This window comes from Centrocercus urophasianus, unplaced genomic scaffold (assembly GCF_019232065.1).
Source record: "Centrocercus urophasianus isolate 14NV4802_14NV808 unplaced genomic scaffold, USGS_Curo_1.0 seq_73, whole genome shotgun sequence".
Taxonomy (NCBI): domain Eukaryota; kingdom Metazoa; phylum Chordata; class Aves; order Galliformes; family Phasianidae; genus Centrocercus; species Centrocercus urophasianus.
Window position 1 is genome coordinate 13,821,761 of NW_024885344.1, and position 72,089 is coordinate 13,893,849.

A 72,089-nucleotide genomic window follows, 5' to 3' on the forward strand; every position below is an offset into this window, starting at 1 on the left:
GGTAAGAGAAGCCTTATAAAAATCTAGTAAAATGACATAATCAAATGTCTGAATTGAATATCTGTAACTCTATACATTCCATTTGAAATTTTGCCAAAAATATATTTATGGCGACTGAAAATTGAGTTGCAAATATACAAAAAAAAAAAAAAAAAAGATTTTCTTTGCACTTTTGAAATCTATTCTTGAATTCCTTTATCAAAACAGAAAGGAAGGCTGCATTATTTATTTTTTAATTTTTTTTTCTGTTTACAGACTGTTTGCCACAACTTGAGCTGGCACTGCACTGAGCCCTCGCCATGCCCTGCTTTCATCTCAGACAGAGTTAACAAGACACTGTGGTTGTTGCTGAGTGATTTGTGCATGGGGCTGGGGCTGGCCACTCAGTGGGGAAGGATGATCACCACGATGGCATGAGGCAGGGAGTGGCCGCAATGAGAGCCGTGCCAGGCCATGCGATGCCCATGGGCCTTAGGCTGGACATGCCTGCTGTATATCATATGCATTTCTTGCTTTTTTTTCTTTATAAATAAGTCTTAGAGGTAAAAAAAAAAATAGTGACAGAAAGAGTTGCTTACCCAAATGTGATGAATTTCATACCACAGAGACAGCTAAGACCCCTAACAGTATGAACTCGATAAAGCACCTCTCTCTCTCTTTCTCCTTTTCTCCTGGAGTTCTCATTCCCAAGCCCTTACCTCAGCACAGCCTCATTGCTGATACATATTTTTAAATGCTTGAAATCAAGGCCTGAGAACAGGCCTTCTGAGATTAATTAAAACATTTCTTAATTTAAAAAAAAAAAAAAAAAAAAAAAAGACGACGTTTCTGTTACCTTGGTATTCTTTTAACAACTTTTTTTTAGCTTGTTAATAATGAATTGTCACCCTATTGTCATCTCACCAATTACCTGCAAGGCCAGAGTCAATTCTGAATAGCACAAGGTCCTTGGAGTCTCAAGATCTTAGCCATGTGAGAATTCACCTACGTGAATACTCCTTTGGGAATCTTTTATTTTTAAAAAACTGCTGTGAACTTCATCTCATACTGCACATCCAAACCTGAAAAGTAGTGATCTTGACAAATATGATATAGTTTTTTAGCATTTTTATTTAACCAAAAACATTTTCAAGGTCTTTTAAGAAATGTTTGACTGTTTTCTGTCTTCCTTAAATTATTGTGCCTAAACCTGCACCCAGAGCTCAAGGTGAAGCCACACAGCACAGAGAAGAGTGGGACAACACATTCCCCTGCCCAGTGGCAGTGCTAGGCCTGATGCACTCCAGGGTACAGTTAGCCCTTTGGGCTTTCAAGGGCACACTGCTGAGTCAGTTTCAATTTGTTGCCAAGCAAAAGCCCTTTCTGTGGAGCTGCTCTCCTGACTTACATCCTCCAGTCCATACATAAAACCAGTGCTGCCCCTTTCCAGGTGTAGAATCCAGCACTTGCTATTATTCAGCTTCATGTGGTTGATGACTGCTTAGCCCTCCAATTTGTCAAAATCCCTCTGCAAAGTCCCTCTGTCCTCAAGGAACAGCTCCCAGTTTAGTTTCATCAACTGTCCTGGTTTCTGCTGAGACAGGGCTGATTCTCCTTCATAATACGGTGATGTTTTGGCTCTAGGAGAAAAACAGTGTTGATAGTACACACATATTTTTGAGGTTGAGTGGTGCTGCACCAGAGCCATGAACGTTTCTCCTTCTGATGCTGTCCTGCCAGTAGAAGGGAGCTGGGGAGGACAGGGGAACTAGGAAGGGAAGAGCCAGGACTGGATTGTCCAAGGGGATATTCTTTGTCATACGATATCATGTAAAAGGCTATAATGGTATAATATGAAGACCTATCAGCTGCGAACAATGACAGCATTCTCTTACAGCTGTTTTTCAGTAACTTTCAGAATAGTCTTCTCCATAATTTTGCCAGGCATTAAAGTGAGGCTGACAGGCCTTTGATTAGAGAACTAGAGTTCTCTTTCTTGCCCTTCTTGAAAATCAGGAGAATGTTTGCCATCTTTCAGTCAACTGGGATCTCTCCAGATTCCCAAGACCACTGAAAAATAACTGACAGAGGTCTTGTGATGTCTTCAGCCAGCTACTCAACTACCCTAGAGCCCATGTACTTTTATGTATCCAGTAGGAACACCAAATCCTGCACAAGTTCAGCATTGGCTGGGAGTTTATCATTACTGCAGTCATGGTCCTCCACGACTCCATTGGCCACAAGAATTTTCTCCCTACAGTGGAGAACAGTATCTGTGTAGCCTTCTCATGTCTCTCACCTTGTCTTCTGGTGACCATATACTTTCTTTTTCTGCCAAGCTCTAGAAGATCCCTGCTCAGCCAAACCAACTTTCTGTCCTGCCTGCTTGCCTTCTGACATTCTAGAATTGTCTGTTCCTGTGCTCTTAAGAGTGTCATTTAAAGGTGACCAGCACTGATGCCTTCAAAACAGGAGATCTTACTAATTAGGCTGTGATACAGGGTACAGGCTGACTACCCCAAGTTGCATCCTCCAGTCTGAATGGACTTTCATCCACATAATCACTTGCCAGTCCACCAAGTTTCAGACCTTGAAACCTGTTGCATAAAGGCACTTAGGTAGACAGGAAGGAGCTTTCTGCTGCCCCAAGTGGAAGGCTTCTTTCATTTCCCTTGTCTCTTAGGTTTTCTCCTTCTGCCTAGTGGCAAGTGGGCAGGGGATTCTTTGTGGGTGTTGTGCTCCTGGTTCTACCCATATTTATCAACAGCTCACATTAAAGCTGCCAGATCCTGGTATCTGTTCTCCCTTGGGGTTTTCCAGTCAGAATACAGATAACTTGTCTTACATTTCAAACAAAGGTCCTGAGACTTCACCAGAGCAATCCCAGGTCTGTATCTTAACACTTCTGCTCATGTTTCAGCAAAAAATGCTACCTCATCCCTTCACAGAGGAATGCACATTTCAGTGCAGAAGGATCCAAACTGCAGCATTCCCACTAATGCTAGTTTACAGAGAGGAGAAATAGAAAAAGTTTTGTTCCAATTTAGTTTTCCTTCATTCATATAGACTGGGTGGACTTTTCATGTACAAGAAATGCACAAAAATTCCTAAGTCACTATGATTTTGAAAATGTGTTTCATTATGTAGAGTAATCTTCAAGGCTACTGTCCACAGAATTCTAAACACATAAATGTTATGGCCTCATAAGGAGTGAGAATCTTTGTGTCTTGAGCCAAAAAGGAAAGCTATGGTTTCAAATTTTGTACCAGTAGAAAAGGAAAAAAAAAAAAAAAAAAAAAAAAAAAAAGGGATTTGAGATCTATAAACAGTCCTCAGATGTATCATTTTAGCCAAAAGTTCATTGTTGCATTTAATTAAAACATTGAATAATATTATATACATATTTATGACTAAAAACAAAAGCAAAGCGACCTACATCTTTTGACAAAAATAGTTCAGCTAAAATGACCTCGATCAATTCTCTCATTCACATTGACATTAGTTCTGCATCTACAGATGGATAATTGCTTTCCCATTTAATTAATAAAAGGTTAAAATATTCAATGAAGAAAAAAATGTGCATATTCAATAACAATTATGGTGTGAAATTCCAGACTAGTAAGTCCACATATAAGGCCTCCCACATTCTAATATAGTTCATAGAGTTCTGGTCATATACAGATGACAAAAGGAAAGAATAGATAAGTAAAAGCAATTTTTCATAATCATATTTATTCCCATTTATAAGAACAGAAAAGAAAAAAAAAACCACCAAGTTTTAACAAAATATGCTTTTGTTTGCACATTTCTAGGTATTCTGTGAATTTCTTCACATTCTCACTATCTTATCCACTTTCCAGTCTTGCCAGATTGTATGAAAGTATAGACATCTTGATGCTATGGCTGCAACACTCAAGGTAAGATTAGTCAGCTCTTGAACACAGACTTCAAGCATGGAAAGAAGGAAACTGTAGCAAATTTACTGACAATGCAAATCACAGAAGATGGAAAAAATCTGTTTCCTTGACAACATAACTACCCTAGAGGCTATGTTTTTGCTATTTATTTTGTTTGTTATATATGTTTGGTTTTGGTGAGGAGGGTCTGGAAGATGGAGGATTTTGATAAATTAGGTTGAATAATAGCATATTGAAATCAGTATAAAATATATTTTTGTGTATTTTGTCACTTCTTTTTGATACCTGTCTGACACAATAGTCTGGAATGGAGCACTCCTAGTGGTTGAGTTCAATGCTTGTTATGAAAGTCTATTTTGATATATGAGCTACATTTCTTCCTTGCCAATAGAAGCCAGCTAATAAGCCGAGGCTGTCTGCTATTAATTAAAGTATGTTCCACTAAAAACCTGAAGCACAAATACATGGTAGCAGAGCATGTTCTGTATGCTGTTCCTCCTCATGCGATAAGCAGTGCATTTCCTCAATGGATGCACATTGCTTACATTTTTAGAGCTATTAAGCTGGGATAATTATGGAACAATCTAGGCAATGCTCAATAGTCCATGCAGACGCCTGACAGGGCATGTTGTCTCTTAATTAGGAATCTGAATGCCTAATGCTTGTATATTAACTAAAATAATTGGATAGATGTTTTACATTTTCGTCACTTTTACTGACAACCAAGCAAGGGACCACACGAATCGGCTTATCTTCTCAAAACATCTCATTTCATTTGCACATTCTAGGTCACCTAATATGTTGCGTTATTTTTTTTTTAAGTGGGATTTTTAAGAGAATTGGTGCTGATTACTGTGTAAACATATTAAAAGATGTTCCTCAGCAAGCCCAGCAGTTTTAAGCTTTCTGATTCCCATGTTATCAGAACCTACACAGTGTAATTACCTGACTGTAACTTTTTAGCTCCTCAATAGACAGTTAAAATTACAATAGTCGTTATCATTTTTTATTGTTTATAAGTGCTGATAATGGGATACATATTGTTACAAACTCAGTTCAGATACCATACCAGGACAATTCGCTGCCATTAATGTGAAAATTTTCTTTGCGCTGTACAAAGCTGCTTTCCATGAAATGCAAAAGTTTTCCAAGGGCTTTCTGGATGGGACTCCAAAACCCTGGCTGCAGAGGAGCCATGTCTTCATGAACATCCCTAACTGCCTTTCACTTTCACTAAATACAAGAAGAACCTCATGAACTCTGGCCAAGCTATGAGGAAGAAGGTAGGACTCAAGGTCCTAAGCTTGTAAATACTTACTCCTGCAAATAAACCCAATGCTTCCTGTGACACCATCCTTAACCCCATTTCCATAAGTGAAATACCATTCATGTCCCATCAAAAGTAATAAAAAACAAAACAAAACAGTTACAAAGTTCCCCTGGGCACCGTGTTTGTAGAACTGGGCCCTGAATGAGCAATTCTTTTAATCTATGCCTGCTAGTTGTGTGAGGAGTACTGTACTCACCACTATATACATTGTTTATATTTAGGATGTCTGATAAATGTGTTTATTCACAACTATTAGTATAAAAGCTCCTTTAAAAGCAACAAATTGCTCTCTATTAGTAATGTGCATAATGACCTATTTCCATAAACATTTTTAGTATGAGAAATTTTAATGTGCAAAACCCTGCAGACATTTTATGGAAATTTGACTGTATTCTGCAGAAGTGCATCACAGTCATATTTTGTTCTTTAATATTTTGTTTTGAGAGGTGAATTACTTTCCTTCTGATACGTAGTATGAAAGAAGCAGCCTGGCACAGGAAAAAGGAAAATGAGTCTTAATGTGTTTCTGTCTTGCTAATGTGTATTTGTTTGATTGATGTAAGGATTTTTTTTTTTTTTCCAGAAAATATACAACCCCAGTTCTGTTTCATGGTTGTTATTGTTTTCTTTTTTGAATATTTATTTTAAAAGTGTGATGGAGGTTTTATAAAATCTCTTTAAATGCAGTCATAAGGGAAAAGAATAATAACAAAATGTCTTCATGGTCAAAAGGATGAATAGATCTTATTTTGTTGTATTGGAACTGTACCTGATTTCTATACCTACATGCAGGTTTAAGTATGTAAAATCGTATTCACAAAATACTCTGTTGCTTTTTTAGAGAGACAGCTTCTAAATTAGCCTGAGGAGTTTAAACTTTTCTTAGCTTTATGCTTTTGTTTAAAAATCATCAAGCAAGTCATCAATATTGTATTGAATCTTGACTGTATTTCTTAATTTAATGCACTAAATGCAACCTGAATGATAGCAGATGTTTCTATGTCAGCTTACTTTAACTTTCAAGCAAATAAGGCCCTTCTTTCTGCCATGAAGAGCTTAAAGCTTGTAAACTATCAATAATTCCAATAAAGGTCTGTAAAAATAGACTGACTAGTGTTAGGTGCCAATCACCTCAATTGTATGAGTAGTTCCACCAAAACTCTGTGGGAAAGTGAGCAAGGGTTTAGTCACAATTAGGCTAATGGCACAAACAAGTGAAGGAAGTAGTAATAAAAAATGTCTATAGATCTAACATGGAAAAACATGTTCAGTCTTTCAACTCTGCTTTGAAGATACTGCAAGCAGTCTGTGTTAGGAAAACACTGCCCAAGGTTAAAGCACAGGCAGAGCATGCCCCTGAGTTCAATACTGCCTTTGACGATAATTGTACAGATTTTGAAAAATAGCCTGGGTAATATTTTCAATCTGAATTTAAAAGATATTCACATGTAGCATGTTTAACCCATTCCCAATGTACGCAGAGAATACTTTTTAGCTTTATGAAATGCTCTACAGATGTACAGGGGAAAAAAAAAAAAAAAAACAACATTAAGTGAGGTGTCAAGGAAGTGAGAAAGATTAAAATATGAACATCTTTTGCGATATCTAGGAGAAAAGCAAGTCCCCATATTTCTGATTTTGTCCCACAAGTGCTGATGCATTTTGCAGTATCCATATGTTCTGTTTGAAAACTGAATAATATATCCCAACTGGAATGAAAATCTAAATTAAAACCTACGTTGTTGAGGAGATTTGTGGAGTAGAAATATAGACATGGATCATCATCTTAGCTATGCAGTCATTTAATTTTTAGCACAGGTCATTGACTTCTGTGTTCTTTGACAAAGAAATCGGTATAAACTTGCTCAACAGCTTCATTCGATACAAGGCTGGACTCTGTGGAGGGCCAGCTGTCACAGCAGTCACAGTGATATAGTTGCTTTAAGATTCTTTTCCTTTTTCAAAGCATTGAATGTTTCTTAGTTGCTCCCACACACACAATGAGAACTGAGAGCACACACTACCTATGCACTAGTCTTGTCTTATCTCACAGCAGTAAATGGCTAACTGTAATTAATTTCAGTGGGATCAGGAATGGGATATATAAACCTTGCAAAGGCAACCTTCTCCCTTCTCTTAGTCATATTACATTATCTGATCTTTCCTGTCATTAACATCACAGAATATTAATATGATAGACAGTTGTAAAATCTTAAATGGGAATGAATGAAATCTGAAGTAGTGAATTAGTCAAATGAATTAATGACTATGATTTAGTGCTATTTTTGGTGTAGGATATGTAAAGAATCAGTAAACATTTTTTTCCTGTGAGGGCTGTATTGTATTGATTTCTTTTTCAAATGACCAAGCAATTAGCATAGTAGAAACCTAGGTACTCAGCACCTTCTCCATTAAACAGAACAAATGTCAAGTCCTATTAATATAGTCAGCTGTTCCACAGTGGTTGATCAGATGCTATCTATCATTATACATTTATTGTCTTGTTGAAATTGTATTATGAGGTTTTCCTGACAATAACTTTGGACGATGCACCCTTATTTATTTTAATCCTTCTTTGTAGTTCAGGCACAAACACTTCCATCTAATCCAGGCCGATAAGCCATTAATTGTGAGAATCCAGATTTTCAGTAGTTCATGCTGATACAATAAGTCTTCTTTCCTCATCTCCTCTCCCAACTGAAAAGAATCTGTATTTTTAATAATAATAAAAAGAGATAATCACTTAATACAGAAATGTCCATTGCAGCCGAACAGCAAATCCAGCTTAAGTGGAAATTTACACAAAGAATTATTTATAGGAATCAATCATAATTACATTTAATGCATACCGCAGCTGTTTATAATTGTGGTTTTCCCAAGGTTATTCTCCTCCTACTGTCCACCCCCACGCACATCAAAATTATTTCTGTGGAAATGCTTAGGAAGCATTGTAATTTTCCTGTAACTTGTTACAATGGCAGCTGACTGTTGTGAGGCAGTCTAGATTCTGATTAGTGAGTGCAATAAAAAGGAAGATAAAACTATTTTTTGGGAGTTGTGAAAGAGTTCTGAGAAGCTGGTTGGTAGTAACAATCTGGACAAATATTCTCCATGTCATTCTCTTTGCTATTCAATTTGACAAACAAATCTGACTGGTAAATTAAAAACATATTTTTTGGTATTTACAAACTCAAGACACTGCAGTTCAAACTCAGAAGCCATGCATAAAGTGGTATAAGAGAGACCTCACATTCAATTAGAAATTCTTTTCCCAAAAAACTCATTGCTGTAGAAAAGAGATCTAACTTGGAGTACTTCATAATTCCATTTTTTCAATTTGAAAAAAAAAAAAAAAAAAAAAAAAAAAAAAAAGCAGCTTCGTTGGAAAGCAAAAGTATGGCATACATATTTTTCACTGTGTTAAAGACCCTTGTGTCCAACCAGAAAGTCTGGATGGGAACACACTGGGCAGCAATTCAATGTAAGATATATGGCTACCCATAAGGGACTCTGGGTTGTTTTTTCTTACAGAGTAAGAGCCAGGAAAAGGTGTAAATTTAAAACAGGCTTTCTTTCCAGAGTATGTTCCAATGGCCTCTCAGTCATCAAGATCTAATTTCCTTGTGAAGTGATAGATTTCCTTTAATGGTGGATAGCTCTACGATAATTCAGCAGAAAGTGTGACCTATGTTATATTACCTTATTCATTCCTATGCAATACACCCTGCAACTCTGGTGCTCTTATCTGAGTTCTGACAATCTCAATCCACCCAAAAACTGAGGAGGAAAAATTACAAAGCTTGAAGCAAAAACCTCAAGGGCTGTAGAGACCGTTGTAATCATACTGATGTATGTTTGGACTTATTATTACTATTATTACTTTAGCTCATCTTTATAAATTGTATCTTTGATATGTGCTTTTAGGTGTTCAGTTAGGTACCTAACATAAGAAGGGACACAATTCTGTGTTATGAACTTCTTTAAGTCACATGACGGAAAACCTCAGAGTGGAAATAATAGCATATAGCTGTATATGATTTTTCCTTAACTCTAATTTAAGTTCTGGGACACTGTCAATGGAATCTGTAGCAGCAGTTGCATAAAGTACTATCTATAATGATATATCAAATTAATAATTAGATACAAAAATCTGGGCCAAAAATTTGGTAATTAAAGATGGAGTACTCCTCCTGACATTTAACTGAAATGTGACACAGGTTTGCCCCTTAGATTTTAAAAATACATTACCAGGGCAGCTGTTTTGGAGAAGATGACCAAGTGACTGAAGAGGTGTCCATCTCTGAATAGGCTTGTCTGTGACTGATGCACAGAGGTGAGGGCTGTGGAGGCTCCACCTCTGTGACCAGGAATGTTGAACCCCTCACAGATCAACAGCTGAGCTACCTGTTTGCAATGCAGCTTTCTAGGGAAACTCAAAATCCTTGAAAATCCTTCAATTTCTGCTAAGACTTGCACCATAAAAATAGGTACAAGCCCATTCCAAATAAATCCCCTCTCCTGCTATTTGTGCTTTCATTTCTCCCCACGTACCTCCTAGTATGGAATTTAACTATAGCTGAGATACAGCATAAGTAAATAACCAACAGGGACCAATAATAATTGCAATGAACCTATAACTTTGATGCTCCAGTATTTAACATTCTGGATCAAACTCTGTCCAGCCTTACACTCTGCAGAACCCCCTGAGGGCAATAGGATTTCATAGGGTATAAATCAGGACAGAATGAGGTGACTGCAAAGCAGGTGAAACTGCTGATGTAATTTCCCTATCTTAAAGAGTCTGTAGCCAAAAAGTAGTGAACTAAGGGCAAGAGGGAAGAAGGTCACAGTGAGATACTTAAAAATGAACTAGAAAATGTTTAGTTACCAGTTATTTGTAATAATTAGGACAGTTTGGCAAGGAAAAAATAATAATTAAAAAAAAAAAAGACCTTAACTATATAGCTTTATAAAACATATCTACCTAAAAAGGTATTTGAATATTCTTTAACTAATGCTACACCACAAACAAACAAACAAAAGAAGGTTTGTCCAGAGTGTATTTAAATAGCTTTTTTTGGTGCTTTATTTCGCAGCATCTATGATTGACCATTTTCAGAACATTGAAACAATTTAGATTTGACTCTAGAAAAACAAACTGTATTTTTATTATTACGGGCAAGAGGCTTTGGAAATCTGCACATTAAATGAACATTAGTGTTTTAAACGGAAGTGTGATTCCATGCAACAACCGCTTTTTATACAGAGGTGTAAATTGAAATCTCCATTTGGTCCAAGATAATTTTCAGGACTAAACTCATATAAGTATATAAAATATATATTATACATATGTTTATTCTACTTCATGAGATTATTTATTTAGAGTATGAAATGTCCACATCAATATCTACATTTATTATTTTTTTAAATAAAAAAACAGAAGTGGCTATAAATGCTTTCATTCCCAGCTTTTTGGTTTTTGTTTTTTTTGGTTTTTTTGTTTTGTTTTGTTTTTTATTTTAAAGAAAATTTTGACCAGCTGGAAGCTTTTCCTTTAAGAGAAAATAATAACAAATATTGTTTCAATAGAAAAATAACTTTCAATAGAAATATGGAAAAAATAGAAAAAAATGGCCGTAGCACTTGCAACATGCTGTAGGGAATCTGCTTTAACAGAAGACTGGACTCGATGATCTCTGGAGGTTCCTTCCAACCACTGAAATTCTGTGATTCTGTAATTTCCTATTAAATTAAAAGGTGATATGATGCACAGAGTCCTGAAAAAAAGACTAGATGTGTCGGCCTCTAACAGAATTGGAGCAATGCAGAAATTTGAATGCAGAATATGTCATTGTTATAGCATCCACAGAACAGAGTTTTTGTCAGAGATTATTTTCCCTTCCAAAGTACGCTACTGACTCTTCAGCTCAAGAATCTTTCCCAAAGGAAGTAATCCATTATATTTTCTATGGCCTATTAGTACAAAAGTACATCTTGCAAGTAAACCTGCAACCTGTATTTTCTCTTCTGAATGATACTCCACAACTGCTCTTATTCTACCAGATTTCCTGAATTCAAGGTTTTGCTTCCTTAGTTTTTTCTCAGATAACTTGCATATTCTAGCAGAAGTGGACCTTTAAACTGAACTGTGTACCTCTTTCATTCCTACTGTTGAAAGAAAGTGCCTTTGGTATTTACTCAGCGTTTCAGGCAAAACAGTTCTTGAGTTGCAGAGAAGTGCTGGGAGGCAGCAGAAGATGGTACTTCTGCCATGCGCTGAAAGATGCGCCTGCAGTGTTAGTGTGCCACTCTGGTTCTAGAACTGGTTGCTCTCAGGAAGAATGTGAGGTAGGTTCTGTGCATCAGCCAGAGCTGGGCTGAAATCTTTTCCCCTCTCTTCGTCGCTGTGCTACGCAGAGGTCTGCAGGATCTGCAAATAATTCTACTAGTTCGAAAGTCTCAATGGCAGTGCCTTGCTCCTCAGACCAGCATTGAGGAGCTCTAGTGGATCCTGGTTAGCAGTGACTGCGTTGGGTTTGTGCCATTATACATAGCTCAAATGATGTCAGGGATAACTTTTGTTTTATATAAGCCCTTTTTTAGTAGTGGTTGCTTAGCCCATTTCCAGGGAAACTAGAGGAAATAAATAGCGACAGTATTGCATACAACCACATCAACACATGAGGTCTTTAACACTGCCCTTTAGTTTTCAAACCAGTAAACTGTGAACAATACAGGAGCAATATCTTGCCACTTACTTCCTTTCTGAGCTCTTCCCCTTCCCATGCTAAAAGCTGCCATGTCTAGCTGCAGAGTTTCCCCAGCCTAAAAGCAGTGGCTGTCTCGCAGGACTGTAATTCTCTCCTAGGAAGTTTTCCCATTGCAGATGTCTTTATATCTTGGGCTGTAATCAAATCTCAGGCTGTCATTTGGATACCTATTTCTACAAAACATTTAAAGGTACGTGCAAGGATTTAAAAATAAATACATAAAACTCAAGATTTTCAAAGATGTAGTCACTACAACTATGTAAGCACTGACAGGCAAGGCAGCTATAGATTAATGAATTCATGTACCATTAGCTGTTCCATACGGGGTAATCAACATGAGGTAAATTGCACAAGTTCTTAAGCAGGTTTTACAGCCCACACTGAAATTCCTGCTGTTGAGTCTGGTATGAAAACCAGGCAGAAATAGCTGTGCTTCAATAAAGTATTGGAAGAACAAGAATTGACATACATATAGGGCTCGCTGTTGTCTCTTCTTGTTTCCTTGAGGAACTTTGCTTTTGCAGGATATCCTCTGGGAAGAAGAAACATACACACTCAAAACCAAATTAATTTAAAAAATTAACCCATGCCATGTACACACAATTCCCCTTGAAACAATATAAAAAAGCTAAATAGTCTCTGACTGCATATGAGATTAAAGAGTAAAAAAACAACAAATTCTTTGTTGATTTAAAAGAAAAAAAAAGAACTGTAAATGGAAGTTTTTTTTCTAAGCATTTTAAAGCAGTATTTATTACAAGTGACTATACTATTTTTCTCATGTATAAACTGATGCAAAGATATAGCTACACCCTTCATCATTCACAATAATTAAGCAAGGAGTCCACTATCGTAACTAAGAAGAAAGTTTAGGACAGGACTGTGATAAATTTCAATTTTCTCTTAGAAGCTTTCTTCGCAACACTGAATGGAGCAGGTACCTCAGCCCTTCAAACCAAAAACTTTGATAAGAAAACTGGGCAAGAACATGCAACATTTTAAAAAGAAGTTTAGGATTCAGGACACTCATTCAGCCATTCAGCAGAGCTCAGAGGGTTGTGATCAGTGGTGCAGTCTAGTTGGAGTTCTGTAACTAGCGGTATTCCCCAGAGTCAGTACTGGGTCCTGCGTTCAACATCCTTATCAATGACCTGGATGAAGGGGTAGAAGGCATCCTCAGCAAGTTTGCTGATGATACAAACCTGAGAGGAGTGGCTGACACACCAGAAGACTATGCCACCATTTAGCAAGACCAGGACAGATTGGAGAGTTGGGCAGAGCGAAACCTGATAATGTTCAACAAGAGCAAATGTAGAGTCTTGCACCTGGGGAGGAATAACCTCATGCATGAGTACAAGTTAGGGGCTGACCTTCTGGGAAGGAGCTCTGTAGAGAAGGACTTGGGCGTTCTGATGGATAATAGGATGACCATAAGCCAGCAGTTAGCCCTTGTGGGGCAAGGCCAATGGTATCCTGGGGACATTAAAAAGAGCACGGTCAGAATGTTGAGGGAGTAATCTTCCTCCTCTACTCTGCCCTGGTGAGGCTGTATGTGGAGTAGTGTGTCCAGTTCTGGGCTCTTCAGTTCAAAAAAGATAGGGATCTTCTAAAAGAGTCCAGCAGAGGGCCACAAAGGTGATTAGAGGCCTGGACTATCTCCTGCATGAGGAAAGGCTGAGAGATTTGGGTCTGTTCAGCCCAGAGAAGGATGAGAGGGGATATCATCACTGTAGATAAATAGCTAAAGTACAGGAGTTAAATGAATGTGGCCATGCTCTTCTCAGTGGTGAGCAGCAACAGGACTAAGGGCAATGGGCAAGAACTGAACAATGAGAAGTTCCATACAAACACACAAAAGAACTTCCTTACTGTGAGCAACAGAGCAGTGGAACAGGCTGCCCAGAGAGGTGGATTCTCCTTCTCTGGAGGTATTCTAAACCTTTCTAGATGCTTTCCTGTTAAACCTACTCTAGGGAACCTGCTTTAGCAGAGGGATTGGACTTGATGTTCTCCAGAGGTCCTTTCCAACCCCGATGATTCTATGATTCTACGACTCTATGAAACACCTGTTTCCAGTCTCATCTGTCAAAGGTTTCAATGCACATCTATGTGTGTCAGATTTACTTAATCAGCTATTTACTTTAGGCAGACTGAAGGAAACAGGGAAAGAACAAAACGGAAAAAAAAATCAAAATTCTGATTGCAAAGTGCCATTCTACCTGTGTTGTTTTACCATGCGAGCCTAAAAACTGAATTTTTAAGAGGTGAAACAGTGTACACAAAAGCACTCAGGGATCTGCCTTCCAGTTGTGAATCTACCTTACAAATTCACAGTGCTTTTCAGATCTCAGAGAAGGACAGATGCTTATCTCTCTACCAAAGGCGCTATAAGTAAAGCAAAGAGGATTTTGGTCAAGAAATTCCGTTGCAGATTTCCAGTTTTGGGGAAAAAAATGCTGCATGTCTATTTTGCTGGTAAATGGAAAATAACACCCCCAATAAATAAATAAATGAATGAATAAATAAATAAATAAAATGGTGGAATATCTGGCATGGTATTTGTTTACAGTGAAGGTTGCTATTGCACAGTCTTAGAAATGGTGTTTACCTCTATGTAGTACAGAGACGACATGCATCTCCTTTTTTTTCCAGATACAAAAGCTAAACCATAGGTGTATGCTTGTGCCTGTGCTCGCCTCTGTGTCTGACTGTGTTAGGTTTATTTTTCCTGAGCGGTGAAAGCTTTGCCAAAAATCCTCTCATTCTCAGTGAATCCTAGACCAAGGCTGGAAGCCATGAGAATTAGCTGCAGGTGCTTCGAGTTTAGAAACTGCTGAAGGGACGAAAGACCAAGGTGTTGGCTCCAGGTTAGTTCTTATGATCAACTATTCTTTTTATCTTCCCATAAGACCACCTCACTCTTTTGTTGGCAAGGGGGAGGGAGAAGGGGAGCTGAAGGGGGCGGCAAAAAAAAAAAAAAAAAGAGTTAGGCTGTTTGATTTCAAATAGGAGGTGGAATTCCTCAGAAGACGAGCCTGTAGCGATCAGGAAAAGCAGGATAAGAAAAGGAGATGTGTGGAAGAGGGAAAATAGAAAAGGGGGAGGATTTATTATTCATGCAATTTAGGATATTAGCAGTAAATTGAAGAGGTGGTTTGTTCTGTGTTTAGTCTTAAACAAATCCTGCCCCCTTTTCCTACACATTTTCTCTTTGTTTATCTCCTGAGAGATGCCCACATGTGTACAATACAAAGAATCAAGTCATAAAAGTGCAAGCCTGTGAGCCTCCCTGAGGACCAATTAATGGTGTTCCAAATCTTGTGGGCAGGCAGATGAAAAGGATACAGAAAGAGAAGGGGAGGTAGATGAATACTCAACAAGAGCAAGGCAGGTTTTTCAGATGTTGGTAGGAACTTCTTTTGGTATTCTTAGCTAACTTATTTGGTGTTTGGCTTTCCCTCCCACTTCTGTGGTTCTCTGGTCATAACTGCAACAGAAGGAAAAGCCACACTTCAAAAATATAAATTAGGCTTATATCCAAACCAGTAACATGATGGCAGTGTGGGAGAGGGGGCAGGAATAGGCCATTTAGAATTTTTCCAACCCTCCTTTCATAGATTGGCAGATTTATTGATAGGTACTTGAGTTTATATTACCATTTGTATCTCCAAGCTGAGTATTGCTCTGAATGCAGCAGGCTTTGTAGTGCAACCTTTTACTCCTATCTCACCCCCTACGTGTCCACAGGCCTTTGAACAGCAAGCGAGTGGCACTTTGAAATCAGGAGTTGAAAGTGTTTGACATGGAAAAGGGAGCATGAAAGTCTTGCTCTTTGAACCTTTTCTTTTCAAAGTCCCACAGAAAGTACAGGCAGGACAATAATGGACAAGCTAGGGGCTCCCAGGGTGAAGTGGGGATATGCAGTAACGAGGTTTTAAGTGTTTCAGCAATCGTTCCGCCCCACAGTTTCTTCCCTGATGTACTCCCAGAGAATTAAATCTGCTGCCAAGATAGCACAGAAATATTTAGTTAAATATATATTCCTATATTCTCTTTCCCTGTTTAATTCCTTCCTTAAGTTCTGGAAATGAAATTGAGCTGATGGAAGCAGGAAAGAGCAGTCAGAATTATCATTAGGTTGCTGACTATTGATGGAAGATCCTTTTTTTTTTGTTTCATTTTCCAATTAAATGAAGCCAGATGCACAGTGAATGTAAGCTGCACGAGAAACACAGCCAGCTGTTGCATCAAAGGTCAGGCACAAACCTCCCCACACTCGCATGCAAACTCACCATCTCTTATCTGGTAGGGTCAGGAAGGTGAATTAGTAAACTTACCAGCTGCTGAGATTTGCTTCAGTAATTTTACCTGCATCTGAGAGCAGATAGCATGGAGGGAAGGAAAGAAACTTGGAGGACCTGAAATGAAACATTTCATCTAAGAGCTTCATTATACTTAAGAAGGGAAGATGCAGCAGGTTAAGTCATTACTCTCTAAGGTCCATGAGCTGAACTTTCACTTTTTGGAGAAAGTTACAATAAAACCAAAAACTCAAGCCCAGAAACCTTTCTATATTGCATCTTCTCAATTGTGCAATCCTCCACCTGAGAAGAAAAAAATCCTTTCTGAGTGATGTAGCAATCATTTTACACACTCAAGCATGAAATTTCATCACCATTATCTTAGCTTGGATGACTGTACAGATGTTGTTTGGTCATAAAATGTATTCAGCCCTTTTCAAAATCTAACTGTAGTATCTGACTCAATGACCTCCTGCAGCAGTTGGTTCCATGGGTTGGGGCTATTCTCTGATGAGGAAAATTTATCTGTATTGATTATAGAATTTGCCAAGGTAGGAGAGGAAGAACTGAATGAAAACTCACTGTCAAAAATGCTTCAGAATGTTATGATCTGTCTATTTTGTGAAATCTCCTTAGTTTCTTCTTTAGTGTCCTGCCAAATACTGTCCTTTTTTGAAGCTGGATCTAGAATAGTTTAAAGGTTCCATTCTTTCAAAATAGCTGAAGCTAGAGTCCTCCCACCAAAAGGCACTTAAAAATAAAAATCTGATCCTCAAGTTTGAATACTGAATCTACCTTTATGGGCCATTCAATTACTTAAACTTATTTTTCGTTTTTTTTTTCCTGCATGGAGCATGCATAATGCAGACAAGTATCTGACCTGGCTTTGCTTTTCCATGACTGCAAGTAAAACTACTGACAACGCACTGCTGGAAGTGCCGTGCACACAACTTCAGCATCTTGCAGAACCCCAGTAATGTCCCATGGCACTGCCCTGCCTCAGAGTTACTGTGCTGTTCTCTTGGCTGGATTAGTGCCTGAGAGGCAAATATACAAAAGGACATTTCGAAATGACAGCTCTGCTTCACGGATTAGGGGCAGAAATGAGAATCTCCCTTTCCCTTTCTGAATGTAATTTTCTCCAGACTCTTCAAGGAGATTGATATGAAGTGTGGCTGTACATCCAAAGATAGACTTTCATCCTGGTGAAAGGCAGCAAGTATTGTTGACCATGCATTATGCTGATGAAGTGCAGTGGTTGCAGTTGTTTCAGTCATACCTCTCTTAAACCTGATTCCTGCATCCAAGGCATTGATCTGCACTTAATAGGATTGAGTCTTACGTGGTCCACTGAAATCTGCCATGTATGCTCTGGACTTTTCTGCCAAGATTTCTTCTGCTTTGTTTGAAGTAACAATACAATGTGCCTTAGGAACATGACAGTCTCTGAAAAGTGCTCTGATTTAGCTTGAAGAACTTCAGTGGCATGTTTTCTCCTGAAGTTACTGGTTTCTTTAGCTGTTCTCTTACACTTGCATTTGCACTTTTCCCATAGGTGGGCTCCACTAGTGTACATACGTGTTTCTTTCTCAGCACTTTAACTAACTTTCTCTAAACTCCAGTTGCTCTGTGTCTCCGTTGTGATTCAGTGCCAGTGCCAGTATGTGGTATGCTACCTGTTGAACGACAGATTGGACACAGTTTGCTGTTTTTGGCTCTCTCCAGAATGTATGCTAATCCCATCAGAGCAAGCACAGTTATTTCAAAAGTAATTTCCAATCAGAGGAACTACCCAAAATTTCCATGTATTTTGAAAGTGGAATCTGAACAGGCATCTCTGGAGCATTTAAAGCTGTATGGCACTTGTAAACTTTCACAGGACCCTAATGGGGACTTTGTCCCCTTGTACAAAGTGTTTCACAGTCTCTTTTCCCTGCTACTGTTTTCAAGATCCAGATTTTTTTTTTTGCCTTGTCTTCTTTATTTGCCGCTCTTGTTATAACTTCATATCCCATTTAATTTGCTCCTCTACATTTTCCACAAAAGAAAGATTAGGAACACTTGTAGAGTCTTAATATATATCCTCTCTTAATTACCTCATGGCTGAACCATACATATATAACTCTGTTTATCTTCCCTCATATGTAAATTCCTTTGGTCCCTTGACCATTTTTGTTTCTCTTCTCTGAACTCTAATTTGTCAATATGTTTTTGGTAATTAAGATTCCCGCAACTAAATGCAATGTTCCATATGCCTTCATGCCAGATCCCTACAGACTTTCAGAAGGGGTCACTGCTCACAGCTGGGGCCAGATTTCCAGAAGCACTTTGAACACGGAGTGCTTTTCAAAATTAGTAAAAAATACAATTATGGGTACTGTTGGCTAAGGAGCATTTTGAAGATCTTAGTTCTTGTGTAGGTGTCTAAATGGAGCTGGAACTCATAAAAAATGTGGTGCCATTGCAAATGTTGAGCACTTAAATATTTACTTATAATCTCTTTCAGAATTCTAACCTGAAAGTAATTTTTTTTTTTCTTTGTACTTTCTGTTTTGTGGTTTTTGTTAGCCTGCATTTGTGTGTGTGATTTTAAGTAGATAGCATTTAGCTTCAAACTCTGTCTAAACAGGTATATTTTTTGTGATGGTTCTGTCTGGGGTAAAGCTAATTTTCTTCATAGCAGTTTTCGTGGTGCTATGTTTTATATTTTTTATTTAAAAAGGGCTGATAATAGATTCAAGTTTTAGTTGTTGCTGAGCAGTGCTTACAGAGTCAAGGATGTTTCTGCTTCTCAAGCTGTCCTGCTAGCAAGGAGGCTGGAGGGGAACAAGGAGTTGAGAGGGGACACAGCCAGGACAGCTGACCTAAAACGACCAATGGTTGGCCCATACCATAAGGCAGTGTATGTGCTCAGCCATAAAAGCTAAAAGGAAAGAGAGAGGACAGGATAAGCAGAGTAAAGGCATTTGTCCTTCCAAGTCACCATTTTGCATAATGAAGCCCCACTTTTCTGGACATGGCAGTACATCTGCCTGCCAGTGAGAAATAAAGAATGAATTCCTTATTTTAATTTGCTTGTGCACATAGCTTTTGTTTTACCCGTTAAACTGTCTTTATCTTATCCCATGAGTTTTCTCAGTTTTACTCTTCGGATTCTCTCCCACATCCTGCTTGGGAAAGGTGAGTGGGAGTCGGGTGGGACATAGCTGCCTATTAAGGCTAACTCTCAGCAATCTGCACCTTGTGGGAAAGATGGATTGAAAGTAATTAATATTCATGAAAGAAATAAGCAAATAAATTAGACAAAATGCTTTGTTCAGTGTTTTTCTTCCTATGAATGCTCACATTTTTGTTCCAGATTTGTTTATTAAGATATTTCCTCTGTGGAAAAAGCAAGACTGTCTTTCTTGTTAACCAGTTTAACTAACACTGTCATAGCATTAACTTCTGGACAATCATGAAGATGTGTCCAGCTCTCAACTACTTTCTTTCAGGTCCATCAGGATTTTATTTTTTCTGTTTTGGGGGAGAGGGGAAGACTATCCCACCCTCTTTTTCTAACTCTCCAGAGCACTCAGTGACAAAAGAATTTGGTTAGCAAGTTTTTAAATATCATACCTTTAGAAACCCGTAATCATTAATGTAAGGTGCAGAATATTGTGCTTTAACATCAGTACCCACAAAAAATAATAATCATTATTATTCTTTCACTGTTTCCTCTATTTAGCTTCACATCATATAGTACTGAGAGGAGGGGAGGGAGAAGCACTCTTTGGGTTTTATTTTAAGGGGGAGCTAAAAATTGCAAAAGAACTGCACTGAGAAATAAGTTACAGAAGATTAAACAATCTGGATACTTTTCTGTAAACGTATTCACTAAATAGTTAAAAAAATGTTTATGATGTGTCTAACAAAGCCATTCTAATGTACCAGCTAAATATGTTTTCATAATGTTTTAAAAGGAATATTATTTACCCAGAAGACCAGAACAGTTTCTGAAAGAGCTTTTCCAGTCCATCGTGTAAATATGTATTTAGGACAAGTGCTGTGTGTACAGGATTAAAAAAAAATCCTCTGAAAATCTCTTTGAAAAGTTATTACACATGTCCACTGCTGCAGCAAAATTTTAAATATTCATATCTCAGCTGTTTCTTTTTTCAGAATTCTCAATTTGGTTTGAATATATTGCACATGAAGTGCAATTGCAAGAGCTTCATTTGTTGAATGTTAACAGGCTTATGTCCCAAAGCTCATGTGTGTGAAGCTACACATAGGCTTAAATCTTTACCAAATTTTGGGATTCACTTTCTTAGGCCAAACATTCATGTGTAAAGAACTGTCTTCATTACGTGCTCACAAATAAGGGGAGACAGTTTATCTACCTCTTTTTTTTTTTCTCTCTCTCCCATTTACTTTTAACAGTTATCTGCATGCAACAAGGTGTCTCCAGTTTCTGGACTCTGATGCAAATAAAAGGTCCTCACTGCCCAGCAAAGCATCATCAGATAAAGCCCTCCAGGGTTTGTTTCAGAGATCTCCAGTGCATAATGCTGGAAGATAGCACAAATAGATTTAATGAGAGATGTATATCTGGTATTTTGAGATTTTGAGCTTGTGCTTTCATTTCATTGTATTACCACCTGTACTGAACAGGCAAAAAAAGTTGAGAGGGAGAATTATTGGGAGCAGGGTCAAACAAATTTACAGTGTCAGAAAATGAAAGCATAAAAATATGAAAAAATTAGACGTACAACATAATGGCAGTTACAAGGAGTAAGTTTGGAGTGTCTGAGCAAACATTTTGCATGCTTTCATTCCTTCAGAATGCTCTGAGATACTATTAAATTTTCAATAGAGGAACGTATTTTTTAACGAAAACTGACAGCTGCCTTGAGTTTCAAACGTGCAGATACAGATCCAAATTTTGAAACAGTCTGAAGTTCTTCCCTTCAATTAAAAGCAGTAAAAGCTTACCTTGCCTACTGCAAAACAATCAGCCTGAATCTTTTTTTTTTTAATGAATACATTTACATATAAAAATCCTGTTTTTGCAAAATTCTTGTTGTGGAATCTGTCATGGCATTTTTCACCAGCATTTATTTGAAATATCCCTCAAACCTGTACCTGAAAGCAAAGTTTTCAAGTGTCAATTTGACCTGGAGTTCAAGATAAAAAGCAAACAAACAGACAAAAAAAAAAACCCTAAAAATTACTCTTAATGCTATCCAAAGAAAACATCATTCTATAGAAATACTTTTCAATTTTGGAGAACATTTATTTAAGAATGGATTTTTATTTTGCCTTCTGCCAAACTTTCTGTAATTCCTCTGTATTTGACTGATCAGAGTTGTAACGAAAGAGCAGAGCAAAAAATACTCCATCATATTTTGGAGCTTGTCTAATTATTTTATTGTTATTGCTAGTGTCATTGTTTTGTGTAAGACTGTTTTCTGAAAGACTGTTTTCTGAACTTCATTCAAAGTCCACAAAATTGTTTACGTTATTATTGTTTTACTCAACCAATCTCATTTTTGCTCTTTTAGAAATTCATGGCCAGCAACAGACCTAATTTTTTTCTATGACTACAAGTGAACCTTATTGTTTATTCTGACATATCACATAGACTGTTCTACTTTATGCAGATCAGAGGGAATGCTATTTTCTCTGTGGATATAGGCATATATTTTCAAATACAAATATGTATATAAGGTTGCATCTATGTACTATAAATTTAACGTCTTCCAATTTTATTTTATTTTTTAGTTAATGTAAGCACCGTTCCCAAATTTTAGTCGCATTTAGAGAAGTTCCATTTACATATTAGAAAACTTGTTTTCAAGCCACCTTCTGCACACAGCACAGAATTTTGTTTTGATGACCTTTATTATTAATTTTTAACCTGAAAATTATTAATTCTGTGAGTACCTTAGTGTCTTGTGCTTTTTACGATCCTTTAAAGCTTCATTATTACTCTTATATTTGATATTTCAGCTTAGATTATCTCCTGTGGCTTTTGTCATGATTTGGCTATGTTCTCCATTTTTTTCCAAACGGGATATCTGCTTAGTTATTCCTAGGAGCTTGTGAGCCTACTTAAACACAAACATATTGCCCTATTTAATCACTTTCTTGATCTTGTTTGTATTGTGTTCTAGTTGTTTTCAACATCAGCAGTTATTGTCGAGGAAACATTAAACTGCTAAAGCTATTCTAATTCTAGATCACTAGCTTTCATCTATATGAAGTTGATCACCGTCAGATAGTAAATCTATAAAGGGAAAAAGGTGGGTTCTAACTAGCAGATAGGAGGAATCTGTTAAAATACAGAGGTTAGCATCTGTTATAATACAGATAATAACTGTAAGACCTAAAGGGCTTACATTTGCACTCTTCGAATATAATGATACAACCTCAGATTTTTTTTTTCACTGGGTGAAGATTTGGGCTTGAAACTTCAGACGACAAAGTTGTAATTTTTCGTGCGTTACACCAGGCAGTGTAATGTAGTAGTTGATTCCTTGCAAGTTACATAAAAATTTATTATTTTACTTTGAAGCCTGATTACATTAAAACAGCACCGATCGTAACATTTTTTTTCCATTATTCTGTGCAAAACATCTCCAGACCATGAAACCATAAAACATTCTCTCTTCTAATTTCTAAGGGGCCGCCCCATTGCCCGCGTCTCCCGGGGGCTGGCTGCAGGGGAACGTCAGGCAGTACGGGGCTGCCCTCGGCTGGCTGCAGGGGCCCGTCGGGCAGTATGGGGTTGCCCTTGGCTGGCTGCAGGGGCACGTCGGACAGTACGGGGTTGCCCTTGGCTGGCTGCAGGGGCACGTCGGGCAGTACGGGGTTGCCCTCGGCTGGCTGCAGGGGCACGTCGGGCAGTGAGGGGCTGTCAGTCCGGTGGCATCATGATGGTTGCTGCCTTCATGGCCGCTGCAAAGCACGAGCCAAGGAAAGGCAGGATGGCCCAGGGAGCCTGCAGCTGTGATGCTTCTGGGGGCTGGGAGAGTCCTGCTGAGGGGGGCCAGATGGCACAGGGAGGACCATGAAGGGCAGAGTGCTGTGAAGAAGAACAAGTGGCACCCAGCATCTGTCTGCTGCTTGGTGGCAGCATGGAGCGAGGCAGAGGTTGGCACTTGCCATGCTGGGGCTGCAACAGGGCCTGGCAGGATGTGAGCAGTGTACTGTTGGGCTTGCTTGGGGGGTGTCTTCCTTGGGGTGCTTGGCTGTCCAGGGCCCTGTGGGTGCCATTGCCAGTGTGCCTTCTGGCTTTGATGCTTGTAGGCTCCTCTCTGGCCCAGCATCTGCTCCCTGCCTAGACTGAGCAGCTGGACTGCTCCTCTGTAGGCTCGCATTCAGCCTCTTGCAGGGCAGGGACAGGAGCAGCCATGTCTCTTCTGGTCTGCTTTGTGCTTACAGAGTTCCAGCAGCTTTGGGTAGTCTCTCCTGAAGTATGGGCTGGAGTAGAGGAGTAACTGAAAAATGTAAAGGAGAAGAGTTAGCTGGTGTCAGTGTGGGACTGAGGAGCGGGACAGAGGTTGGCACTGTTGCCACACTGGTGCTGCAGCAGGGCCTAGGCTGTGAGCAATGTGCTGTTGAGCTGAAGTGATGTCTTCCTTGGAGTGCTTGGCTGACAGGGGCCCCATGGATGCTGCAGTCTGTGTGCCTTCTGGCTCTGCTGCCTGCATGCTCTTCTCTGGCCCAGCATCTGCTCCCTGAGCAGCTGGACTGCTCCTCTGGGGACTCTCATTCACAGGGGCAGGGGCAGGAGCAGCCACATCTCTTCTCTTGTGGGCTGCTCTTTGCTTGCAGTGTTCCAGCAGCTGTGGGGGTAGTCTCTCCTAAAGTACGAGCTGGAGTAGAGCAGTAACTGAAAAATGTAAAGAAGAGTTAGCTGCTATCAGTGTGAGGCTGAAGGTCAGTAAGATACAGGAAATAGCACTTCTGATGGCTAAGGTCAAATTTGGGTATTATCAGGGCTTATCAGTGCTTTCATTTCAGCTAGAATGGAATTGCATACTTCAGGATGTGTACGATGCTATGGATTGGTTCAAGCAGAACAGCAGTGTTGATGCCACATCAGTGTTTGTTGTTGCTGCTAAACAGTGTTGTACAGAGCCAAAGACATTCCCAGCAGAGGGTCTGAGGAGTTGGGTGGGAATTGAGTCAAGACAGCTGATTTAAACGGGCAAAGGGATATTCTATGCCATATGGCATCAAACGGAAGGAGTTCTGAAGGTGGTGTAAGTTAATCTGGTTCTCTTACGCTTCTCAGGAGCTGTCTGGACTTGAGTCAAGGGTTGATGAGAAGTTGCTTTTACATCTCTTGTTATTATTCGTTCAGGTATAGATATAGATACAGATATGTACAGGCTACTACCATCCTTTTTCTTGTCTTTACCTTAGTAAATATTTTTTATCTCAACCTAGAAGTTTTTTTCCCCACTTCTCTCCCCCATCCCACTGGGAAGGGGGCAAGTGAGCAAATGACAGTGTGGTGCAGAGTCGAGCCACCCGCCAGGTTAAACCACACCTATTGGTCAGTTTAATCCTACAGATTAGGCTGACTGCAACAAAATATTTTGTGAATGTATAGTCCCTGTTTGTGTGGGGAACAATAAAACCTTAACCTTCCTATCTGACAACACTTCTTCCTTGGCCAGAAACTCAAGAAGGGAAGGAGATCTTTGAAAGTACCTTGGAACTCTGGTGAATCTGTAGAGGTTGAGCTGGTGAACAAAGCTCTCTCCCAAATGTTCTCGCAGATGCTTTCCTTTGCCAGAACTTCCACCATAAACATTTATTCCTTGATTGAGGCAGTTTCCTCTGTGATCTCACCAAATGCTCCTCACATGGTCACTTTCCACCAGAACCCAGAGTTTTTGTGGGAAGCTGAGCAATGAGAACACACTGACCAAGCCAGTGCTTTCCTCAGATGAACTCTGAGGTAAACCTTTTGTTTCCTCCTCACTGGGATATGATTCTGAGCCCCTTTCTTCCATTATGGTTGTTCCTGCAGAATCGCCATCCTGGATGCTCTCTAAAAGCAGAGCTTGAAATCTCGACCAGTTCCTTTGGATAGGTAGCAGAAGCTGGTTCAGCTGCAGATGGCTCATTTTCATTTCTCCTGTCTGGTTTTGAATGAAGGTTGTGTGTGCAGCCTCTTGTGCAGCAAGCCAGTGGTCCCCCGCCTGCTGGCAAGGGAAATCCACCAGTGCTGCCTGGGGGTTTCAGTGGGAGATACTCAGGCATCACCATGGTGCCCTCCTGTCATCACAGTGACATCATCATGTGGTGTCCAAGGCCAGGCTGGCTGGAGTCACCTGAGCCGGTGTCACTGAGCTGCATTTGTTGCGGGTCCTGCCCAGAGCCATGGCTGTTCGAAGTTGAGTCAAAAGGCAAATCAAATTGTGTTGCAAGGCGATCACCCCTCATCTAGGCCTTGCTTCCCTTTCCCTGTGTGCTCACCGAGTATCTCCCTGCTGGCCTCTTAAGTGTCCTCTGGCTCTCCAGATGGGCTGGAAAACACTTTCCCAAACACTGGTAGTAGAGGAGAATAGCCATTTCTTCCCAGTTTGTGGCCACCTCTTCCAAATGCTCTGTGGTTTCCATTGCAGAACTTGTGCAAGGGAGTAGCTGTGTGCCCAGGCAATGCTGTGCAATGTCAGCAGTGGCACAGAGGCTGCTTTCTAAGTCTAGCTTGAACAAAGATGCTAAATACAGGTGTACAACTCCTATCTGATTCCTTTTGTTTGGTAATTTAGAAACAAAATCAGAGATGTTCTCTAAGCTTTTTAAATAACAGCCCTGTGTACAGGATCAAGTAAATCAATGTAAAAATCAATGTAAAATCAATGTAAAGGCAAGGTTTGATGTAGAGGCATTGTCTAGACGCAAGGCTGAAATTCCTGCTAAGTTTGAGGACAACACAAACATGGAGGAGCTATAGAGGTCCTCAAATGCAGAGAGGCCTTGCTGAGGTCTTTGCAAAACCTGGTTTAGTGGGGAGGTGCTCCAGCCTCCAGCAGGGGTGTTGAAATTGCATGGTCTTACTTTTCCCTTCCAACTCAAACCGCTGTGGGATTCTATGATCTTTTATTTAATCTTGGTCATTAAGAGGGCTGGGCAATCAGCAGCCCTCTTAATGCCAAAACCAAAAGAATGTTCTGATTTTTGCCTGTGGGGCTGCCCCTGCTCAATGAACAGAGGGGGTCAGGAGGCTGGAGAGCAGCCCCAGGAAAGGAGTGTAGGTGTTCTGATTGATGGTACTATCAGATTGGAGCTCTGCTCTAAAAAAAAATGCAGTTCAAAGATCCTATGGGAACTCGGAGCTGTGAGGGCTGAAGGCTTGCTTCCAGTGGGAAGAAGGAATAGTCACAACAGAAGGATCATCGAAGGGAAATCTCAGATTAACTTAATCATAAGTGTTATTACAAATTCAATTTAATTTATGCTGGAAGCATCCATTCTCCTGGAGAATACAGATTATGGTAATGTGCATCCATGGCAATGGAGTTACAGGCGTACAGGAGTGACAAACTGATAACGATCTCCCAGTGTGGGGAAATATAACCTGAAGCCATGAGGATGATCACAGGACTGGAGCACCTCCTCCGCAAGAACAGTGTGAGAGACTCTTTTCAGCCTGGAGAAGAGAAAGCTCTGAGGAGACTATATAGCAGCCTATATATAAGTGAAAGGGGCCTACAGAAAAGCTGGGGAATGACTTTTCGTAAGAGCATATAGTGATAGGACAAGGGAAATCAGTTTTATACTGGAAGAGATAGACTGAGACTAGATGTTAGGAATAAATTTTGTACTGTGAGGATGGTGAGACACTGGAACAGTTTGCCCAGTGATATTGTGAATGCCCCCTCCCTGGAAGCATTGAAGTCCAGGCTGGATGAGGCTTTGAGCAACCTGGTCTAGAGGGAGGTGTCCCTGCCTATAGCAGGGGTTGGAACTAAATGATCTTAAAGGTCCCTTCCAGCCCAAACCATTCTATTATTCTACAATTCAACCAAGCAAAGTGCAAGTTTTATCCCTTGGGTCAAGGTAATCCCATTTAGTATCTTGGTTGATGAAAATTTCAACGTGAGCCAATACTGTGTGCTTGCAGCCAGAAAGGCCAATGGTATCTTGAGTTCCATAAAAAGAGGGATGACCAGTAGCATGAGGGAGGGGATTGTCCCCTGTATTCTGCCCTTGTGAGGACCCAGCTGGAGTACTGCATCCAAGCCTGAGAGGCCCAGCGCAGAAGAGATATGGAGCTTTTGGAGAGGTTCCAGAGGAGGGATATGAAGATGATCCAAGGACTGGAACACCTCTCCTATGAAGACAGGCTGAAGGGACTGGGCTTGTTCAGCCTAGAGAAGAAAAGACTGCAGGGATAGCTCATTGCAGCCTTTTAGTATTTAAAAGGAGTTTATAAACATAGGGGAAATCAACTTTTTACATGGGTAGATAGTGATAGGAGAAGGGCAAATGGTTTTAAACTAAAGGAAGGGAGATTTGGATTACATGTCAGGGAGAGGTTTTTTTTCTGAGAGAGTGGTGAGGTGGTGGAATAGAGTGCCCAGAGCGGCTGTGGATGCCCTGTTCGTGGAGGTGTTCCTGCCAGGTTGGGAGGAGCCCTGAGCAGCTTGATCTAATGGTTGATCTAGTAGTTGGCAGCCCTGCCTGTGGCAGGAGGATTGGAACTTGGTGTTCCTTGAGGTCCCTTCCAGACCAAGCCATTCTATGATTCTATGACTCAAATGCTTCGACTAGCATTTTTTGCATTTGGGCTGTAGCACTGTCTCTTCAGAGAAGATTGGTAGGTTTAAGAAAAGACTTAGATGGACATCACGAACATTTTGTAACAATGGGGGCATCAAAGTTCCCAGAAAGAACTTTACAGTTCTTTCTGGAAATATCTGTCTTGCAATAATCTGTTCTCCCGCTTTGGTAAATAACATTTTATTCTAATGTGAGTAATATTAATGCTAATATGACCTTGGGGAGCCTGCAAAGATCATTTTCTGCTGTTGACAAAAGTCTCAGTCCTTTCTATCTTGTTACTTAACAATCCCATAAATTGTTCAAATTTTACTTCGGATGAAGTACCTATTTCCATTACTTTAGTATATTCACTTACCTATTTCTTATGAAATGTTTCAGCCAGAGAAAATTTGAATTCAATGTATTAATATACATAGGTTTAGGAAGAACTTGAACACTGATCTTTCTATTGGTTTTTGAGTATGTGAAGAGTTTGTGGTATTTTTTTTTTTTGTAGAAAATTACAGTAAAAATTATAATCGTAGTTAACATTTCCCCAAAAATGTGTTGTTTTTTTGTTTTGTTTTGTTTTTAAATAATGAAAACAAAACCATTCTAGATAGGTCAGGATATTTTTGTTTAGAAATGCTACTGTAGTCTCTCACAGAGCTCATTATTGACAGTTAAGCTCCCTTTTCAAACAATATCTACTGTTAAGTCTTACTTCCCCTCTTTGGAAAAGTGTCTTTATAGGAATTCCTTTTTATGTGATTTTGGAAAAAGAAGTGACTGGCATTTCTAGTGACAGGTGGTAGTATAGATTGCAGTTACCTGTGATACTAAGGGTCAGTGTTTTTAGATGGGAAAAAAATAAAGAAGAAGGCAGCATTTTTGATACAAAGAAAGAAATAATGCTGAAATATTCATCTAGTTGAAAACACAAGTTCCCGTGAGTAAAACAATATAATTGAGAATAGTGCATTTATTTTTAAGTAGAATTATTCATATTTTAAATTACTGGAATATAAATCTATGAAAATTGTGTACTCTCCTTTTAGAGTGCAACAAAAGGTAACTTTTCCACCTGAAGTATTCCTCTTTGTTGGAGATATTCCCTAGCAAGAACAGCTAGGATTTTGATTTTTCACTTTTTCTATTTTGCTTCTTTGAAGTAACTTTTTTTTTTTTTTTTTTCAGTCACAGACTGCAAATTTCTCAGGATGGAAATTGTATGTTTTAAGAAAATCATAAAAGTGCAGACAATTTGGTGGGGCTGTGAAGATGGGGAGAGATCTAGAGAGAGGTCAGGATGTGTAAGGGCCCTGGCTTTGCTCGGCGCAGAGCAGAGGAGCTGAGGGCAGGCCTGATGGCGGCTGCAGCTCCTCGCAGCGAGCGGAGGGGCGGCGCTGAGCTCTGTTCTGTGTGACAGCGACAGGGCCGAGGGAACGGCATGGAGCTGCGTCAGGGGAGGGCAGCTGGGGGCAGGGACACGGTTTGCAGCAGAACGTGGTTAGACCCTGGAACGTGCTTCAGTGTCGCTCCACTTGCCTTATCTATGCCTAACAGTGTGAGGCCCAGTACTCACATCAAGGGCCTGAGCTATGACTGGGAGTTGTCAAGTAAAAGAGAGCGAGCTTTGGCAAAAACATAGAGACCATAAAATCATGTGGTAATTAACGTATAAACAATCCCTCATGAATACAGAAACTGAAGCTGAGGTCTTAAGGAACGAATGAAGTTTCTCTGTTTTTCTGCAAAGTCATGTGTTTTTCCATGTTTATCTATTAGTCTGCATACGTTGCCATGGCAAACCACGTGTAAAAGGGGTATAAAGTCAGGATGGTGGAAAACAGCTTTTGGAGCTCCCCTTAACCAGCCTGAACCCCCCCCCCTCCGTCCAGCTTGCATGTTCCCCTTGTCCCCCTCACATCCCATCCCACAACAGGCACATTGATGAGACAGGTTATGTAACCTTTCCAACTCTAATTTATCTTACGTGGAATTTGTATAACCTTATCCAACCGTATCTACCCTTACCTACCCTAATTTACCTCCCCCGCCCCTTAAGATACTGATTAGTTATATACAAATACATAATTTGCTTGGAATACATATGATTATAGATCATATGTGCAGCAGTTTGCTCAGAGTACATTTAATAAATTGTTTTGGTGCACCCAATTTGTGTCAGTGAAGTGCATCGTAGTCACTGTCTTCTTGCTGGGCAAAACAAACCAGGAAGTAGAGTGGGACACATCCAACTTGGGATATTCTGCAGATACTCAGGACGTTCAGTGTTAGCTTTGACTTTAAAATAACAACAGCAGCAAAAAATCTTAATTTACTTTTTACTATTTTCCATACTTTTCTATATATCGAGGAATTCTTAATTCATTCTTGTGAGTCCATATGCATTTTTCACGAAGTAATAAATGAAGGAAGATTGAGGGAAGCGAAGACTAAAACTGAGGTATCTTCTATGCCTTAGGATATGACTCGCAACATGAGCGGAGTCTGTGGTACCTGGAAGCACCTGAGACCTAGGAGCATGATGTAAGAGAGCAACTGCGTGATCATAGCATAGCTTCATTGCATTTTTTAATGTGATGTGTGTGGTATGTGTTTGAATTTTCTTGAATTAATGAAGGCACTGAATCCAAAACTCCCCACCTTCCAGAAAGCTGTCCAGTCAATGAGTCATTAAATACAGGGAACTGTGGTGACTTTCTCACCTCTTCTGACCAGATTTTTTAATTAGAGGCAATAAAATCATCACTTCTAGACCTAATATTGTCATTATAAGTCAATTTTTCTTGGCACATACTGAATGGGAAGTCCATGGGACCTCTGAACTGCTGTTTTATGGTTCTCATTAGGTTTAGTTGATGGGGAATGCTCAGCTGAAACTCAGCTCAATCAGTATGAGACAACCTTGTTTTGTTCAACAGAAAACTTCTGTATCCTAAGGAATTTTAGTCAGTAATAATATGCATCTTCTTACAGTTTCTCAAAGACTGAAGTGAAATATACAGAGGATTTGTGAATTTGAGCACTTTCTGACTGGGCAAGATGAATGCTTTCCTTTTTGTTTCCTAAATGTTTTTGTTCCCCATCTTTATACAGGTCTTGTAAGGATAAATATATTAATTAAAGATTTTGACACACTTAGGAAGCCGATCTTCAGGGCATATAAAAAAGAAGCATTGCGTCCTATTTTCTTGCGTAGTAGCACCTAGCATTCTAGAGGAAATCCCAATTGTGTGTTGATGGAAAAGCAAAAAATGATGTACAAGAACAATGAATTCACTTTGCTGATGCATGCAGTCCCTTTTATTGGTATACTTAGGAGCCTTCAGGTGATCAGCACATTTCTTTCATAGAAATGTCCTCAGGAAACAAAAGCATCCCAGATGCTAACACAACTGGTAGCACATTTATAGAGCTAGCCTCTCACAGCCACATAGGGAGCCTCTTTTTATTATGTTTTTATTTAAGGAAAAAAAAATACAAAGGGAATTTAATTGAATAATTATGTGTAATAAATGGAACAACACATGTGCCAACAGAAAAGGTGTCTGGCACTTCCATTGGGCAAAGAGATGTGATACCATCTGATATCCCATAGTGATTCTGACCTCACAATACAGAAACGGCCTAGCAAGTGTTTGTGATGACCAACATGGGAGAATAGCATGTGCTATTCTTTGTCTTCATAACTGTTTATTGAAGAACCAAAAATAAATGTATAGTCTCAGCTACATTTTGACCACTCAGAAGCGCTGTAAGGAGACAAATTCTTAAACTACTCATGAAGATCAAGGTAACAAAAACGTTGTAGGCCCTCAGGCCATTGATTCCATCCTTGTGCCTTCCCTTCTGCTTTGTGTTTTTGGGGCTACTTCTGGACTGGATCAGGAGACTTATTAGGTTATAAATAACTCATGAACAACCCCAAACAATTGCACAAACATTTAAGAGGGACAGCATGTGGTAATAGTGGGAGGCAGGATGGCTCAGAGGCTATTTACACTGACCTGTTGCTGAAAGAAATGTTCTTCAAACTGTTATTTAAGCCACCAGACTCCATTCTGTCTCTTGCTCTCTACACTTTCATCCTGCTTGCAATTCATATCCCCTACAGTTATGGCTAATCTTAAGAACTTCAGTTGTCATTAAGGTTTAGATTTTTTTTTTAACAGGAGAATTTTTTTCTTCTTTTTTTTTAATTCAGTTATCCCTAGTTGCCCTGTGGAATGTATTTCAACAGATGGTCATGGAGTTTTAAATTCTGTGAGTAGATTTTTAATAAGTCTGACTAATTTTATGATCATTGAAGTTCATGTGTTTTTAGCATTCCCACTGACTTCATCAAGAAGGAATGAATGTGCAAAAAATTTCAGATTGCACTCAGCTGTTGTCACTGTCAGCTTAGATAAGTAAGAGAATTTTGACCTCGTGCACTGGACTATAACAGGTACAATTGCTTTCCTCTATTTGATTGGTTTAAATGTAGTTTGGGGCTTCTTCCTTCCTTGGCAGCATTACGTATTGGCCACAGCTGAAGGGAGAAGTGAGAGTAGCTTTCTGATCAGTTATGACAAACTCCATGTTTCTTAAAGTGATGTAATGAGTGAGCAGCTCTGGCTTCTTCCTTCGTTGCATAGAAAAGTCCACCATCACTGTTAAAAACCCTAGTTCATTTTTCTTCTTTCCAATCTGAGTGGTTTTTTTCTCCTCCTTTTTTAAATTCAGTGAAGGAGATCACAATGCCTCTTTGAAACCTTACATGTTGTTGTTTCTATGCCAGAAGGTGATATGTCATGGAGAGATGGCCTAAGGTTATGCCTTATAAAGCTGAGAGGAAAAATGTACCCGATACTCTTCCTATTGTCAGGTACACTTCCTGCAGTAGTCCTGCAGCAGAGCTGCAGTGTCTTTCTGCATTTTCTTCTTGTTGACAGGTTTGTTTCTCAGGCTATCTGTCCTAATTTGATGAAGTGTTTGGTCACACTGCAAATTAGAGTGGATTGCTAGGTCTCCCTGAACTACCTGCTTAGAAAACTTCTAACAGCAAGTTCACAGAGCAGTAAAATTTAGTTGTTACCAAGAGAGAACACCTTCAAATTTCTTTGCTGCACATTTGTTGGGGTTTTCATGAATTTTGTTTGCCAGTGACAGGCACAATATAGCAATACATTTCAGGCTCCTTTTTGGCAGCCATAGGAATATATTTCAAACAGGTTTTGTTTGATATGTACAAGAAATCTCTGTTTGGTTTATGTATAAGACAAATGTATGCAAATATATCCTCCAATCCTGTAAATTATATGCTGGAATCAGTAAGCAATACAGTAAAAGCTCACTACATTGCACTTTAGCTATCCGCATATCCCATAAAACTGACATAAAAAACAATGGTTTCTTCCCCATTTCTCAGCAAATATTTAATAGCACATATAGTGTTTTGCAAGGTCTCACATCATTACAACCTCCTGACTTTTTACAAAATATAGTGAGATTGATTCTTTGTAAAAAGATACTCACAGCATTTGTTATTACTCTGCAGTGCAAATATAAGTGTAAATAAATAATTTTGAGCTGCATTGTCAGGCAGATGTAGCTGTTGAGATGAATACATTGGTTTTGTACGAGTATTTCTTCATCTGCTCTGAAATTTTTCATATTTCAATAATTAACTGATAACTACCAAATTATTATTCAGTCTCTTAGAAAAGCATTTTCAAAAGGGTATATATGCTCAGGACTAGGTCTACAACCTTCATTTATGGCTAAACTCACAACAGATGACAATGCTGGTTATTTGCAGCACCTCTAGTCTCAAATATCTGCTGTGAGGATAATTACAGCCCCAGCTAGACACTAGGTTGCATAAGATTGAGGAAGTTTCGGTGTCCAAAACTGGGATCACAGAATCATTAATGTTGAAAAAGACTTCCAAGGTCATCTAGTCCAACCATCAATGCATTTATAAATATAAAGCTAGGTCACCCAAACCAGCCTCTACAAACTATGGCAAACACAGAAGTGTCCTAACCTTTGATCCTTTTCTATGTTTTGATTAATCCTGAGTCTTCTAGCGTTTGATATCTAGTCACACAACCTCACAACTCATCCTTGAAGGAGAAGGCACTTCTACTGCTTTGTTTCTATCGTGTTGAGAAGAGCCCAGTGGACTTAACCTAGGCAGTGTGAAATCTGGACTTGTATTTTTGCTTTGATAAAAAGGATTTGAATCTGTGACTAAGACACAGTGTTTCTGGGATAAGGTGTCACTGATCCACCCTTCGAACTTTGCATGTCATGTTTAAGAACTAAGTGTAATGGGAGAATAAGAATATAGATTAGCATAGCTCTCTTTTCTGTTTTATTGGTAGCTATCCAAAGTATGGAAATGAAGGCTACTCACTGTTCCAGTGCTTACTTAGCACAGTTTGTCTACAAATCTATACACATACATAGACACACATACACTTGTGCCAGTCAGCTAACAATTAGCTCCAAAGACTTGACCACACGTTGTTTCCTCTACAGCCTTATGTATGTTTATTTTTCTGTACAAAATTTCATCAAGAAGGATTGAGATAGATCAGCATTTTTGAATACCTGCTAGCATAATTGTTAGGGTTTTCCCCTGAAAGTTGCAGTTTTGTTTATGATCAAATAAAATAATTGAACTCCCATTTCCTGAATGAATGCTGTCATCAGTGAACCCACAAACAGAAGAATTGAGCCAATCTAGTAGGCCTGCTCAGAGAATGAGTGCTGGAATGGATCCTGCCAGACAGATAGGTAGAGGAATGACTTGGTGTCTTCCTTCTGCCCCTGAGTTTGGGCCATATTTCATGATTTGATCGGAAATCCTTCCTTCCTTCACCATACAAGGGTAACAGGCTGTTTGCAATTACAAGGTGTAAGAAATGACCCTACTGACAAAATTTTGCTTTGCTGCAGAGACTGCAAGGGAAGGCTTAGCATCTGCTGCATACTGCTTTTTTTTTTCCCTATAACTCCCGTCCTTCAGCATATTTATTTCAAACTAGCTCTAAGAACAGGCAGTACAGCTATGGCCTGGAAACAAGAACTTCTTAACAAGAACATGTCAGGTGGAATATCTTCTATTGTTCAAATGCTGCTTTGCTGAAAACTAACTTTTTACCAGTCACTTTGATCTAAGAAATAAAACTGAAAACTTGTTTTTCTCACACATCAAGATCATAGAAAGTATCCAACAATGGTGCAGTGATAATTAATCTAGCGTGTCCGTCCTTGTGGAAAGACATGCCAGCTCGTGTCCAGTATTGTAATAAGTCATAGACGGTGGGCTACAAAGCAGCTTAGAGCATAGACTCACAGTTTTGTGCATATATTTTCAATTTTCCCTGTTCTTCTGATCCACCTACTAATACTTTGTTGTATCAGCTCCAAACTGCACTCATAATTCTTTTACAAGAATATATTTACAGCATTTTGGGTCTCATCAGGTTTTCTATACTATTGCAGTGTTGTTAATTATTTCTCCAGCTGAAATGCCTGCTGTATTCTAGGTCTGTATTTCCATGTCTTGTTGCTGCATTGCACTGAGGTTAAGTCTCTTCTTTCTCTTAATCATACTTACTACAAAAAGTATACAGAAATTGTTTTAGTTTCTTACATTTCTAATAGTTCCCTCCTCATTTTTTTCTAAATGTTTCTAATCTTGTTCCGTAATGCCCAACTGTGTCATCAGATTTCTTTTATATTTTATTTATTTTTTTTTTTTCAGCTATCAGGTTCACCAACTAAAGCACGAAATGACCAGCTTTGAGCATTACTAATCAGAACAACATATCGGTCTTTTGCAGCATGGGTAGGAATGGCTTCCTAATGTACCCAGTGCTCCTCAAACACTCTCTCCAAATACTAACCACGCCTGACTGTGGCTTCCAATGTCTGTCAAGCTCAGATGCCACCAGAGTGAAATGGCTGCAGGCACCCTCTATTAACTCGTCATCCCTCATCACAGCACCGCCTCTACCTTGAGTGCTGAACATATGTACATATGAGCACGTTGCTCTTTGTTCAAATTGGTGGGAAGGTTGCTCAGATAATTCTGCATGTTATTCAATACAGGCACTAATTTTACTATTTTCTGAATAAAAATGATGGCTTACATTAACGTTTAATCCATGTACCAGCTCTATTTGGAATCAGTGCCAGTGATTGTCCAGTTTTCTTTGAGCACATTAACATCTTTAACTGTGCATCACTGATATTATTTTTCCTTCCTGTGCAAACCCTTAGCCTCCTGCTTTTCCCTTACCTGCTTTAGATTTTTACCATAACTGAGAGCTGATGTCAGTTTCTCCCTCAGTTGATAGACTACATTTTAATCTTTTTTTTTTCCTCCAAAAAACAAGATTTATTAATTTTATTTTAAAATACCTGATGTTCCATGGGGACAGAACAGTTGTAAAAATTGAAAATATTTATACTGAAAAATAAGAATTCCCCTTTGCGGGAGTTTATTGGATTAATCTCAGGTACCACAGAAATTTATTCAACTACCATTTTGTGATCCATAATGCTAGGAAAACTTCAGGGCTATAAACTGACAAAACACACTAGACAGGCAAGGTAGTTCCTCAAAAGTGCAGTGTTTGTGAAGTTTTTGTTAGGCAAAACAGTGAAACATTCTGTAGATATCTGTTCACTAACAGCTAACTAGTTTTGTAATGAGTTTATCAGCTGTCAACAACACCTACAGCAGACAGATAGTAGAAGTATTTGGTAATTTCCAAAAACCTATCTTAGCCCCAAATTTACAAGGTAAATTTCAACAGTAGTCTCTGGAAACTTGTAGTAACTGTTTATATACAATAAATGTTTTTGGCAATTCTAAGAAGTGATATGGGAAATATTAAAATCATTCCACAGGGTTTCAGCTACATATCTTACTTTCACTTCAGTGGGAATCATGCAGTGAAATCCCCACTTACTGCTTTGAAAATGTACCCCTTAGTGTTTCATGTCATGCTGAGAGACAGAGCAGTGATCCAAGGTCCGGATTCACAGCAGGCAGCGGCACAGAAAATGTGCCGGAATCCTGTAAAGCACAACTGTGCTAAAATATGCAGGCTTTAACTTAAAATGTCAGAAATCAAGGGCACTCCAAATTAAGCTTCCTAAAATACCCCTCTCCTTTGTCCCATTTAGTGATGGTTATAGCTTTAGAGCTCTAATATCTAAAGTTTATGTGGTTTGGGTGTTTCTTTTTTTCTGTCGTCTTCCTTTTCTCTTTTCTATCCTGCCCTCTATATGACCTCTCTTCTAATTGGAATATATCTTGTTTTTCAATAATAGAATTTCCCCAGGAGATAGTCAATTTTTAGAGCTGAAAATTAATTTACGGACCCTGCTTGATTGCATGCGTCAGATATGTTTGTCTTTTACTACATAGTGACCTTCTCCTCCCCTCTCCCTTTACATCTTTATAGCCAGGAACTTGCTTCAGAGTCTGATAACATGCCTTTATTCGTACTTTGTGTCATCCTTTTCACGTGTTACAATTACGTTCCAACAGTACTCTTGGCAAGTTGTGTTTCAGTCAGAAGATCTGTTTTTCTATTACTCCCTTCTCATCAGCTTGTAGGACTGTAGCTGTTCTGATTTTGTAGCAGCTTCCACTTTATGTATGTCTAAATGCACAGGGCAGAGAACAAATGGGATTGTGTCTACACCACTCCAAGATAATTTTATTTTACAATTCTGTTCCTCAGTGGTCGTGGGACCACAGAACCTCTTCCTGAGCTGTCTGAAAGAGATGTAAAAGATAGGTCTATAGGGTCTGTTGCTACAGAGTGTGGATATAGTGGAGGCTTCCTTCTAGTCTCTGTAACTTTCCAACTGAGAAAAAAAAGCTTCTTCATCTCACAAGATGTCTTGAATATAGGAACAGTAACTTGAATATACTGAAATTTCTGTTTTTTTTTTTTTTTTTTAAGTATACTATCATGTTTCCACAAAATACAGTCCTATACTGAGTCAATCTTTTATTCTGTTCAACTGATGATGTGCTGGAGTGCTCAATTTGAAATGAAAATTTGAGCAAATACAGATGTTATTCAGATCTGTGCATTTCCTCGCATTTGGTCTTGAGGACACTTGTTCAATGTTACTTTGATGAGCTTATTTAAGATGGTGAACGTGAGATTTGTTTCACCTAGTCTTAGATGGACATAGCATAAATTGTTACACCTCAGCCAGTCATCCTCAGTGTCCTGTCTACTTGATAAAGAGAGAAAGGCACATTTACCTTATAACTTGCCGGACCTACTTTAGATGTTTCCAATTCTTGCATTCTAAAATCACTCCAGTGAATGTAAAAACAGTCTAACTAGCTACATCAGATCTAGCTGTCAGCAACTGATTAATTTGGCACTGATTAAATGGATCCCACTCAAATAAGGACAGCTTATTTCAGAAGATGAAATCTACTTGCTATCCTTTGATTCTGAGAACTTGATCAGCTAATTATGTGATATATGTACAGTGGTTTCTTCTGGGGCATAGCTCAGAATTAACAGTCTCTGGGCTAAAGAAGTTTCTCAGAGAAATCTATAGCAAGTCTAATTTGGTGACTGGTTTTTTTGCAATTTTCAAATGTTTGCCTAATCACAAGGCCTGCTACTGAGTATTATATACTGCTGTAAATTAGGAGTTCATGTGTGTACAGGAACAGCCATGCGGTCACACTAGCACATTTTGCACAGAGTTAGTAACTTTCATTGCTTTGCTCTCTAAAGTCAGTCATTATGGCTTGTTCAGGTAGACACAGATTTTAGGTCAGTAGTAGTATATTAGTATATTAGTATATTACAAGAATGTAATTAAGAATCTTGTGGCAACAAGGACAAACTTTAGAAATATCATAAAATAGAAATTAATTAGATTAATTTGACCAGTAGTGGTCAAGGTAACATGGTGATCTTAAAGTGTGGGAAAATGGGATAGTGTGTATACACGTACAGGTGGCTGAGAAAGGTCCATTACATCTAGATTTTCAGCATCAGATTTCTAGGTCTTATTTTGAATATTTGGTTTTGAAGCCAACATAACACTGTTCATTAATCAGATATCTCTATCAGCTTATGTCAGTTGAGAGTCTCGTCCTTATTCTGGAAGGAAAGTAAGAACAATAAATAGGAGAAAGAATCACAATAAAATCTCTTTGAGAGAACTTCTATCTGTTTAGTGCAGGCGTATAATCTTTCACAGCTCAAGGGCCAAGAGAATAAAATGTACAATGTCAGAACATTGCAGGCTTTTTAAAAGCACTTAAATTAGTATTTCACTGATATTTTATTACAGTACGGCATTAAACTTTGCTGACCTTCCTTTGTCAAAGACTTAACTTTGACAATTATGTAGAAACTCATTTATATAATTTTTGTTTATTTTCTTTATGGCTGACCAACCTTTGTGGGTGAAAAATAGTAAAAACAATAAGCAAAAGTTTATTACTTTGCATGGCACATAGTCAACATATAACCGTATAACTAACTTCTAGCCACAGGACACTGACATCTGCTTCCTCCATCTCCACGCACAAGCCCTTGGCTTTCAGCTTTGGCTGGAGACACAGCCTGCTGCCTTACATAGAAACAAGGCATTGCTGAGCCTCTAAGTGTCAGCAGCTCCAAGTGAGTTCATTGTCCGCCACTGAAAATGCTGTGTGGGGTGGGGTCATACACATCTCATTTTACATTTTCTCAAGAGGAACACAGAAAAGCCTTAGTGAAAAGTGGAGATCTTGCAAGTGTAACAACGTATTGGAGAGAAATAAAGGCATTAAGTTATACCTCATGTTACTCTGTTGTGTCTACTATTCCATATTGCTATTAATATTTGCTTCTTATTGTTAGAAATGTGCAAGCTCATGGTTAGAGATGTAAATAATTCAGATCACAGTCTCTCCCGTGCAGACTGGAAGAAACAGGTGGAAGAGACTTCACAGACATAATCTTAAACTCCTAACTAAAACCTTGGTCTCTTAGCCTTCTATAGTACCTGTTTAAAATCTCCTTCATGATACTTTATCATCTGACAGTCCGAACACAGGCAATAAGCTGTCTGTTATGCAATAAATAAGTAAATAAATAAATATTCTTCTAGTTTTTCCTCACTTTCCCTCCTGCTGGCTTTCTGTATGTCTGTTTCGTTGTTGTTTTTTTTTTTTTTTTTTTTCTTGACATAAATCTACTTCTTAAAGTTTTCATTCAAATACTATCTTTTCATTAAAAAAAAAAAAAATGTTTATAGAGTACCTAGTGCAGTAGGGTCTTAATCTGTGATTGCTGGTCCTCAATTACTGTTATAATAAGAAGAACTTCAAAACAATTTCTAAGTATCTGTCATCTGAAGAAGTTACATTGAGTGAATTCAGATCACTGGCTTTAAAAAATTGTTACTTCTTTAGAAGTTTTTGTGGATAAAAGTAAAATTAAAATGCAGTTTAAACAAAGAAACAAACAAACAACAACAACAATACCCCACAAACTGTCTTTTATTTAATTCAGTGGTAGAAAATGTTTGCTTCTGCTTGACAGTTTGTATGCAAATGAAAACAGAGCTGTAGCCAGTGCTCTCCTGTAACCCTCCTAGTTTTATTCACTTGGTGCCTTTTCAGTAACGTGTGATGTTTTTTGTCAGAATTACCACCATTTTTAGAGAAGTAGCTGTGTTTAGAATTAAAATGACCTTCTGCACTTAAACAGGGCCATGAAGGGAGGAAGCGAGGGAAACTGAGTAAATCAGTGCATTTCTGTTTATTATGTATTAAGTGTAATTAGTGAAATCAGGGCAGTCTGCAAAGTGAGCCATGAGCTAATACTTGTTACCAGCATTTTGAAAGCCATGCATATCAAGGGGAAGAGCATTTTCTCAGCAGCCATTGACCACATTCAGTATGGCCGCATCCCTGCATTACTGACAGATGACTGAATAGAGAAACTGAAAGGGGGATAAAGGCCTAATTCTGCAGGCAGGGGAGTGCTCCCATCTCTCACCAAAGGAAAAAGGCCACAAAGCTTTAACAAATTTTGTAATTCACAAGGTACTGAATCACTCACTTTTTGCCCCTAGAGGTCCTTAGGGAAAATATATTATCCAACATTTTCCAGGTGTGCACATCTCCAACTTCAGCAGAACCAGAAGTTCCAGCTGCTGCTTCTTATTTCATTGTACTGTCTGACTTTACTGATTTAGAGAGCATCACAGCATCACAGAATAACAGAATTGTAAGGGTTGGATGGGACCTCTGGAGATCATCTAGTCCAACCCACTGCTAAAGCAGGTTCTCTCCAGGAGGCTGCAGCGCATACATGAAGACCCATAATAATAATAGCAGAAGATGTTATTAATGTGTAAATGAGTTTGCTTTGAATTTGGTATTTTGGATGTGTTGCATATCTCAATTTCTGTCTCCCAGAACTAATCAGACCATTGTAACAATGCAGATGGGCAAACCTTGAAACGACATACAGACCTATATTATTTTACTGTTCTTGTGGAAATCCTTGAAGTTTATGGAGATTGAGGTCCAAGTTAACAAAGGATATTATGTCCTGTAACAGCTAGCTGAACAGAGCAGACTTTCCTTACCACCTACTGGTGCTATTGAAATGTATATAAAATAATCTAATGACAGCTGTGTAAAACCTTGTTACAATTTAATAGTAAGGACAATCAAACTCAGTGGTAACTCCCCAGAAACAGAGTTTGTACCATGTCCCAGGATGGAATTCAGCAGTAATTTTGCTCTGATTCTGAGCAGTTCTGCTAGCTGGCTAAGGTTGAAGCAGCTTAGCAAGTTGAGCTAATAATAGCTAATAATCTGGATTTAAAAACTGATAAAATTGTCTCTGAGGTAATGGATGATGAAAAAGAAGAACAAAAAGAGTTTTTTGGGGCTAAACTGAGGCTAAACTCAGGCTAAACTGAGTTATGAAGGGGTCCAAATTGCCCATTCATATCTCAGGGTGAAAAAGATCTGTCCAGTGTCTGCTTCTCAGAGTTATAAATGTAGTGCAAATCGAGGCATTTTGCGGGGAGTGTAAAGCTAATGTTCCTGACTTGCTTTTACATTCATGCTGACACCCAGTGGCTTGCCAGCACAATTACACACTGTGCTGCGCACTGTGTAACATCCTTATTAGCAATGAAATAATGAAAGTCACACCAGCATTTCGGGGAACTTTGGTGGCTGTAACTGACCGATGTCCTCTTTATTTTTAATTATTTTTCAGGGGGAAAAAATAATCTAATATACAAGAAGAACACCTCTAAAAATACAGTGAACAACATTGCTTGTTTTATCACTTGGAACTTGGATCCAACTTCAGAAAGTGTAAAGGGTTAAAAACAAAACAAAACAAAACAAAAAACAAAACAAACAAACAAAAAAAAAAAACAGAGGAGAAGATCCCATTGGCTTTTGGCTTTTCATGTAAGGCAAGCTGAGGAATTGATTTCTGACTGTAGAAAGCATTTGACCACAAACTAATTTTTCACTGTACAATATGACATCACCTTCAACCTTCATAATTTCTTATGTGGAGAGGAGAGGAGAGGAGAGGAGAGGAGAGGAGAGGATTTTAAGTCTTGCCTGTTACTGCCTTCTTAACAGCAGCCCTTTCTGCTTTAGGAGGCAGCTGTCTTGTAACTTAGAGCTGAAGGTGTATGGAATTTGTATGAAATACCTGTCACCTATATAAAATCTCGATTATGTGCAGGATCCAACATTGTACATTTATACCAAGGCAGAAGAAAAGCCTTAGTAATTTCTATTCCAGAAATATGGCAAAAAGAGACAGCCTATATTAAGCACATGTAATTCACTCAAACTTGACCGTCCAAATGTATTGAAAGTAAAGAGTGAAATGATAAAAGAAATTAAAAACAAACAAACAAACAAATAAATACCTCATAACAGTATCAGACCCCTGAACAGCAGTTCACAGTCTAAATGAAGCAGCAGTGCAAAGACTGTGCAGGGACAAGGAGTGAGCCCACATATCATGCATTTTAAGGACTCACCAGCTAATATTTCCTATCTTTTTCCAGAAGCCATACGGTAAACAGATAGCACTAACAAAGTCAAATATTAATAACCAAGAACTGCACATCTCCAAATCCCCTTCCCCCAACCAGCAAAACCCATAGAAATTTACACTGACCAAAGCAAATAGAAAATAAAAGTCAAAGCACTTACATGGTTGACATTTAGGGATAGAACCAAGTACCCTTTCTATCGTTTTGAATTTTCTAAGTTATAACATTAACAGAAAATAAATACACATTGAAATGGAGTAACTCATGATCGTGACATATAGTCACTGAGAAGTTACAGTAATAAGGTCTTAAAACAGAACATCCCAAGAAGAAATTTTAAGCTGTCTCCAGACAGCTCAGATCAATTTAACACTTTATCGCACTCTAAGTGACCTGGTTAGCTTTGTCCACCCAGAACTCAGCTTGCTCAATATAATTACAGCTACACAGTTCTTTCTTTTGAGGGGCAGCATACTTTCAACACTCCCAACATTGTGATTGATTTTGTGTGTGAGAGAAAGAGATACAGCTTGTGGAAGCATGAAAACAAATCTATGAAAATGTTGATGGAGGGAACGTGAGTCCACACTTCACCTAAAATCTGGATGGTGGGGCAGTAAAGAGCAAGACTAGGGAAAGAAAAAAAAATCTGATTCCTATTTTCTTGATGTTTCTGAACATCATTCAATTTCAAAATAAAAATGCAAAGAAATCCTCTCATCATAAAGACTTATCCTTTCTAGAACATGTAAGTGAGTAAATGACATCAAAACCCATCTCTGTTTTTTCTTGGTGTTCAAGAGTTTGTCCATTTCCACAAATTCTGCTCACAAAAGTGTTGGTGACTATGAACAGCTGCCTCAAAATCTTACACTTCAGGTGTGTAAAAGGTAAGAGTGTGTTTTATTATGAATTTTTGTTACTTATTTTTTATCCTCTTTCTTCAGCTCCTAGCTCCTTTTAATTGAAAACTGTTCATCTTCCTGCAAAAGTCACAATCTCCACTTAACTGCATATTAAATATAATTTCTGTAGGTTAAGACTGAATGAAGATCAGTTTAGAATACCCAGGCGTTGTGAACCCTGTTCCTTTTTTGTTCAGATAAAATTTGGAATATGACTTGGACGTCTTATCACCAGTTGTTAAGACAATAACTTCCATCTGCTGATACTAACAAACAATTGGGGCTAATTCAGCCAAATGAGAAGCCTTTAAAACAAACAAACAAACAAACAGATGTGCCAAGACAAAAGACAGACTTTTTGTCTTAGTGGAAGTATTGTCTTTCCTTCCACTATTTCCTCTCTGTTACTTTTCATTATGCCATTTCACAAGATGCTAATTTGAAAGGAAGAAATCTCAGCTCTCTACATCAAATGGAAGAGAAAAAGGTGTATTTAGACAACAAGAAGTTAGCTATACTTTGTGAAAGAAATTTCAATCTTCTTCAGCATCTATGATGAGAACTTTGTTTCCTGCTTTTTCAGATTAACTCCATAATTGAACATAATCTTTCCTCTTCTGTGGTAGATTAGATGCTGCTAATCATTGTTTATGTGGTCTCATGCAAAGAGATTCATTTTGCTGTTCATTAATCATTTAGAAAAGCTGTATTCTTTTGTGTATGTAAACATGCATGCACACACAAAAAAAGAATGTAAGAAACCTGCAGCTCAGTATGTGTCACCACTCTTCCTTGCTGTATGAATATTGCCAGCTCTAGTCTCAGTAAGGAAGCAGGGTTTGCCATCAAAAACATATTTTAATGCAGCTAAGCAAGGCTCTCTTCCTTTTTCTTTTCTACCTTCTTATTCATTGTTATTGCTGTTCTTTCTTCCTTTGGCATTTCTTCATTGGTTCATAATTGGTTTATTAGTTTGGATGGAAGTAGTTCTGCTCTTTAACTGCATAAATACATTTTCCAGGCAAACAAGGCAATAAAATAACAACCATTCTTTTCAATATAAATAACCACTGATGTGAATGTAAGTGTTCATCCAGGCAGAAACTGCTGCCTGGACCAGAGATCCAGAGCAAGATGAGTGGCTCTGTATAACTGATGAAGAGTGTTCACCAAAAGTGCAGTTTGTGTTGGTTCAGGTGAAGGGCAGCTGGTCCTCATTTGGAAGACTGAGTAAGAATTCAACAGTTTAACCCAGTAAGGGCATGAGGAATCAAAACGGATTTCTCTCTTTTTTTTTCTCTCTCTCTCCTCCCTCTCATCAGTGATGTGACATTAGGAAATATTACAAAGCTGTACCAGGGGAGATTCAGACTGAATATTAGGAGAAGTTTCTTTACCATCACGTGATCATACGCTGGAAGAGGCTTTCTAGAGAGGTAGTTGATGCCCTGTGCCTGTCAACACCCAGAACGCATTTGGGCAATGCCCTCAAAAATATGCTTTCACTTTTGGCTAGCACTGCAGTGGTTAGGCAGTTGGACTCAATCCTTATAGGTCCCCTCCCATCTCACTTTTTAAATTCTGAGTGCTAAGAATAGCAGTTTACCAGGCTGCCAGGGCAATAAACTTTATTTGTGTGTCTGCTTGCAGATAACCAGCACAAAATAGTATTGATCACTGTGAACAGTCTTCCCAAGTTCAAAAGAATATCCATACCTGACTATTGTTGAATCATTCAGATACCTATAATGATTTATGATGTGTCATACAGGCATTAAATATGTTTAAACTTTTTGTATTCATTAGTTTAGCAAACCAAAAAAGAGAAATTCTGGACTCTATTGGAAACAGAATAAACTCGAACTCGAACAGTGTGTTCAACTGAACTTCCTTCCACGTTTCCTTTTACACTTGCATCTCCCCCCCCCTTCCTCCCCCGCTTATCTATCTGCCTGTCCGCACTGGGACAGTGTATGGAAGCCCAATTCATTGACGAAGACATTAGTCAAGCATGAAACCCACACAAAAAATAAATATATCACAGTCTGGTTTACTTGAGTATGAGCTTAAAACATGTGAGTATAAAACATTAAGCACTTGTACAGGTATGGAAAGACCATGTGGAAAAGACTTAAGACAGCATATTTGCATCAGCCTTACTCCTGTGTTTATTAAAAAAAGGAAAAATCATCTCTGTTACCAGCATCTCAGAATTTTCAGTATGTACTGAGCATGTAGTTACTCAAAAAGATTTCTGTGCCCCTCCCTGAAACTCCTAGGCTTCACATATTTTGAATGCCAATATTAACTGTAATTGCAAAGTCAAGATCTAAATTTGAATTTCTCTAGCATATGGAACTTGTTCGGCCTAAATTAGAAAATTAAGCCAAATATCAGTCAAAATTCACCACAGACATAATTGGAGGGGATATGCTGTGCACGTATTTTTAGTAGCAAATATAAATTTCCTAGATTTTGTTGATAAACTTTTTGTAGTAAGAATCAAGTTTTCTCATGACAGAATAAGGATGGATGCTATCAACATTCAACAAATTATGACTAATTATTCTCAAACTAGGTGCTCTATTTTCAGTTAACTACATGTTCAAGACAATAATAGCTTAAGGAAAATGTGTTTAATATGGGCCTCATTTTAGGGAAGGGATGTGTGAAACTGCATCCAAAATGTCCTAATATGTGAATATATAAGGAGACAGAGGAACTGTCCTTACATCTACAGGACTAGGTGCTTATTTAACAATAAATAAATAAGTATTCTCCCCTATCTTCCCTGCATTCTTAAAGGATTAGGGAAATCTGTTGTCTGTGGCAAGCTGCTGTTGGATCCATTTGTCTGAATTCATTTGGTTAATCTATTATAACAGATACTGCTTTGCTTCCCATGACATGATTGAGATCTATAGCTGAACCAATAATATATTATTTCAAAACCAAATAAATGGAGAGAATCCCTATTTCTGGGTGACAGTTCTTAGGCAGATAAGTAATAATAAGAGGGATGCATATGCTCTAGAAATCCATTTATCCAGAAAGATCCCAAAGCTCTTATTAGATTATTAAGAGAAATCACTTGCACAACCTCTTTAATAGTGGCAATGTAACAGAGCTACCCAGATGTATGCAATGAGAGCAGAAGAATTTCTTATCTCAGTGATTGTCTCACTGCAGTCTATAGATCACTAGTAACCTCTTCAATTGCTACTATTAGTAACTGGTCATAAATATCTTTGTTAGAGTCTTAGACAACGCATAGAAAATCAAGGATGTCAAAAGGCTGATTTACTTTCTGGAGTAAATATCCAGAGCCTTTAATGGGCTTTGAATCAGTCTCTTGGCTCCTTCCTTTCAGGGCGACTGCTTGATTGCTAGAAGATAACTGTATTTTTCAGCACAATACTATTTCAATATGTCATATAAGCCATAGTTCAAAATGTTGTGATTTAAAATAACAGCAGGGAGGAGAAGTCATGAGATCTCAACAGCAGACTTGACATGAGAATGGAATGTCAAAGCCCTGGCTGGAGCAGAGGATGATGCTCTTGAAACAGGTGTAGTAATGCAATTGGAAAGGTTAAAGAAATCTGTGACGGTATACCCACAAGTGATCATAGAATCATAGAATCACAGAATCACCAAGGTTGGAAAAGACCCAGAGGATCACCCAGTCCAACCATCCACCAATCACCAATAGCTCTCACTAAACCATGTCCCTCAACACAACGTCCAAACGTTCCTTGAACACCTCCAGGGTCAGTGACTCCGCCATTGCCCATTCCAGTGCCTGACCACTCTTTCAGAGAAGTGGTATTTCCTAATACTAATACTGATAAATGGGGAAGTAGTGTAGTTCTTTGTTAAGCTAGGCAAATATAGTGTATCTGTTGGTCACATATATTTTCATCAGCCAAGACTGCTTTTTAGCCACTCCCAGCCTAAGGTTTTCATATACCTTGATCATAGAAGTACAAAATGGAGTGCCAGTATCCCCATGAAGTTCAAGTACCAAATACAGGACCCAGGAATATATATTAAAAAAATAAAAAGCAGTCCCATCCTGTCCCCCTCTATCCACCCGAAAAAAGAAAAAAAGAAAAAAAGAAAAAAAAAAAAAAAAGCTGTAAATTAAAGATATCACAATCTGATTGCAATACATTGTTTTTAGAAAATACTTCTTCCCTATAAACTGAGGAAGGAGTAATTCTAAGCAGAATGTGATTTTACACGTGTAAGTTTGACCAAATGTTCCCTTGAAAGTGAACTAACTACATTTTGACATTAAAGCAGTGAATTTTCTTTTCTCCAAGTAACTGTAGCAGCTAAATGAGCACTGCTTAATTTCATAGTAAACCAGTATTTCAATTTTCTTTCTTTTTCCTTCTTCCCAAGCTTACCAAGAATTTTGTTGAAAACACACTACTGAAAAGTAGAGGATGCATAGGTTATGCTGAAACGTACACACATTTGAACAGTTTTATCCACCTTAGCTTTGAGTTGGCCCCCGAACTCAGTAGAGGCTGTTAGGTGCTTTTGTAATACAGATTAACGGTAATACTAAAGTTCCTTCCATATCTCATTCCTCCCAAAGAGAGAGACTTAGGCTAAGATACTTTAAAGCTCTCCTTAGGCTGTTGTGAGTTCAGTGTGAAAATACATCCATTGCCATCTCATGTTAACACTTACTGCTCTAGAAATAGGGGCCTTTTGCTTTTACTATAGCTTGTCAGATTATGGAACTGAAGGAATCATTGATCCCCGAAGGATAAAAATCAGTGGAAGGCGCCTTAAAAGAAAAATGCACTGTATTCAATAAGTGTTAGAGAAAGTCCTCTCTTTGTAGTTTGAGATGATGAAGGTCAAGGAAAAAAAAAGTCCTACATGAAAGTTTTGTGTTGTTTTTTTTTGTTTGTTTTGTTTTTTTTTTTAAAGAAAAAAAGAAAAAGTTTAGGTAAAAGAGCCAACGCAAGTTAAAGTTGAAATGAAAATGAAAGTTCAAAGGTTTTTCGGTTATCTCTCCTTTCTTTTTACAGTGTAATCTATTACGAATTAAAAAAAGAAGTCCTTTTCTTTCAAACTGTTGTCCTAAAGTGCTGGGGTGCCAATGGTAAATACGGTTTTTTATTTATTGTCAAACAGCAAAAATGTTGAATTTGAGGAAGGACAAATGAAAACCTTAGGATAGTAATTGTTGAGGGATTTTGGAGGATTTTAATATCTAACTGAAGAAAATATCATTTTTATCAGGAGGTAGGAGAACAGCTTTGAAGATATTACAATTAAGCTATAGATATAGTTATTTGTAACTGGGGTGACGCTTAACAGTGAATGAGGAGAAGCCTGGGACACCTGAACCATGCAGTTCACCACATAAACTTTTGAATTCCGTCCTTCTCCTGCCTTGTGCTGTGTTCTAATGAATGCTATCAATAAGAATTGCTATTTTTAAGTCAGAAGTTTGTTGGAGACTTTGGTTGGGTGGTGATGGAAGCTTTCTGTGGTGGGCAGGAGAGGGAATGGGGCAGGTTTCTAACGGAGGAGTGCTCTGAAAGCGAGACTGGCTTCCATGAGTGTGAATCATCACAAGTCAATTCTTAAGGGTTCTAATCCTACAAAAGAGCAAAACCTCTCACATGCTCCAGCCAGTGCAGAGAAAAAGAGGAGAAACCAGAAACCAGGCATTAAAACCTGTAAAACAATCAGAAAAGTGTGTTAGGACTCAGGGAAACAAACAAACAAACAACAACAACAAAAAAAAAACAGCTGAATGTGGTTTCATGAAAAAAAGTCCATTAATATTTCTTTGTGCAACTATGGTTTCAGATACTGAACATACCTAGGAAACAACACATTTCTAAAGAAAAAAACTTTCAGATACCATCTATATATTTTATAATATGGTGCTCCAAGGACACTGCAGTCTTCTGAATAATAATCACTGGATCCAAGTCTCATTTGAGAATGGTACAATTTTTTTCCCTGGGCAATCCATTTGGGTTTTATTTTTAATACTTGCTCTTTTAGCTTTCCTGAGCTAGAATTACACTGTACTTGAAGCACAGAACTGAAGATTTTTTTACTTTATTTTACTTTTAGCAACCAACCTCTGGCTTTTGACCATGCCCATAATGTGTTTGCTTCATACCTGTCAATTCTAATGAGTTTTGTTTTAATTTTTATACCAGATGAGTTAATTTAGTGATCCTTATAAAGGCTAGGTGGAGAGGTTCCCAGAAATCTAGCATTTCCAAATAGCATTTTCAAGTGGAATCACTTACTGCAATTTAAATATTCAAGCACTTTTGTTTCAAACTTACTATTGTTTATAGGAAGCAAATGCAAATAAGTGGTAAAAACCTTTTGGTATTGGGTCATTAAAAATCCATTCTTGACTTCCTGCCCGCAACTACATCTTTTTTCAGATCTGTCACCCATTTCATTTAAGCACTTAGCTTTCTCCTAATGAATGAATTGGCATTTCATATTACCTTATTATCCTATAAAGCAAAATGCATACTCAATAACATTAACGGTAATTTCTCATAAAGACACATTATCGATCCGGGTGCTACCTGTAAGCATTGAAAATTGCAGCCTGCACACAGAGCTTTTCACATCTGGGCCTGAAGAATTAAAGAAAAATTAAATTTGACAGCAGTAAATTCACAGGCACAATCTAGGCACCAATTTATATGCAAAATGAAATGCTTTATGAAAATTTTCTCTATTTTCTCACGGAGATTTGGGAAAAAGATTTCACTAGATGCTTCTTTCTCTAATATCCCTCTACTTAAATATTATACTGCAGTCACTGCAGACTCCCTTTGATGTATAAATAATCAAGTTAAATTATGTGCAGCAAGGAGACTAGTGCTCTGCCATTCTTATTTTACAAAGTAATATCTACCCTAGAGGGTCAAATTTCCCTGACAAATTCTTAATTACTATGTTGCAACAGAAGCAGAATCTATTTGTGCATAAATCCTGGGCATTCCCATGTGGTAAGTAACTAATATTACCAACCATTTCACTTGGCCTGTTCACTGAACTCCATAATTAGATAATACTTTTGATGATGGTACATTTGAAGTCTTAATCCATTTAATTTTTTATGAGATTTTTTTTATTTTAATAGGGATATGTTAGTGACCGCTGCCTATTTAAAAATCATTAAAATTCTGTCCACAGCAGTAATAAAGATTAAAGATTACTAATATGGCATTCATAACCTTACTGGTTTTCTGGAAATCTGGGGCTTAAGGTAAATGTTAAAGGTCATTTAATATGTTAGTCAGTAATTATAATCCTGGGTAATAGGTTCCTTTTCTAATTATCCTGGTATAAAAGTTCTATTGTTTGGGTCTATTCTTCTGATTTTCTTATTTGGGCTTTTGGGGGGATGAGTAATCCTGGAATTAAGTTTCTGAACATTGATGAAAGTAGGTAATGCTCAATGATTAACTGGATAAAAGCCATATGTTTGAATGCCACATAATATCTTGCCTTGAAGTTACTTGCAAAAGATGCAGCATCCCTTTCCAGGAGAAATAAAGCAGAAAGGTCACTGCAGAGATTAATACCTTTTTTTATTTTAATATCAAACATTGACAAATAAGATAAAGGCTTTGTGAGCAAGCTTAGAAGAAAGTGAGAGTGGTTAAACACTAGATGGGAGAGGATCTTAAAAGAATAGTCTGCTGCTCATTAGAGAGGCAGGAAAAGGAGACTTCCTCCTTGAGGCCCCAATTCAGGACACTGCTCAGACACGTAACAAATTTAGATATTGAGAACTGAAATCTGAACTAAGCACTTAAAATTTCATTTAAGTTCAAGTCATTTGATTTTAAGCCCCCTTTAAGCTAAATGTGTACGAAAATGCTGTTAGTAGATCACAGTGCAGTGCTGAACCCACTGTGACCTGCAAAGGCTCTGACAAGAGTCTCCCTACAAAACCTGGACTTCTGGCTGCAGATCTCATATCACACATCTCATTTGAGCATAATCATGCTCTAACTGTAGCAGGAAAAGTTAAGGAAAAGCCAGAACAGTAGTGAGGCAATGTTTCAGGGAGGTGACTTGCTCTTTATGGTGTTTTTTAGTTTCAGTATGACACAAATACATAATAGCATTAAAAAATAAGCTGATGTGACTAACTTTTATTTCAGCAGTAATTGTATTTCACTAACTGGCTTTGGGCAAATCACTAAGGTTGCATTTAAAAAGTGTCTGCCGGTCATGGTTTTTCTATGTGCGCTGAGTAGCTTCTTGACATACTGATTTGTGCTGAAATTGGTGGTCTGAACTTTTGAAAATCAGGCCTCCAAATGTCTCAGCAAAAAAGAGGTAAGAAACAAACGAACAAAAACATTCACAAAGCTATGAAAACTCTGGTCTTAGCATCTCCATTTTAAAAAAGATGACAGATATACTGCCTGTTGAGAAAGTATGAAGCTTAAATAGTCAGTTTGTATAAGGCATTTCAATTCTCCACAGAAAAGGCAACTGATTATACACCAGTTATACACCAGTTGTACACCAGTGAAAATCTTAGCCCAAATCTTCATCAGACTCCTTTACTCTTAAAGAAATAAAAATTCACAACCTCTTATGCTTGGAATTATTCCAAAGGAGCTAAGTTGCAGACTGATGAATGTAATTTAACTGTGATTGGTGAAATTTGAAGGATGCTAAATCAGAATTGTATATAAAACTTTGATTAAGAAATTAATCCCTTACAAGCATTTCCTCCGTATTGAAACCCGAGTAGCAAAATCTGAGGCTTTCTTGCAAAGAAGCAATAAATGACTTGGGAAAAAGTTGAACTTCTTGATTTTATCAGTAACTCCATGTGATCAGCCTTTTTTCACAGTGTCTTTGAATAGAGCATTTTAAAATTCCATTCTATTTTATACTTTTCTGTCTATTTTTTCCCTTTTTCCTTGCTTCGTTTTCCCAGTGACTCCTTCAGATAAAATACGAGGCAACATCTATTTAAATGAAAATAAAGACAACAAAAACTTCATGGTTACATATTCACACACAGTTTATCTATTCCCTCATAGTCTTATGCCAGATAAAATTCATGAGCAATTCTCATGGCTACATCTGATCCAAAGCCTCATTCATATCCCAAGTTTCCAAACTCAAAGTTATTGCCAGTTTAGCAATCACAAATATTCACAGAAGCTTCTGGTTCCTACCCAAAGAAAATGTGATCAAATGTTTAGCTCTTTAAAGTGAATATCTGACCAAGATATGAGCACTGATAGTAGAAGGAATGTGTGCATCACCAAACTTTTGGTCACTTGCACAGCAGAGCCATATTATGTTTGCCCTCTGGACCTTCATAGCACACCACCAGCAGCAGGTGGGCTCTGTGTCACCTCAGTGCCAGTCAAGGCTCTCCAGAGCTTCTCAAAAATTGGAGAAGCTTCAGAACTTCATCTAATTTCTGTTTAGCTAACCAGAAATAGCATTGCCAGCAAGAGAAAGGAAGTGATCATCCCTCTGTATTCAGCATTGGTGAGGCTGCACTTTGAGTACTGGGCCCACTATTACAAGAAAGGCATTGAGGCCCTGAGGCGTATCCAGAGAAGGGCAATGAAGCTGGTGCGGGGTCTGGAGCACAAGTCTTATGAGGAGCGTCTGAGGGAGCTGGGATTGTTCAGCCTGGAGGAGACTCAGAGGAGACCTTTATCGCTCCTTACAACTACCTGAAAGGAGGTTGTGGTGAGGTGGGTGTTGGCTTCTAATCTCAAGTAACAAATGCTAGGACTAGAGGGAATGGTCTCATGTTGTGCCAGGGGAGATTCAGGTCACATGTCAGGAAAAATTTCTTCTCCAGAAGAGTGGTCAGGCACTGTAATGGGCTGCCCAGGAGGGTTGTTGAGTCACCATCCCTGGGGGAGTTCGAGAAACCTTTAGCTACTGTACTAAAGGATATGGTTTAGTGGGGAAATATTGATGGTAGGTGGATGATTGGACTGGATGATCTTGGAGGTCTTCTCCAACCTTGGTGATTCTATGATTCTATGGTGCTTTGGCCTGACTGCAAATTTGAGCCTTCAGCTTAGTCAGCAGTCATATATATGTAGTATGATGTAGCAGTCATGGTGGATGGTTCATGCAGGTTCCAGGAAATCCAGAAGGGACAACTCTTCTTTTTTGAATTTTCTCATATAAATCTTCCCTTCCAGTCATTCCTCACATTCTTGATCATCTTAACAGGCTAAAATATGAAACTGCTATAGTTGAATTTGGAAGTAGAAAATTGGATTGACATCCATCAGATACAAGAAACCTACTGTTTGTGCCTGGTAGATGCAGAAGAGCAAGGCTTGCTCCAGTAAAAATAAGTAGTTGAGCTTCTCTGAGAAATGCAAAGTACTGTTCTCAGCTTGGGTTGTGAGCACCTTTTCTTCTGGTTTTGAGGCAATGACTGAGGGAATACTGCTGCGTGTGACTGAGATTTAGCAAGGTATGCTGCCCCAGAGGAGAACAGGGACTAGGGACTTGGCTGGTGACAAAAAGCTCACGTTAAAATGTATAATTCATCTGCTGAAATAATTTCGGATATATCACCATTCTGTACAAGTTTAGATACAGCTACATTCGCATTGTGATTTAATTATTATACACTGAGCAGTATAGAGGTACCCAAGCCATACAGTAACCCATAACTTTGAATTAGGTATGTTGTGGCTAAGATAAGGAACAGTAAACACTCTCAGACTTGCCTATCTCCACTGAAAGGAATTGGTATAGTCAAGAAATGTGACTTAAATAACATCAATCTTTGTGACTTGTAACTAATAGCTTTTGTAAGAATGGGACCTATTGATAACTGAGTTACAGTTGGGTGTCATGGTAAGCTATGCAAGACTGATTACTTGTAAGAATGCTAAACAAAAATAGGATGAGACTCAGAGGGACATAGGATGAGGCTCAGAGGGACATAGGATGGAAGCAGTGGAATAGTGGTGTTGGAAAAAAAGATATGAACAGACCTTTTGGTTGATAATTAAGTAAACTGTCTGATTACTTTCACTGGGTGGTCATGGGGAAATGGATACACCATACTTTGTCCAGAGAAGGGCAACAAAACTGGTGAGGGGTCTGGAGCACAAGTCTTAACGAGGAGCGGCTGAGGGAGCTGGGATTGTTTAGTCTGGAGAAGAGGAGGTTCAGGGGAGACCTCATTGCACTCTACAACTTCCTGAAGGGAGGTTAAGGTGAAGAGGGGTTTGGCCTCTTCTCCCAGGCAATGAACAGGACCTGAGGAAATGGCTGCAAGTTGTACCAGGGAAGGTTTAGGTTGGACATGAGGAAAAACTTTTTCTCTCAGAGAGCGGTCAGGCACTGGAATGACTGCCCAGAGAAGTCATGGAGTAGCCATCCGCCGTCCTTGGCAGTGTTCAAGAAGCATCTGGATGAGGAGCTGTGAGATATGGGTTAGTGCTTGTGGTAGTAATGGTAACGAGAAGACAGTTGGGCTAGATGATCTTATAGGTCATTTCCAACCTTGTGATTCTATGATTCTGTGATTGTATGATTCTGTACTTTGACTAAATTGTAAAAGGCATATTTCTATATTTACTTTGCTTTCCACCTCTAATATAATTCAAATATCTGGAATGCAAATACTGGACTTCACATTTGTGTTCCTGAAATCACCTTGTGCTTCTCTTCTTTAATATTCTAATGACAAAACAAGTTGGATTATTGGTATTGAAAAACAGAAACAGTGGATATATAAAGAGCAAATCGGGTCAAAAACATTGATGAAAGAAGGACCTCATATGTGGTCTCAAACCTGATATATCCTGTTTCTCACCACAAATGTTCATGCTCAGGTATTAGCAGTGACTATTTGACTATCAATTGATCTGCAGCACCCAGGATTTTCTCCTGCTTTCCATAACACTCTCTATTCAGAAAGAGCCAGATGTGCAGAACTGGTTCCGTAAAGATGACAACTGGTAAAGGCTGAAATTGTAATGTAAATGGCTCCTGACTTATGGATGCAAAGTTAGTGCTTTACTTACTTGCTGTCTTATTTGCTGAAGTAAATGATGTTTGAGAGGTCTAGAGGGAAAGACTGAAGCCTGTAATTATTATCAACAACAACAACAAAATAAGTGTTTCTTGTATCATTCACTCTACTGTGTTGGCTATGTGGCTGTGAGTGGAGTCTACACGCCTTGCCATTAAGCTTGACTGAGCTCAGTGTTTCAACCACTGGTGGGAATGATGCCACAGCTCTTGACTTTGCTGTACTAGATTCCTGATTCCTGCTACCCTTCCTGAGGATGGAAATCAGAGGTGAGAGGACTGAAACTATCTGTTTTAAAGGTGCCTTCATGGCCCTGCATGTGGATCTAGTTTAGTCATTACCTCTGTTTTCTTATCTTTAAAATTACTTGTTGAGCTGGAGTATCATAAAGATTGTCTCAGTGGTTGTAAACTCCTTCTAGAGTGGTACAGTTATGTGTATTGTTTGTATCAAGGACATACAAGGGGTGTGTATTGTATAAACTAGATCTACTCTTTCACATTTATTTTACTTATATATCTAAAATACATATGTAAACACAATTTGGAGAGAAAAGATTTGATAGCATGATGCATGAAAAAAAACACAACACAGGTATATAGGTGTATCTGCATGTGAAAGGATTGATGAACATTTTAAATAAAGGGGTAACCTTTCTGTTCAGAAATAACAGCAGCCATCTGTGTCATTTTATATGTATGCATATATATATTCACATATACACACATTGCCACGTTCTCCTTCAGCTAACCTTTATGCAAGAGAAACTTCTGCTGATGTCAAATGACCAAGAGGATAGCAGCAGCTGATCGTGGTGCCTGTCGGGTGCAGTTGGGTATGTCTCCCCAGCACCAGGCTGGCTTCCCTCACTACTGCCACTGACCTTGCAAACAGCTCCGACAAAGGTCGGAATGGATTCATTGATCAGCCAGGCCAAGCATATGACAGTCTGTGCCTTAATTGAATCCCAAAAGGGGGTAGACTGGGTTTTTATTACAGAGGCCAGACGATAGCACTCATTAAAAGCTCCACAGACTGTGTGGTTTACTAATTAGTTTATTATACAGACACCTTGACGATGGGCAAAGTTGTCATTTTGCCCTTTATCGCACAGGGGATGTTGTTAAAAGTTTAATCAGCTAACACTGACCAACTTAGCTTGGCAGGCTGTGGACAGTCATTACTGAGGTCACCCCTGCTGTAGCATTCCTGACAGGGTCACAGCATGAATCTCCAATAAAAAGCACGTTACATAAGGTAAGAGTGCACCTGAAAGGGAACCAGGAAAAAAGATGTGCTCAGTGGGGAGTGGGAAACAGATGGACTGTTAGGACAAGTGAAGCCTGTTACAGTTTCTTTTTGCTTACATGGTTTAACATATGCTTTTTGGAAATATGGGAAGCTCTCAGTTATTGCTGTGATAAGTTCATTAGAAGGCAGGATAGATTGAACCAAGTGATGTGTGAACAGGCATTCAGTACCGCAGGATTTGAGGAAGCAGGGTTGATTTTCCTAGATAAGTAGTTCCTAAAATGCAGATAATGGGTTGGTCCACAGCACTTGAAGGACTTGCACTGGGAAACTGGAGACTGAGGCAACTCAAGCTCCCTTCTCATCCTTCTTTTCTTTCCAACAAACGCTGGACAATTTTATACTGTACCTTGGCCTATTTATCCCCTTCAGGTGCGGGCGTGTTATAAGCTTAGGAAAACTTTTCATACAGTTACTTTTATTTAGTTTTTCTGCAGCAGCAGAAGTCCCAGCAAAATAAATACTAAAAGCCTGTTAATACTGAGCCTTACACAAAGCCCTCATTACATTCCACATCAGAAGACTCAGAGAGTAAGTAGATATGGATAAGTGTGGTGTAGAAAACAGGGAAAATGACTGACTAGAATCCCACATCCTTTGCAGCTGTATCTTGATCATTTTTTCTTAGGAAACTATCTAAAAAGATACCTTGATCACATTGTCTGACTGTCAGTCACATTTATATATATATATATATATATAAAACTTCATTTAAATCTGATTGGATAGGGACTCCTGTTCATTTCAATCTTCTTGAAGGGGGTGTTTTCTACAAAAAAGCTGGTAGAAGAGGACCATTTCTAATGGTTCCCTTGCAGGAAGATCAGGGAATTCAACAGTCATCCTTGCACTTTGGTGTGTGGCATACCATATCAACCATGGCATGTGCTGTCTCTTATTGAGCCACAGCCAAAACACTCAGGTATGGAACACAAAGTATATGCAGTGCTTATGTTGGTCCACGTGGAACAAGACGGTATTTGAGTGCAGGCTGATAAAACAACATAATTTCATTAGGATGAACTGCAGAGTGGGATGACAGTGGCAAATGAGTTTAGAACAGAATCTTGAGAGAGAGATGGAAAGAAAATGAGTTTATTGAGGTTGATATTTGTAGAGAATATAGGACAAAATTCCAGATAAAATGAGACTTTGTTAATTACAGCACAAAGAAGAAATTATTTATTTAGGTACCAAGCAGTGTGATATGAAAAGAAAATCAGAATCTTGTCCTAGCACAGGATCGTAACAGAAACAAAGTAGATATGAGCCCACAAGAAATCACTTGAATCTGAGTTTCATCTTAGAAGGACAAGAGTGCACCATTATATCATCCATATCCCATAAATGAGTGGGCCTGAATGCACGTGTCACTGGAACATGCAACAAAGATACCCATGATAGTGAATCCCAACTACAGCCTGTGACTGAAACCATGCTAGTCAAACTGAAAGCATTTAATCATTGTGGTGAATTTATTACCTTAATATTGGGATATTTATTATTGTCTCTGAGTCACCTAGGACAGATTGCATACTGGCTTTGCTGCAAAGCCTTGTCTCTCTCTGTGACTCAAGAGTTTGGGTCTCTTGTTTCAAACACCATTCACTACCACCAGATGTAATTCTAGAGCATCACTTCACAAGCAGAAAAAAAGTATTACAGGATGTACTATCCTCTGGGAGCTGGAGCAGAACATGAGCTATATAGTATTTGTCTCAGTTCTAATTTATTTATTTTTTATACATCAGCTGAAATCCCGGCTTCTGTGAATCAAAATGACAGATGTTACTAGTAACCAGAGCAGAGAATTTCAATCAGAATATCAGTATCACTGCATACTTTTGAGGCATCCTTCTTCCAGCCATGTGCGATTTACAGTTACGCCACATGCTGAATGAAGGTGGAAAGGTAGGGGGTTAATTTTTTTCTTTCATGTTGACTTTTTCTACCAGTTCCAAATATCTGATGTATCTACTACTCCTCAGTTGTTGAAGTCTTAAATGGCAGAATCCATGTCATTCACACTAAAAGACTGTTACAATCTTATTTAAACACAAAGTGAAGCCTTAAGGTGAATAGGCTGGTATTTGTGTTCAGCTATGGTATAAACCATGGCTGCAGTTACCCCATGCCCAGGGTGAGATCCTTATCAAAATACTCTGTAGCTTTTTTCAACTCAAAAACCTTGGTTTCTTTGCTAATAAGTACATTTCCAATGGAGAGGAGCTCATATACATCAAAATCTTACTCTGTTCAGAATATGAGATATAGAGGTGGGCCTAGAGAACTGCTGTCATCACTGGATTCCCAAATAAATGTATATAGGGCTATAGGGAGGTGAAGCACAACCTGGTGTGCTGCAATGTGTACTATTCATTTTCATTCAAACATTAGCATAAGATGCAGTGGCAGCAAATTTATATCTGTCAACATATGGAGCAAAAATCAATGAGTGTGTACTTACAGTATGTCCTGAGTGCAGTGCACTGTGGGACATGCAGTAAAGGGAATGCGAGAGGGAGCCAAATCCATGACAAAATACAACAGATGCATTTCTATTCAGGGAAGCATTATCTAAATTCTGAGGACAAGAACAGAAGAAGAATATATGACAGACGTTCAACTTGCATTCCTCAGCATGCCTCACTTACCTTTAATTTTTACCAGCTGGACTTATCCCTTTTCTCTATCTGAAATGTGAATTCATTCACATTAGCCACACAGAAACCTGGCCAGAGTACACTGCAACGCCAGGGTGAGCGGTGGGTCATGTAAAATGGAGGTACAACAGACAGTTAGCACATCTTGGTAGTCACCCCAGGAGTCTTCTCAGAGTGACAGATTGCTCTGTTACAACCACATAGGCAAATGCTCCATCATTAGCTGACTTTAAAAAAAGCTGCCTTAACTGTGAAACTAAAAGACTCTAACTTTTCCTTTTGCTGTAGCTCCCTCAGGCAATGAAGGAATTTGCGATGTGTCAATGAGACATTTGAAATCTCACACATTTAAATTGTCCTGACTTCAACAGCATTTTAAGTACACTGAAACTAGCATTTCTAAACTCAAACACTTACCAGTTTCCTTCCCATAAGCTTGCTCCTACAAGCCTCAGAGGCAGTAGAAAATGTTATTATGCGAACAAAGCTTCTCTCTGTAACTGAATTAAATACAAATCCATTAAAAAGAGAGAGATAATATAATAATTAATACTTTGTACTATCTATTACCTTTCTATTGCAGACTAAAGGTATTAATTCAGCCTTAGCACACCATTTATCTTGCCATTTTATAAACAGAAAAATTGAGACAGAAAGGGGCAAAGTGATTTAACTGAAGTCACAAGGCAAATCAGCATCAGGATAAGCACAAAATCCTGGAAATCTGTTTGTCGGTGCTGTACCCCCTGTTGTGGCACTAATCTTACCACAAAGTAAAGATACTCTAGAATTTATGCCACTAGTTTTGCTATACAAGAATAGAAATACAAATCACTACAATGAAATACAGTAAATCCTCAGTTCTCCAGTCTCAGCCTCAAAATAGCGTATGTCTCAGCAGAAGGAGTATAGTGGACATTGTTTCAATCTATAACACCCATTCAGTGGTGAGCAAACCATGACAACTTCTCTTCATCTTGTGTGGTATTTTTCAATGTACATGAAGAAAATCTCATAATCCTGTCCTTTAGTCTTTTACCATGTAAGTCAGTGAGAAGCTCCTATTACAATCAGCGGTGTGAGACTGCAATTAAGCAGCGATTAAGAGTCACACAATGCAGCCCACTGGAGGGATGAGCAGCGTTCTGGCTAACAGGATAGGCAAACACACTGTTGAAATGCTTAGAGATACCACATTAGAAAAAGCATCAGTGCATGGAATTACTGTTCTGCCCGCACACAGACATAAATCCAGGTCTCACTCAGCTCTCTGTAAGGATGGACCTGTTTATCCTCCAGAGGGATTTCACATGGCACCATCAGGCTGTCCACAATGCAAAACCAGTCCTTCAGTGATTGCTCGTGAGCACTCAGGACGACAAAGCATTTCATTAATCGTCCATTCCTAATCAGTCTCTTAATAGAGCTATAACTGAATAAATACCCTAGAGAAATTGCTACTTTAAAAAAGGAAGAAATTGGGTACCACTTTGAATATTGGCAGGCACAAGAGTTGCCTTTTAACTCTGGAGTCATTCAACTTTTGTTGGAGTGTTACATAAAAGCTTTTAATTTACCAAGTACCTTTTTGTGAGTCGAGGGGATCATTTGTGACTAATGAAGAGCAGAGAACATTTTAATAATAGTGACAACTAGCTTTGATATTAATATTGTCTCTAAAAAAGTCTCTTTTGAAGTCTCTGAGATTAGGAAAACCCTTTATATTTTATCCAACCGTGTTAATAAAATTGCCTTGCCTACATAATACTCTCTCCAAAGAGAAAGTAATTTTCCCCCATTTAGTTCCCTGTGCTATCCTTTGGATATTTATACATATATTTTCTCACTTGTCATTTTTCTGTGCATCAACATTTCTAATTCTTTTATTAAACAGATTTCTGAAATCTTATTTAAATGAAAACCCAAATGCAATGTTCTATTTCTTACAGGAATCTCAACGTATTTCACATCTTTACAAATGGCATTCCTTTCTGTATGTCGTAGATATTTCTTGGAACTTTTTCAGAGGGGAGATGGAATCGTGTTTATATTCACGTTTTATGTTTCTCTGATCTTCTGGAGCCTATTAAGGGATCAAAAAAGCAGGTCACCTAAAACAAAACATCATTAGGTAAAAATCCTTTCACACATTTACCTAGGCCAGAATCTTTAGCTGATATCCAGATTTACAAACATTTAAAATGTTGTTGAAAATGACATTATCAATTTAAACAATGCACCCTCCCTTGAAATGTTCTGCTGCAATAGGATTAGCCCTGGAACTAGGAAAGAAAGCCCAGATTAATATAGAAGCCTTATCCTCCTAAGATAACATGTCCCCTTGTACTAAAGGACACGGTATTTCCACACTTACCAGTAGGCTTTTATGACTCATTACCACTTCTCATTTGAAGTTTCTAAGATTGTTTGCAGTCCTAGTGGCACAGTTATTTTTTTATTAAGTGCAAGTAATTACATCTTACATTATTCCTGAATTTTCTCCCCCTAAATTCTTCCTCCTCTTCCAAAAGGAGCTTGTCATCTCTTCTTTTTCATGACCACGACAATGTTGTGAAATATCTTTTGTCTTTCATTTCATGTTGTCGTCTTCCCCAGAAATATTTGCATTGGAGTTTTAGATATGGTGTGGTCAGTGTCTTTTCCCTGTAGGAGCTTTCTTCAGGAAGGTCTCTATTTTGTAGAAATATACCAGAAGAAAAATACTAACAGAATTGTGTTCTAGATCTTTTATTCTATGAATAATTACATATAAATGTTACTTAAATATGGCAAACCCTATCATCTATCTAGGTAGACACAGAGATAACCACAGTTGAGAGTAAGTTACTTCTGTTTAGTTTATGATTTATGCACTTTATCATATCTCACCAACTTTTTGTTAAATTCAGATGGGAAGCAAACCATATCTGTGTACTGAGAGACAACAGTGTTTAGTTCCAATAAAAGAGGTCAGCTACTGTGGTAGGACAAAAAAACTGATATGAAAAAAAATGTACTGATGGAAACAATACAATGGAAATAACTCTTTTTAGGTCTAAGCTCTGTCTTTGCTTTGACTTTCATTTCTAAAATGAAGCCTACTCAATTTGCCCACAGTTTTCAGAGAGGGTTATAAGTTAAAGCAATACACTTGCTTAAGAATCTTGTTGAATCGGGCCTGCATATGATATATTGCAGGTCATGAATCATTTGAAACATAAACCAGAAAAAAATTCTTTTTCTTCAGTTTCTTTCCTACTGCCCATGATGTATTCCCTCAAGCTCTTCCTTAATTAGGGAAGTTAAGACCAGTAATTCATCTCCTGTTGTTTCTTCCTGCCAGCAGCAGCAGGGGCATTAGCATAGACACTGTTCCAGACATTTTACCATGTGCTCTAACTTTTGAGTAGGTTTCCTTCAGTCTGAAAAAGCATTTATGTTGCTCTTGGCACCCTTTTCAAAAAACAGACATAGGGCAAGATACAAGCCCAGAACAAAACAGATCTCCCAACTTACGCTGATTTCTGAAGATGCCCTGAGTTTTGAAACACATTAAATTTGGTTTGATTTTGTTATGCTTAGAAAGGGCCAAAAGATTGTCAGCCACCTTTTTTTCTCAGCAGAGCTATCCATGGCACACATTTTAGGTGGCTCTGACCAAATCCAAGTCTGGTTCGGTTTTGTCTTAAGTTACTTTTACTTACAAGAGAGGTTGGAAGTTTTCTAACACGTTGAAGCAGAAATTCCAGGAATATGTTTAAAAACGTGTAATTTTAACACAAATAGAAGTTTACTACAGTAAAACTAAAGGTAGGCCTACAGTTAATATTTACAGACATGGGTCTAACAAAGAGACGATAGGGCTAGGCTGCTGACTCAGCCATCCCTATCTATATAGAGATTCTGTAGCTAGAGTAAAGGCAACCAAGAAGGTTATAAAGGGTCACAGGAGCCCCTGTGATCTTCAGGAGCTAGAGCGCCCGCAGAGATTCATTCACCTCTACCACACCTCAAAGTGGAAGGAAGAAAGCACCTTGGTGAGCATTCGTTCAGATGAAGAAACCTTTCATGGGAGTTTCTATAATGCTTCATCTTGAGTGACTATGTGGTTACAGGAGCTGGATGACTGTATAATAAGGCTCACTGGCTCTCTGATAGAAACTTTCATAAAGGAAAAAGTTACTGATGAAAGTAAAGATTTGTGTGTGTGTGTGTTTCTTGTGCAGCTTGAGGATTCATCTGGATTTCAGTGCCTGTAAGATGAGGGACAACAGGGGAGCAGGCCATAAACCTGAACTCCCTGTGCACTCTTCCTGAAAGTGAAGGAAGAGCATCAAAGGGAATGAAAGTGACAGACTCTCTCACTGAAAGGCATTGTATATTCTTGCTTTAGGTCACAGGCATGGTTTGCATCACAGAGCAAAGTCTGTCTAATTTAACATTTATGAAGTCCTCAGTTGTAGGGTGCAGTCTTAAGTAGGCTTGCAAAGTTGGGGTGATGTGTGGAGTAAAAAAGTCATAATTTTTTTTTTTATTTTATTTTTAGCAGATTTAAAATTTGTCATTTATGCCTATCTGTTCAATGCCTCCTTTATTATAAACTCATATTTCCCTTTCCTTGTGTGTCTTCTTATCTGCTTACCGGGCTGAAAAAGAAAAGTGCTATCATGTTATCAAGTTCATATCAACACTTTTACATGCAAACCTCTTTTGTTCACAGAATATACTGAAAGATTACAATATGTAGAAGCAGAGAAGCCATCAAAAAAACATATGCACATGGGTCCCACCAAATGCAAAAGAGAATCTTGCCTTGCTGATATTTCCACAGTTATGTGAAATCCACTTTTACATAGAGTAAGGGTAATATGTACAAAATGTTTGTTACAATAGATTGGGACCAACATGGACAGAACTATGATTACTCTTTTGGTAGTTCTCAGAATAAGTCTAAGCTATTTTTTTCCCCCAATAATTTAATAATTTCACTGATGCTTAAAGGTTTTTTTTCTAAACAGTTTTCAAGCTAATTCAGTTTTTCAAGAGCTCAGCATGCGGTTAGTTATATACATGTTTGTATATGTGTGACTGTACTATAATCATGCAGTCTCAGTTATGAGATCAAATGGGCTCACTTGCATAAGTACACAATTTTGCACTGGAATTGTGAACTAACATACTGTGAACTTACTGAAGTGCTGTTCCACTACTGTAGTCTATTAGCAGGCTTCAACAATAACCTGTCTTCTTTGAAAAGAAAAATGTCTGGGGGAGGAGTTCTATTGTTAGGTGTTCTTAAATGAAAATTATAAAGGAATGCATGAGAAAATGCCCATTCTGGAATTGTAGTGCATCTTGAGATAAACACACTAAAAGCTTGAATAAAGATGGAAGGACAACAGAAGAACGCGATACATTGATAGTTTATTATACACCGGTCAATCAGGAAGCTCATATACACAAAGCTTTTATTAAGTAACTGACGGTATAATCTGAAGGATAGTGTTGATATTAATAGAAAAAGCAATTAAGTATTGCTAGTGATGCCTTTGATTCTACTTAGCAGAGAAATAGGTTAAGAAGGTGCATGAGTAAATCAAATGGGTGATCCTATAACTGCAAAAATAAATTTGAATAGGCCATAAAATGATAAGATCAAGCTTAATTAACATAAATATATATATATATATATTTATTTATTTAATTATTGAGTCATCCTTTGCCTTTATTAACATAAATATAATGATTCATAGCTAAGATTTAACAGGAAAGGATTTCTGCTGGAGCTTCTCCAGTAGAAAAAAGACTGGAGATTTGGCAAGTGCTAAGGAAAGATAAAAAGTGAAGACATCATTGGCGACAGTCTGAGACTCAAGAAGAAATAATACAAACAATAGAAAATATGCCGAGTTCCTAAAGATGAAAAAAATAAAAGGAATTGTATAAGCAAGTTAAGCAAAGGAGAACAAACTGGGAAAAAATGAAATAAAATGCCACTAGTGAAAGCCGGAAGGCTGATAGGAACCACTGAAAATAGACAAAACTGATAAGAGTAAGATGAGAGAGCTTTGGAGGGCTTTCTCCTTCCCCCTCTCCACTTCCTCCCCTTTAGCTACTGGTCTGAGGGGGCCTAAAATATGATGTAATACAAAAGTGGTTTTTGCTCTAGTCTTCACTTTAAAAAGATAAAAAAACTATAACAACAATGAAAAACACAACTGCTTCATATAAGCAAAGAATGAAGTAGAAGTAATTTAGATAAACTTCTTCTGTTGTTTCTGTATGGACTGAAATAACACTGCAACATGTCTCATGAAGAATGGGTGAGTGGGAAAAAGGGAGTGACTTTAAACCTAGAATAGAGAAAATGGGCGATAACATTAATTGATTTTTAATCAGTGAAAAATTGTAGATATGTGTTTTTATAGACCAAGTAGATTAGGAGCAATACCCAAATAACACACCTCTAAATAAAGAATATAGAAGTGACATGTCACAATTTACAGGTACTTCATAATAATAATGGTTTGTCACACTCATCAAGTTTTCTTCAGTGGCAGAATGGCAGAACAGCAGAATTCATGAAAAGAACTGGTTGTGAGTCATCACAAGATTCTGGTTTGAAAGACATTGCCATAAATAAAACAGGAAAATGCAGACTGAAAAGCAGACTGCGAGCACATCAAGCTAGAAAATTGAATTAAAAAAAAAAGAAAAAAAGTTATAAACTGGTTGCTATTAGAGTGGGATAATGCAAAAGAGAAAGAGACAGACATATTTTATCTATCCTAGCTTTGACATTACTCATTGTTTTCAGTAATGGTGAATTGAATTGAAAATGTTTAATAACTTTCGTGTATTATGTCCAATCAAGATGACTTGGAGGACAAGAATAGAATTTAAAACAGTTTTAGCAAATTAGAATAATATTCTTGAATAAATAATAGGCAGCTGTCATGGTTCTATGGTTTTTGTTTGTTTGTTTGTTTGTTTGTTTGTTTTGTTTTTGTTTTTTGGGTTTCAGTATTCCACATCAAAACATCATGCAGTGTACGGGGCATTGAAGTGTCACTGCCCCAATTCCAAGTACCTATCCCTGTACATTACAGCAGTCACGGGATCTGGCCCTTCCGGGTGGGGGGGTCGCTCTCTTGCTGCCTGGCAGTGGGTGCTGGAGGGTGCTTTCCTAGCCGTTCCAAGCTTTTCAGGTTTGAATCGGTCCTGGGAACTCTCTCTCTCTTATCTTGTCTGATTTATTAATCTCAATTTCAATTAAATTGTATAGATTGTGTTATCTTGTATTCCAATATTATAGTAAAATAAGTTTTCCTCCATAGATTGTTGCCGCTGTACTTTTCCTCCCTTCCTTCCTTCCCATTTTGTGGGACTGGGGTGGGGGGGGAGGGCAGAGGCCTGTCGCCCCTGTCACGGACATAGATTGATCTGGTCAACTCCGTGACAGCAGCTTAATAAGGCCCAGACCAAGCTACTATGGTTGTTTTGATTCTACCTAACCGAAGTAATAACAAATTCTGCAAAAATACAAGATCGTGGAGGGACATCTGTGCAGAAGTTTTGCCAGAAATGGTTTTGAAGTTATGAAGGATTATAATCTGTGCATAAATCAATAATTTTTACCAATTGTACTAGAAGTTATAAAATGAAGGGTCACATTCAGACGAGCGCCATAAAAATGATCCAATGGCTGGAACACCTCCCCTGTGAGGACAGGCTGAGAGAGCTGGAGTTGTTCAGCTTGGAGAAAAGATGGCTACAGGGAGAATTGAGAGCTGCCTTTCAATATTTAAAGGGAGGCTCCAATGAAGAGGACAAACTCTTTAGCAGTCTCTGTTGTGACAGGGCAAGGAAAAATGATTTCAAACTAAAAGAGGGGAGATTTAGATTAGATGTATGGTAGAAGGTTTTTACAATAAGGGTGCTGAGGCACTGGTGCAGGTTGCCCAGAGAGGTGGTGGATGCCTTGTCCCTGGAGACACCCAAGGTCAGGCTGGATGGGGCTCTGACCAACCTGATGTACCTGTGGATGTCCCTGTTATCTGCAGGGGAGTTGGATGAGATAACCTTTATGGTTCCTTGAACTCAAAATATTCCATGATTCTATCATATAAATCATGGCAAGTAATCTTTTAAACCTTCTAATAAAGCCCTCAACTCCCACCTCCTGATTAGGCTATCACATTTTATATAAGATTTAAAGAAAGAAGAGACGGTCTAGAAGAAAGTGTCATAAACAATCAAAGACCTATAGAAAAATGTCTTACAAGCAAAATTTGAGAGGAGTGGGCCTGTTTAGCCTGAAGATCAGAAAACTGAGGAGAGATGAATTAACGATACTCAAATCAGTTGATTCCCACAAAGAAAAAGGCAATGAATAATTTTTTATATACAGTGGAGGAAAGAGGAGAAGAATAACATAGAGAAATTATGTAGAATATCATGGTCCTTTCTGCCTATGATTTTTGTCTTTTTCCTCTGAAGAAGTAAAATATTTTGTCTTCCTCCTTCTATCCTTTCTACATTAAAATTATTCAGTAGATTTGTCCTGGAGCCTAATTATTTATGCAAATGTTATACATAAAACATTCCAAAAATAAAAACAGTTCAGTCTCTGTTCATGCATATGACTGAATTTAAGACATTCAAGCAATTTCCCTATTTAAGTGATTGAAGCAGAGTGCTGCTTGTTACAAACACCTGAACTTTATCTGAGGTTAAGCTAGTAATTGTGGACTTCGCCTGGTTAGTTTGTCTATAGCTACAGAATTTATATATATTTAAATAGAAGATAGGTGAAGATGAACTAAGCCCTCAAATTTTTGAACATACGTTTGCAGACCTTTATCTCTTCTTCACTGTCCCTTGCAGTAAGGCTATACCCCTGGCAGGGGGTCTGTAAATCAAGAATTTGAGTTCTGACCTTATAGTTTGAAAGGTATTGAGTGTTTCAGCCTCTGCCACTGAAATCATTGGATGTCTATTGCTGACTCAGATAGGAACAAGGTTAAGCCTGTAAATAGTAACATCATTGAAAATCACTTCTTTAACTGCCATTTTCTTCACTAACACTGAGGCTCATTTTATCAAACTTCTCCCCTAAAATCATGCATGAGGCCTTGTATATCCACAGAACTGTTAACACATTGCTGGAAAACAGCTGGCTCTGCTCACATTTATGTGAGGACTGTTCTGAACATGTAGCTATTAAAATAGCAATTTCTTTGTTATTCTTTCATCTTGGAAAGTCACTGCAGAGCAGCCAGCCCTACATTGAACATGCTTGCCTGTGAAGACCCACAGAAACATCTACCTGAGTTTTTTATGTAATCCCACACTAATTAGCCATTGCTGTTAATTCATTCCTCCTTCATTGAAAGGAGTGGACAGGTATAGAGGAGTTACTGCATCCAAAACATTAGGAAATGGACTTCAGTAAGACCTTTGATACCCCACAGCATGCTATCTCAAATTGGAAAAATATGTATTTGATGTGTGAACTGTTAAATGGACAAAGAACTGGCTGCAGGATCAAGTCCAGAGAGTGATGGTCAGTGGCTCAGTGCGTGGATGGAGAACAGTGACAAGTGGCATCCCCAAGGGTCAGTGCTGGGACCAATATTCTTCAATATCTTCATCAATTACATTGACAGTGGGGTTGAGTGCACCCTCAGAAAGTTTGTTAATGACACCAAGCTACAGGGCCTACCAGAAAGATTAGATGCCATTCAGAGGGACCTAAGCCATCGCCATCTTGAGAAGTGGGCCCAGATGAGTCTCATGAGATTCAATAAATCCAAAAGCAAGATCTTGCATCTGGATCAAGGCAACCCCTCACTACTAATAGAAGCTGGGAGATAAAAAGATCGAGAGCAGCCCTGCTGAAAAAGACCTGGGCATACTGGTGTATGGCAAGCTGGACATGAGCCAGCAGTGTGCCGTCACAGCCCAGAAATCCAACCCTGTCATGGGCTGCATCAAAGGAAGCAGGGCCAGCATGTCAAGAGAGGTGATCCAGCCTCTGTACTCTGTGCTGGTGAGTCCTCACCTGGAGTACTGCGTCCAGATGTGGAGTCCTCAGTACAGGAGAGACATGGACTTGTTGGAGTGCATCCAGAGGAGCGCCACAGAAATGATGCCAGGGATGGAACACCTCTCCTATGAGGACAGACTGAAAGAACTGAGGCTGTTCAGCTTGGAGAAGAGAATGCTCCAAAATAACCTGACAGCAGCTTTTCAATACCTAGAGGGGAACTACAGGATACAAAGAGACAGACTCTTTGGCAGGGTGTATGGTGATAGAACAAGGGGAAATGGCTTCAAGCTTAAAGAGAGTAGATTTAGTTTGGATATAAGGAAAAAGTCTTTCACAGTGAAGCTGGTGAGGCAGTGCACAGGTTGCCCAGAGAGGTGGTTCGTGCCCCATCTTCAGAGACATTCAAGGCCAGGCTGGATCAGGCCCTGGGCAACCTGATCTAGCTGTGCATGTCCTTCCCTGTTCATTGCAGGGGAGTTGGACTAGGTGGCATTTAAAGATGCCTTCCAACTCTAAGGATTCTATGATTCTATGAAATCTGTGGAATAGCTGTTTCTGTAGAGCTATGGGAAATCATTGAAGCTAGGTGACATTTGATTACAGACTGTGAGGAGCTAAATGTTACAAGTGTGGAGCCTGGGGTCATAGGTAGGTGCATAAATGTATTTGTGAATCAAGCTTGTAAGGAAAAGGAAAAAAATCTAGAACCCTCTATTAAAATCAAAACTACTCCATGAATAATCTTAACAATTGTTATTTTGTAAATCTTAATTGCAAATTACACAGTACCCTAAAACAACAGTGGAATAGAATTACATTCTCTATCTTGAGATAAAAGGTTGTTTTTCTATAAAAAATAACCTTTAAAAATATTATAATGTTGCCTGTTTACTTACTTGTTCTGATTTTATTTTTTATTTTAATATTCTTCTAATGTTTTTCAACATATTTTTATTCTCCGTTCTCAATTGAGTACTGTTTTTAAATAAAGAACAGACTGTGATGTTGTCAAACTAATATAGAATGAAACCTGTCTATGGGAAAAAAGGGGGAAAAAAAACTAAGAATATTTTAATTACATAGTAAAAGTTGTTGCTCTTTGTTATTTAGGCATAATCGTCTTCACTGCTTGAGAACATATGTAGGAAAAATGAAGGTCAGGTTCTTGCCTGATATAAATCAGCGTTTGTTTCAGCATGGTTACCAGCATTTGCATCTTCTGAAGTCAGTGGCATGTTGTCAGTTACCTCTGTGGGAAACCACTTTTAAGAAGTTCCGCTCTGCAGTATTTAATGTAATGTTATACAAAGACTTGTGTTATACATAAACGACCACTTGAAATATGTTCAACAAGCAGGGAAAAGCTCTACCAGACTCTTCAATTGTTGGTGTAAATGTTTCAGGCAATAATCTGATTCTTAGGTTCCATCTGTATGCCACTGCACAGACCAAACTGTTATCCTGAAGGGATGCTTGCAAGACACTTTGGGAGCAGCAGTTTCTGTAAAAAGCATTTTGGTGACGTGTTGTGCAGAATCAAAGGCTGAAAAGGAGACCTCAATATTGTACAATTTTGACTGTGGGGAAATTGTGTCTGATGATCGACTCTGCATTTATGCAGTTCTTCCTCTGCTCACCACACTCTCTGCATGACCGGAATGATGCACTTCAGTGCATCATTCTGCACACTGTTTTGAACACTTAAACACATAAAAATAGAATAATCATAATAAAGGAAATTGAAGGAATTATTTGCCATACTTTTCTTTTTCTTTTTCTTTTTTTTTGGCTATTTTTTATTAGTTGGAACTTTGCTCCTGGGAGCAGGAGATTTTGGTAGGGAAGAGTGTAAGTTTTATTTTTGGTTTTGTTTTAATTGATTCACCTTTGAGCAAATTCCTGGTGATTGGATCATTTCCTC

At 38.5% G+C, this 72,089-nt stretch overlaps 1 pseudogene; it reads right to left on the minus strand.

The window, feature by feature from the left end:
- Positions 1-23,811: 23,811 nt before the first annotated feature.
- LOC122170859 lies at positions 23,812-25,425 on the minus strand (annotated as a pseudogene).
- Positions 25,426-72,089: the final 46,664 nt, after the last annotated feature.